The 72,089-nt window shown below is 49.5% G+C and overlaps 1 protein-coding gene across 1 annotated transcript; it reads right to left on the reverse strand.

Moving 5' to 3' along the window:
• Nucleotides 1-15,772: 15,772 nt before the first annotated feature.
• On the reverse strand, nucleotides 15,773-60,014 carry LOC147974571 (uncharacterized). The gene is made up of 6 exons (XM_087520081.1): nucleotides 59,713-60,014; nucleotides 59,562-59,629; nucleotides 16,771-16,796; nucleotides 16,289-16,481; nucleotides 16,032-16,205; nucleotides 15,773-15,949 (listed from the first exon to the last, which is right to left on the reverse strand). Exons 1-6 carry the CDS (start codon nucleotides 59,987-59,989, stop codon nucleotides 15,773-15,775), a joined length of 915 nt encoding a protein of 304 aa, XP_087376207.1. The 5' UTR covers nucleotides 59,990-60,014.
• Nucleotides 60,015-72,089: the final 12,075 nt, after the last annotated feature.

Genomic DNA, 72,089 nt, shown 5'->3' on the forward strand with positions numbered 1-72,089 from the left:
TCATATCACTTATATTGATTGCATGTGATGTTTATCTTTTTATGCATCTTATCTTGCTTTGATTGACGGTAGCATTATAAGATGATCTCTCACTAAATTATCAAGAAGTGTTCTCCCTGAGTATGCACCGTTGCCAAAGTTCGTCGTGCCCAGACACCACGTGATGATCGGGTGTGATAAGCTCTACGTCCATCTACAACGGGTGCAAGCCAGTTTTGCACACGCAGAATACTCAGGTTAAACTTGACGAGCCTAGCATATGCAGATATGGCCTCGGAACACGGAGACCGAAAGGTCGAGCGTGAATCATATAGTAGATATGATAAACATAAACGATGTTCACCATTGAAAGCTACTCCATCTCACGTGATGATCGGTTATGGATTAGTTGATTTGGATCACGTGATCACTTAGAGGATTAGAGGGATGTCTATCTAAGTGGGAGTTCTTAAGTAATATGATTAATTGAACTTTAATTTATCATGAACTTAGTCCTGGTAGTATTAGCATATCTATGTTGTAGATCAATAGCTCGCGTTGTTGCTTTTATATGCTTATTTTGATATGTTCCTAGAGAAAATTGTGTTGAAAGATGTTAGTAGCAAAGATGCGGATTGGATCCGTGATCTGAGGTTTATCCTCATTGCTGCACAGAAGAATTATGTCCTTGATGCACCGCTAGGTGACAGACCTATTGCAGGAGCAGATGCAGACGTTATGAACGTTTAGCTAGCTCAATATGATGACTACTTGATAGTTTAAGTGCACCATGCTTAACGGCTTATAATCGGGACTTCAAAGACGTTTTGAACGTCATGGACCATATGAGATGTTCCAGGAATTGAAGTTAATATTTCAAGCAAATACCCGAGTTGAGAGATATGAAATCTCCAGCAAGTTCTATATCTAAAAGATGGAGGAGAATCGCTCAACTAGTGAGCATGTGCTCAGATTGTCTGGGTACTACAATCGCTTGAATCAAGTGGGAGTTAATCTTCCAGATAAGATAGTGATTGACAGAATTCTCTAGTTACCATCACCAAGTTAGTAGAACTTCGTGATGAACTATAATATGCAAGGGATAACGAAAACAACTCCCAAGCTCTTCGTGATGCTGAAATCAACGAAGGTAGAAATCAAGAAAAACATCAAGTGTTGATGGTTGACAAGATCACTAGTTTCAAGAAAAGGGCAGAGGGAAGAAGGGGAACTTCAAGAAGAACAGCAAGCAAGTTGCTGCTCAAGTGAAGAAGCCCAAGTCTAGTCCTAAGCCTGAGACTAAGTGCTTCTACTGCAAAGGGACTGGTCACTGGAAGCGGATCTACCCCAAGTGATTGGCGGATAAGAAGGATGGCAAAGTGAACATAAGTATATTTGATATACATGTTATTGATGTGTACTTTACTAGTGTTTATAGCAAACCCTCAGTATTTGATACTAGTTCAGTTGCTAAGATTAGTAACTCGAAACGGGAGTTGCAAAATAAACAGAGACTAGTTAAGGGTGAAGTGACGATGTGTGTTGGAAGTGGTTCCAAGATTGATATGATCATCATCGCACACTCCCTATAATTTTGGGATTAGTGTTGAACCTAAATAAGTGTTATTTGGTGTTTGCGTTGAGCATGAATATGATTTGATCATGTTTATTGTAATACGGTTATTCATTTAAGTAAGAGAATAAATTGTTGTTCTGTTTACATGAATAAAACCTTATATGGTTACACACCCAATGAAAATAGTTCGTTGGATCTCGATCGTAGTGATACACATAATCATAATATTGAAACCAAAAGATGCAAAGTTAATAATGATAGTGCAACTTATTTGTAGCACTGCCGTTTAGGTCATATTGGTGTAAAGCGCATGAAGAAACTCCATGCTGATGGGCTTTTGGAATCACTTGATTATGAATCAGTTGATGCTTGCGAACCATGCCTCATGGGCAAGATGACTAAGACTCTGTTCTTCGGAACAATGGAGCGAGCAACAGATTTGTTGGAAATCATACATACCGATGTATGTGGTCCGATGAATATTGAGGCTCGTGGCGGATATCGTTATTTTCTCACCTTCACAGATGATTTAAGCAGATATGGGTATATCTACTTAATGAAACATAAATCTGAAACATTTGAAAAGTTCAAAGAATTTCAGAGTGAAGTTGAAAATCATCGTAACAAGAAAATAAAGTTTGCACGATCTGATCGTGGAGGAGAATATTTGAGTTACGAGTTTGGTGTACATTTGAAAAACTGTGGAATAGTTTCGCAACTCACGCCACCCGGAACACCACAGCGTAATGGTGTGTCCGAACGTCGTAATCGTACTTTACTGGATATGGTGCGATCTATGATGTCTCTTACTGATTTACCGCTATCGTTTTGGGGTTATGCTCTAGAGACGGCCGCATTCATGTTAAATAGGGCACCATCAAAATCCGTTGAGACGACGCCTTATGAACTGTGGTTTGGCAAGAAACCAAAGTTGTCGTTTCTTAAAGTTTGGGGTTGCGATGCTTATATGAAAAGGTTTCATACTGATAAGCTCAAACTCAAATCGGAGAAGTGCATCTTCATAGGATATCCAAAGGAAACTATTGGATACACCTTCTATCACAGATCCGAAGGCAAGACTTTTGTTGCTAAAATTCGGAAACTTTCTGGAGAAGGAGTTTGTATCGAAAGAAGTGAGTGGGAGGAAAGTAGAACTTGACAAGGTAACTGTACCTGCTCCCTTATTGGAAAGTAGTACATCACAGAAAACTGTTTCTGTGACACCTACACCAGTTAGTGAGGAAGCTAATGATAATAATCATGAAACTTCAGAACAAGATACTACTGAACCTCGTAGATCAACCAGAGTAAGATCCGCGCCAGAGTGGTACGGTAATCCTTTTCTGGAAGTCATGCTACTAGATCATGATGAACCTACGAACTATGAGGAAGCGATGGTGAGCCCAGATTCCGCAAAGTGGCTTGAAGCCATGAAATCTGAGATGGGATCCATGTATGAGAACAAAGTATGGACTTTGGTTGACTTGCCCGATGATCGGCAAGCAATTGAGAATAAATGGATCTTCAAGAGGAAGACGGACGCTGATAGTAGTGTTACTATCTACAAAGCTAGAATTGTCGCAAAAGGTTTTCGACAAGTTCAAGGTGTTGACTACGATGAGTTTTTCTCACTCGTATCTATGCTTAAGTCTGTCCGGATCATGTTAGCAATTGCCGCATTTTATGAAATCTGGAAAATGGATAAACAAAACTGCATTCCTTAATGGATTTACTTAAGAAGAGTTGTATACGATGCAACTAGAAGGTTTTGTCGATCCTAAAGGTGTTAACTAAATATGCAAGCTCCAGCGATCCATTTATGGAATGGTGCAAGCCTCTCGGAGTTGGAATAAACGCTTTGATAGTATGATCAAAGCATGTAGTTTTATACAGACTTGCGGTGAAGCCTGTATTTACAAGAAAGTGCGTGGGAGCACTACAACATTTCTGATAAGTATATGTGAATGACATATTGTTGATCGGAAATAATGTAGAATTATTCTGTAAAGCATAAAGGAGTGTTTGAAAGGAGTTTTTCAAAGAAAGACCTCGGTGAAGCTGCTTACATATTGAGTATCAAGATCTATAGAGATAGATCAAGACACTTGATAAGTTTTTTCAATGAGTACATACCTTGACAAGATTTTGAAGTAGTTCAAAATGGAACAGTCAAAGAAAAGGTTTCTTGCCCATGTTACAAGGTGTGAAGTTGAGTAAGACTCAAAGCCCGACCATGGCAGAAGATAGAAAGAGAATGAAATTCATTCCCTATGCCTCAGCCATAGGTTCTATAAAGTATGCCATGCTGTATACCAGATCTATTGTATGCCCTACCACTGAGTTTGGCAAGGGAGTACAATAGTGATCTAGGAGTAGATCACTGGACAGCGGTCAGAATTATCCTTAGTGAAATAAGGATATGTTTCTCGATTATGGACGTGACAAAAAGGTTCGCCGTAAAGGGTTGCGTCGATGCAAGTTTTGACACTGATCTGGATGACTCTAAGTCTCGATCTAGATACATATTGAAAGTGGGAGCAATTAGCTAGAGTAGCTCCGTGCAGAGCATTGTAGACATAGAATTTTGCAAAATACATACGGATCTGAATTTGGCAGGCCCGTTGACTAAGATTCTCTCACAAGCAAAACATGATCACACCTTAGTACTCTTTGGGTGTTAATCACATAGCGATGTGAACTAGATTACTGAATCTAGTAAACCCTTTGGGTGTTGGTCACATGGCGATGTGAACTATGGGTGTTAATCACATGATGATGTGAACTATCGATGTTAATCACATGGTGATGTGATCTAGATTATTGACTCTAGTGCAAGTGGGAGACTGAAGGAAATATGCCCTAGAGGCAATAATAAAGTTATTATTTATTTCCTTATTTCATGATAAATGTTTATTATTCATGCTACAATTGTATTAATCGGTAACATAATACATGTGTGAATACATAGACAAACAGAGTGTCACTAGTATGCCTCTACTTGACTAGCTCGTTAATCAAAGATGGTTATGTTTCCTAACCATGAACAAAGTGTTGTTATTTGATTAACGAGGTCACATCATTAGTTGAATGATCTGATTGACATGACCCATTCCATTAGCTTAGCACCCGATCGTTTAGTATGTTGCTATTGCTTTCTTCATGACTTATACATGTTCCTATGACTATGAGATTATGCAACTCCCGTTTACTGGAGGAACACTTTGGGTGCTACCAAACGTCACAATGTAACTGGGTGATTATAAAGGAGCATTACAGGTGTCTCCAAAGGTAGATGTTGGGTTGGCGTATTTCGAGATTAGGATTTGTCACTCCGATTGTCGGAGAGGTATCTCTGGGCCCTCTCGGTAATACACATCACATAAGCCTTGCAAGCATTACAACTAATATGTTAGTTGTGAGATGATGTATTACGGAACGAGTAAAGAGACTTGCCGGTAACGAGATTGAACTAGGTATTGGATACCGACGATCGAATCTCGGGCAAGTAACATACCGATGACAAAGGGAACAACGTATGTTGTTATGCGGTCTGACCGATAAAGATCTTCGTAGAATATGTAGGAGGCAATATGGGCATCCAGGTCCCACTATTGGTTATTGACCGGAGACGTGTCTCGGTCATGTCTACATTGTTCTCGAACCCGTAGGGTCCGCACGCTTAAGGTTACGATGACAGTTTCATTATGAGTTTATGCATTTTGATGTACCGAAGGTTGTTCGGAGTCCCGGATGTGATCACGGACATGACGAGGAGTCTCGAAATGGTCGAGACGTAAAGATTGATATATTGGAAGCCTATGTTTGGACATCGGAAGTGTTCCGGGTGAAATCGGGATTTTACCGGATTACGGGGAGGTTACCGGAACCCCCCGGAAGCCATATGGGCCTTCATGGGCCTTAGTGGAAAGGAGAAAGGGGCAGCCCAAGGTGGCTGCGCCACTTCCCCCTCCCCTAGTCCTATTAGGACTAGGAGAAGGTGGCCGGCCCCCCTCTCTCTCTTTCCCCCCCTTGGGAATCCTAGTTGGAATAGGATTGGGGGGGGGAGTCCTACTCCCAGAAGGAGTAGGACTCCTCCTGCGCCTCTCTCCCTGGCCGGCGCCCCCCTCCCCTCTTGGCTCCTTTATATACTGAGGTAGAGGCACCCTAGAACACACAAGTTGATCCACGTGATCTATTCCTTAGCCGTGTGCGGTGCCCCCTGCCACCATATACCTCGATAATACTGTAGCGGAGTTTAGGCGAAGCCCTGCTGCTGTAGTTCATCAAGATCGTCACCACGCCGTCGTGCTGACGGAACTCTTCCCCGACACTTTGCTGGATCGGAGTCCGGGGATCGTCATCGAGCTGAACGTGTGCTCGAACTCAGAGGTGCCGTAGTTTCGGTGCTTGATCGGTTGGATCGTGAAGACGTACGACTACTTCCTCTACGTCGTGTCATCGCTTCCGCAGTCGGTCTGCGTTGGGTACGTAGACAACACTCTTCCCCTCGTTGCTATGCATCACATGATCTTGCGTGAGCGTAGGAAATTTTTTGAAATTACTACGAAACCCAACACCACTGCCACGTCTTCCCTGGCTCCGCATCGTCCCCTTCCTAGGCCTCGCCGTCGTCCACTGCCGTGGTGCTCTCCGTGCGGCGTGGTCAATGTGGTCAAGGAACAACTTCCATCGGAAGAGTACTGTACGTGGAGAGGCTGACAGCTGGGTCCACGGCCACAGCCCAGTTTTTTTGTGATTTGCCAAGTAAGTCGCTTTGTCAGGCCTGTTGGGCTGCAAATCTTTCAAGACGAGGAGAGCTTTCATTCAGCCGGCCGAGAAAATGGCCCATCAGTAATGAGAAATGGGATGTACATTTTTAAAACACATCAAACCAGCAATTAGTTTCAACTATCTTTTTTTTCATTTCAAGATTTTAAATTACATTAATTTTTATGCGTGGAGAATTTGTTGGATTTTATATTGATATACATTTATTTTTAAAATCAGTTTGAATGTGAGTCGAAATTTTGGGATTAAAAACAGTTCAGACCGCACCGAAATATGCAAAATTTCATATACTTTTTTAACCATGGCCACAATATGGGCTGTAATGCTAACAAAAAGAATATGGGCTCAAAAAAACCTTAAGAATTAGCAAATGGGTTTTAAATTATTAGAAATAATGGCAGATGGGTTGTATGCTGTTTTCCACAGATTTGAGGCTTTCCTAAAAAAAGGTTAACGCACAAGCACTGACTGTTGGATGTCCATCCAACGGCCGTTGTGCTTCTTCAATCTCTGCTCTTCCTGCTCCAGCCGCTCAAACCAGCGCCGGCGGGACTGCCTGCTCCCTCCGCCCCACGGCCGGCTGTGCTGCCGCACAGGCCTCACCACCCAACCATACCCCCATCGCTGGCCTAGCCATCCCTCTACTCACCCACACCTGCTGTTATTCTCCGGCGACGGCAGACGAACCAGTAAACCCTCGTACAGTCGTACTCCCCTCCGCGTGGGAAACAACTACTGAGTCTTCCCTGCCTCCGTATCGTCCCCTTCCTAGGCCTTGCTGTCGTCCACCGCCGTGGTGCTCTCGGCGCTGCATGGTCAATGTGGTCAACGACCGACTTCCATCGGAAGAGTACTGTGAGTGGAGATGCTGACAGCTGGGTCCACGGCCGCAGCAAGGAAGTGCCTCCTTATTACGCGCAAAATAATTATTTCTCCACCTGACAGCGGGGACCCACCGGACGGGCCACCGTATTTCGCGAAAAAAACGTTTCCCCCCTGACTGCTGGGACCCACCAGCTACACCTTCGCACGCAAGGAAGTGCGTCCTGGCAAAATAAACGATTCACCCCCCTGACTGCTGGGACCCACCAGCTACATCTTCGCACGCAAGGAAGTGCCTGACAGTCGGGACCCACCTGGTCGAAGCGTACGTAGCGTTGTCATTCTAGTCGCGAATGTGTACGTACATATATACTAGTGGATGTAGTGGCGCGCACGTGTCGTAGTAGAGGCGCGCACGTAGCATGTACATGTACGTTCAGCGGCCAGGGTGCAAGAAAGAAAATACGGCCACGTATGTGTACATACGGGCGGGGTCTCGAACGCCTACTCGCGCATACGTACGGCGAGGGCTCGTTGACATGGCTGGGTCTGAATGGAGAAACAGCATCGTCATCGTGTTCATGGGGAGGCAACGGAATGCGTCATGTTCATGGGGAGGCAACGAAATGCGTCGTGTTCATCGGGAGGCAACGGAACGCGTGGGAGCCAACCGGCTGGGTCGGAACGGCATGCGTGGTCGTGTTCATCGGGAGGGCTTGGACGGAACAGGCAATGGAAACGAGGCCTGGCGTACCGCAGAACGGAGGAAACGACCTTGTGTTCGACCGGCCACGTTCGAAACGGGATCCTGTTCATCGGGAGGGGTGTGGCGTACCGCAAAACGGACGAAACGGACCTCCTACGGTCAAAACGGGGGTCCTGTTGATCGGGAGGGGTGTGGCATACCGCAAAACGGACGAAACGGACTTGTGTTGGAGCTCTACGGTCGAAACGGGGGTCCTGTTCATCGGGAGGGGTGTGGCATACCGCAAAACGGGACTCCACGGGATACTGTTCATCTCCACCGTCGACCTCCTCCAGCCTCCACGGCCTAGCGTCGACCTCCTCCAGCCTCCACAGGCCCATGTTCATCCAGCCTCCACCGCGCGCTACTCCACCGGCTACTGTTCAACCACCCCTCCATCGTCTACTGTTCATCTAGCCCTCCACACCACGGGGTCCTGTTCAACCACCCCTCCACGGGCACCCCTCCATCGTCTACTATTCATCCAGCCCTCCACACCACGGGGTCCTGTTCATCCAGAGGCAACGCCACCGCTCACTGTTCATCCACCCCCCCCCCCCCCCCCCGCAACGCTCACTGTTCATCCCAGAGGCAGCATCGATCGGCTTCAGTTAGCAGCAGTAGCGAAGGAATCGCTCGATCGGGTTCAGTTAACAGCCATCGATCGATCACTCGGGTTCAGTAATGCGTAGCCTCCAGTGCAATCGCTCGGGTTCAGTTAGAGCCCAACGCCTCGCTCGGGTTCAGTTAGAGCCAACGCCTCGCACACACGCGCGTACGTGTACGAGAGAAACGCGCATCGCTCGGCCCCCGACCTCCCACCATAACCGGGAACTCACCGAAATTTTCCTCCCCCTCGCTTCTACCACGGTTTTTTCCGTCATGGACGGCCCAAAGAATGTCATGCAACTGCGTCTCCGGCCCGCCCAGGACGAAAAGCCCATTTCTGTCATGATTTTTTGTCATAGAAGTAGGAGCCCACCACATCTATGATGATACCGGGTTTTTTCACAATTATCGTCATAGAAGTGTCATATGTATGACAAAAAAAATCGTTCGGCCCAAAATGTCACAGATGTGTCTTTTTTGTAGTGTTAGTGTTTGCATGTGTGCCCGATTCCAAGCGGTACCAAAGGAATCGCATCACTTAGTTGTGAAGCGAATTATTCAATATTTGGCTTACACCCCAACACTAGGATTATGGTATCCCAAGGGCTCAGAGTTTGATCTAGTTGGATTCTTAGGTGCTGATTATGCTGGTGACAACATTGATCGCAAGTCTACATCAGGCACATGTCACTTTCTTGGACGATCTCTTGTCTGTTGGTCTTCAAAGAAGCAGAACTGTGTATCTCTCTCCACTGCTGAATCTGAATACATTGCCGCTGGATCTTGCTGCGCTCAACTTCTATGGATGAAGCAAACACTCAAGGAGTATGGCATCCATCTGAAGCATGTGCCACTCTACTGCGACAATGAAAGCGCCATCAAGATTGCCAACAACCCAGTTCACAATTCGAAGACAAAGCACATTCAGATCCGTCATCACTTTCTCAGAGATCATGTCATGAAGGAAGATATTGATATCATTCACGTCAACACTGAAGAGCAATTGGCAGATATCTTCACAAAGCCCTTGGATGAGAAAAGGTTTTGCAAGTTGCTGTGTGAGCTAAATATCTTAGAATCCTCGAATGTCCTGTAATTGGACACACATCCTAACGCTAATGCATGTGATGACTAAGATGTGCAACACACGAAGTAACGTATATCTTCAAACAATGAAGACATACACTCTAAGTGTGAATACATTAATGCGGAAATTGACTTCGGAGCGCCACGATAATTGTGCACCGTGTCTGGGTCTAATACTTCCTATACAGTGGGTAACGCCACCACCAAACTCTTGTTAGAAGTTTTTTTTACGTCTCATTTGCATAGTCTTCGCATTTGGTTTGTCTTCAACATTGATTCGTCTTTGTGTTTATCTTCACAATGTTGATTTGGTATCATATTGGTATATATGTATATTAGTGTTCTGTCCTCTACAACATTCACTTATAGCTATGTCTTCATGTTCGAATCTTTTGACCTAAGTGAATGTGATCGGACCCTAACCCCCTCTATGCTCCTATCTCAGATTCTATCTATCCAAATCATATGCATTCTACTGAATCTATCGATTGTCTTCTCTGAGTCCTTGTCAGCAGAAGACACAGAGACAAATTTGAATCTGTTTTAATGCTATATCTCTTTTGCCTGAAAACCGGAGAAGCGGGAAAGACCACCCGACTATCCAGGCGTACGTGGGAACATGGAACAACTTCCAATGTGTTGCATGTTCGCCACGTGTCCCTCAGATGTGAACCGCCAGGAGCACCTGCGTAATATCGTTGTGTCGTCCCTGTCCCTATAAATATACACCACACCGCGGTCATTATCTTTTCTTCCACCACCACAAACCCTAGCGCCACTGCTAGCTCTTGAGGACGCCGGCGACGAAGCGCTTAGCTGTCGCGACCTCACCGACGCCGTCCTCACGCCGACCGCGGACCTCGTCTCCTCCGCCGTCGCCGTAGGTGTCCTCCGTCGCCAAGTTAGGGCACGGAAGATCGAACTGCTCGGCTTCCTCTCAACTCTGTCTAGCAGTTCTTCGTGTGGTAAATAAAACCTCCTTTTACTGCCTTTTTGATCCGATAGATCCATCCTTTTCAACCACAAGTGGTTTCTGTCCCTACAAATTTGGATCTATCCTCTTCTGCATCTCATAACATGCCTAGTATATTCACTTATGCTTCACACACTGTCGGGGATATACCCCGCGGTGTGACCCGGCCGGAGATATGACCCGGCTGGGACTTAATGTTTCATTAGTGACCCGGCAGACTATAAGTCGGCGGGAACAGTTAAGCAGGTTAAGCCGACAGACACAGTCATGTAAGCCGGCCGATTATTTACTGTAAGCCGGCAGAATGTTTAAGCCAGACGGTTAAGCAGACAGTTAAGTCAGACAGTTAAGCAGACAGTTAAGCCAGACAGTTAAGCCAGATTGTAAGTCGGCAGTTAAAGAATCCCAAGACGTTAAGAAGCCCATGGAGGGAAGCCCGTGAAGAGAAGTCAGAATAGTTAAGTCTTAAGTCCAAGTTGGACTCTACATGTAACCCGCCCCTTCACCTTATATAAGGAGGGGCAGGGCACCCTAAGAGGGGGAGATTGAATAATCGTTAAGTCTAGACACAGCTAGGAGAGCCGGAGTTACGATGACTCCCTCATGATGATAATGAGACCTAGCCACAAACAACATGTAGGGTTGTTACTGGATGATGTTTCCTGGGGCCCGAAGCTATCTAAACCCTTGTCTTACATGTTGCGTCTCTCGATCCCGATCAACCCCTCTCAAGCTACCACATAGATGTGTTGGCCTCACGACTAAGTCCTCACACTAGGACATCTGCCATGACAATTCCACGACAGTTGGCGCCCACCATGAGGCCTGCGCACGGTGGTGTTGAGTTCTTGAAGGGTTTTTTCCTAGGGTTTCGAGAAGTTTCTCTAGTGAAGAAAGATTCAGCATGGAAGGATTCACGTCAACTGATATTTCATCAATCAAGATCAAAGAGTTTTTTCAACGGCGGCATATACAAAGTTGAGATCCAGGAAGGTTTAAGGTTGCAGTTTTAGTGAGCCGCCGTTTTGTGGTTAGCTTGATTGCTTTTAAATTGCCAAGACCGACAGCGATTGTTTCTTGAGTCGCCGAGACGGACAGACTTCTAAAGAAGACGTGTCAATTTGAGCCAGCGCTTTGGTTCTTGTCCGGTTTACCGCGACCTGGAGGTGGAAGCAGCATTGACTCGGCCTTGTCGGACTGCTTCTATTGACCGGCAACGCCTCTGAGCTGCTACGGCCAGAATTCGCCCCTGTGGCCCTGCGTTGTCAAGTCTCTATCACCGCCTCTGCCTCGGCGGGTCTCCATCTCGATCCTTGCCTCCAAGTCGCCAGGCCACGCCTGAGAGTTGTTCGGCGGCACGACTGTCTCATGTCCCAAGTACTCCAATTAGTACTATCTCAACTAGTACTCCTCACGTACAAAGACTGAACCAAAACAAGACATATGGGAGGAACACTACGTCTGTATTCATAAACTAGTCAAATCATATCATCATGCTACTTTGGTCGATTCACCTCGCTAAGGGACTGTGAGCGCCTGTCTCTGCAACACTTCGTTGCGCCTGAGCTCCGCCGCTTGCGAGCACGACGTGAGTCGCTGGCCTCTGCAGCGTCGAGCCGCCGCCCCCACGTGTGCCTCGCCACCGCTAACTCACCTCGCCGCTTTTGCCGGCCGCTTCCACGCCTGCTGTCGCTAAGCCGTCGCTGTGGTTTGTCGACTCGGCCACGCGGCCTCGAGCCGCCGTCGTCGGTGTTCCGCTTCCGTGTCCTCGCCAAAGTGGCCCGGGCCTGGCCTTGAACAACCACGTCGACAACCTGGAGAAGACGGCCACGACCCGTAGCTGGTATGCACTCCACCTTCGGTCCGAGTCGCCGTCGCGCCAAACCTCCCCTGAGCCACCGTTCTTGCTGCTCCTGCGTCGCGGTGCCGCCCGAGCGCTTTCGCCCCTGCCGCGAGGTCGACTAGTGAGTCGCCCCGTCGTCGTGGCTGTCCGGCACCGCCTGCCTCCGCCTATGAGCCGCACTGGAGCGTTAAGCCGCCGCTTCGCTCCATCTCTACAGAGCCACCTGCGAGCCCCCCTCGCCGTGAGCCGCCTCCACAGGCCATCTGTGAGCCGCCAGCGTGGTCTCACCGACAGCGAGTCGCCGCAGATTCCACGAGCTATTGCTTCCGCTGCTGCGGCCTTCGGGTCGTTGCCTCCGCCGTTACGGGCTCCTACCACTTCTGCCATGGCCTGACTGAGCCGCTGGGGCCTCACATCGCTCTCGTCGACCCGCCACGGCCTCCCATCACCTATAGGCCGGTCGCCGCCGTCGCGCCCTCATCGTTCGAACCGCCGGTCGCCGAGCCACTGAACTGACCCGGCGCGAGCAGCCCGTCGCCCGCTGAGTCGCTGCGGCATCTGCGCCCTGAGCCGCCCCGTCGAGTCCCCCGCGCCGTGAGTCGCCACGGCCTCACCTGCGCCGCCGCGCCTCAAGCCGGCCTCAAACCGACCCTGCCCCGCGGCTGCGTCAAGCCGCCTTGGAGCGGCTCGTTCTGCCTGAGCCGCCCGTGCTGGAACTGCCGTCACTATGACCAGGGGCTTGCCTCCAAGTCGCCGAGCTGCGTCAAGCCGCCGGTGAGTCGCCTCTTCGAGGAAGGGTCAACACCGAGCCGCGCCTGTGCCTCGGTCGTTTGAACCGCCCCGCGGAAACCTCATAGAGTCGGCCCGTCGAACTGCTTGTGCCAAGCCGCCGCAGCCTCGTGCTTGAGCTGTCGCCGTCTCATGCTGATCCAAAGAGCCGCCCCGGGTCTTGCTCTACATTGCCATCTACCTCTATCACGACTGCACCAGTGCAACAGTTATCCCCTTGAGAGTTGGATTTGCATTCAGTTGTTGAAAATCCTTGGGCAGCGATGGGTTCAGTTTCAGTTCAACACTTAGACATGTACTTTCAGTTGGATCGGCAAGAACAATACAGAAAACGATGGGTGGAACTTGAGCTGTCGTGGCCTGGTCTGTCAACCGCCATCGCTGCGTTTGAGCCGTCCCTTGCTCCATTGTTCCAGCACTCCGCGGCGGACACAATCAAAGGGCCGCCCCTGCCAGCTTCAAAATCACCACCATCTGCTGCTAAGCCGCCCGAGGGGCCTCTCCTCGCATCTGTCGAGCCACTTGCTAAATAGCCCGCAGGGTCGAATCTGTCCGTGCCTGCGCTGTCTCATGACAACCCGGCGACCTCCTCTCACCTCACTGGAGAACCGCCATGAGCCTCCGAGTCCGCGTCTCGCGCTGCCAGAGCCCCTTTTTGCCACCATTGGAGTCAACTGCTTCAGGACGCCGTTTTGAGCCACCGCACCAAGCCGGTCCCGACGGCCTTGTCCTGTCGGCTGTTGAGTTGCCTTCACCATCACCACGCACCGCCGCCGTTTCCGCCGCACCCGGTTTTCGTTGCCTAGCTCTGATTCGCCGGGGGCCTCCGCAGCAGTCGCCGCTCTGGCCGCGCGGCCTCCCTGCGTCTCACCTCTAACCCGCTGGTACTGCCACTACCGGACTCGCGGTCTATGCCTACGGCCAGGGGCCGTCGGCATAGGTCCTTTGCCGTCGGCATAGATCTATGCCTACGGCTGCCGTCGGCATAGACCCGTCGGCGTAGATATCGTCAGCGTAGTCTTGTCAGACCATCGGCGTAGTATAGCCGTCGGCATGGGGCCCTATGCCGACGGCCGGGGTCAGCCGTCGGCAGTGTTTTTCCGTCTGACGGCAACGGACGGCGTCGTCAAAAGCACTGACGAGTCATGGGACGCCACGTGGCAGTGGTATGCCGACGGCTTGGCCGTCGGCATAGGTAGAAATCTATGCCGACGGCCTAGCCGTCGGCGTACCTCCGCCACGTGGTGTCCCGTGGTGCTCCTGGTGGCAGTGCTATGCCTACGGCAAAGCCGTAGGCATAGATGGAATCTATGCCGACGGCTTTGCCGTAGGCATAGCACTGCCACGTGTCTTTCCCTGGTTTCTCCTGGCGGCAGGGCTATGCCGTAGGCATAGATCTGTCACGTGGCAAGCCCTGGTAACTCCTGGGCTTATATATGCCGACGGCTTTGCCGTAGGCATAGTTTTTTTTCCCCTATTTTCTCTTTTCCAATTCATTTGACAACATTTCGAAGCAGAATGATATGGAATTATGCAGAAATATGACAGTTCATCATCTAAACATACTCAAGTTCATCGTCATCATCTAAACATAGTCAAGTTCATTATCATCATCTAAAGATCATCACCGGCGGAAGTTCATGAACATAAAAGTAGTGCAAGACATGGAACATCATAAAAGTAGCAACATGAAAGGCATGGCACGACGGCCACATGCACGGAATCATCATCGACATCAAGCAAGACCACCTCCGCCAAAACCACCACCACCAAGACCACCTCCGCCAAAACCACCACCACCAAGACCACCTCCGCCAAAACCGCCACCGCGACCACCATCACTCTGCCAGATCGGAGTGACTAGGGTCGACGGAGCAGTAGTCGAGCCACCGGTCCCCTACATGTTTCAAAAAAGATTCTAACGGTAAATATGATATGATAGTGTTGAATGAACGAGAACTAGTTTGCCAGTAGTTAGGAAAATGTACTAACTGGACCATCACTGCCTAGTGCCACCCATTCATCGAACGTGGGCACTTGTGGGGGTTCTCCCGCAGGTGGTGGTGGGGGTCCCATTTGTGGTGGATCCGTGCGGTTACTCCAAGACGCCAACATAGCCTGGATGTTAGTTAAACAAGCAAACTAGAAGGTCAGAAGGAATGAAAGTGCAAAAATTTAGCTTGGTTTTAAGAGGGCAAAACTAACCGCCATCATCTGACGGTTGTAATCATCATTTGCCTTCACTCGTTGCAAGTACTCTCGCACCTCTAGATTCCTATGCTCGACAAAGGCCTTATATGCCTACATAATTTAGGTTGTTTCTAAGTGAGCAATGCTGAAAATGAATTGAGAATGCTAGAGAGAAAAATATAGAGGGGAAGTACTTACAGCATGTTGGCGGGCTAAGGGAGTCTGTGAACGCCCCGTACTCTCTAACTGGCTCGGGTTGGTAGACCGAAGCCGTGTGTACGAGATCGAAGGAGTTATCAAGCCATCGAAACACGGATACCGGCCATGTGACTTCCCCTGGATGGCCACCACCACCGTGTCGTCGATCTGAGACTAGGCGACCTCAGGAACAGGAACATCCGGATGCAACTTCTGATAGTGCTGAGTGTAAGACTCCAGGTGCTCCTCGGTCTTGCCGTAGTACTGGCTCTCGCCCTCCTTGGGATGACTCTGCTCGCGGGCCAGCTTCCACGACTCAATGTCTGAGAGCGGCCTCTTCAACTTGTCCTCCTGCAACGTCAAACAGAAGTTAGCCATACATAAGAACATGACGGTAAAGAAGAACAAAAATGCATCATGCATATAGATAGACCTTCATGGCCTTGAAGCCCCAGTGGTTCCTGTTTCCTTGGCCATGTGTCCCGTCTTTTCCACGGTTAGCCCGAGCCTTGATGCTCTTGGCAACAAACTCTGCATCGTCGCCGAGCCACCTATCCACCAAACTCGCCCATCCGTCATGCCTTCCATAGCACCAACGAGGAACAATCTATGAAAATTTTGGAAGCATGACATGTGAGCACGAAACATATAGTTGACTGCTTGAAACAATGATAAGTTAGTAATAGTTACCATCATGAACTTCTCCCTGTTCAAGGTAAGTCGTTGCCTCTGCGCTTGAGTTTGGGTCATCTTTTGTTGCAGGTAGATGTGGTAGTACTGCGAGAAGGCAACCCAACGCACCTCGTACTGCAACTGACGAGCTTTCTTCTTCGCACCCGCAAGCAAGACCACGTCGGCTTTGGCCTTGTGCTCGTCAAGAACTCTATAGAGTTGCCGCAATCATGCATAAACCAGAAGCAAACAAGGCATGAGTTGAGTGATTCAATAATAAACTATGAATGAAACTGAAGACAAGTGATTCAGAAGAGAACTTACCCAAAATTTGGTGATCACGGCCTTAGTGGCCGTCCCGTACTCCGCGTTGCTGCAAGCCTCATAGTGGGCCCAGCTCGTGGCCAAAACCCGCAGCTGCGGGTCCCTGTCTGGCCGCGGGCAGAATAGGCCAGGCCAAAACTCCTTCAACAGGACAGTGATAAGGTCGTTCGGTTTACGGCCCTTTCCGCAAAGGATCCAGTTTCTGCAAAAGAATCAAATGATTGCCATGTGTACAATAAGAAAATGTTGTCATGTGTTGAAAATATGATTGAGAGGCACTTACTCTGTCCCCACAGGTTCAATGAGCCACTTGTGCTCCTCGATAGAAGGTGGTGTAGGTAGTCCGGCATTACCACGCAGCCACCCCTGCGGAGCACCCGGTGGCAAGTCACCCCACAACTTGGGATCAACCTCCCCTCCACCCTCCTCGCCCTCCTCCTCACCCTCCTCCTCGACCTCCTCCTCCTCGCCCTCCTCCTCCTCGCCATCAGGAACATACTCCTCCTCCTCAGACTCAGAAGGTGCCTCTGTATAGGAGGGCATCGAAGAAGACCCTCCTATTTCGAACACGGCCCGGAGTTTTTTGCCCCGGCTGCCTCTCCCCCCACCTCCTCCTCCTCTAGGGGCTCTCCCCCCACCGCCTCCTCCTCTAGGGTCTCCTCCCCCGACCCCTCCACCTCCCTGTGAGGTGTCATCCTCGCGTAGTCGGGAGGGAACCTTGTGGGCTCGTCCACTCCGAGTAAGTCCTTTGAATTTACTGAGGAAACTGGCACCGCTGGACTTGCCCATGATTAGCAAACCTGAATTGAGAAGAGAATAAACAATTAGTAAGGATATCAATTAAACAAGCATACAGGAAAAACATTAATACCAGAAGAGCACATTAAGCATACTATTGTAATGATCATCAAAAGAACTTACATTTTCTAGAACCCATATGAATCATCACTATTGTAATCTATTTGTGGACCGGTCTCATCATCACTATCACGCATATCTTCTTCGTTGTCTGACGGAGGTGGAGGCTCTTCCTCATCGTCAGCGTCTTCATTTAACTTTTCAAGCATAATTATGTCTCTTTGATTCACAACTGCCTCACCATCAATCCGTGCGTCGTCGTCATTTGGGTCCAGGTCAACATTACCCAAGTCATCATCCTCGTTATTTCGGACCACGTCATCATGTTCCTCTTGATAGAACACTTCCTCATATGTCATGGGGTTTATGTTGTAGTAATCATCATCGTTCGGGTCCGGTAGCTTACCATGCGGCGACACCTTGAACACAACTTCCCAACCCTTTAGGTACTCTTTCTGGCATGGGTAAGGCAGATAATATACTTGTGTGGCCTGGGTAGCGGCGATAAAGAGATCAGCTCCGGCATAGACGGTTGATGGTTTAACTTCAACTAAAGCAATAGAAGGCGTATGTCTCAGACCCTTTTTGGGGTCGAACCATCGGCATTTGAACACAGTGAGACTTAGGTGTTCGCGGCCACGTTTGAATGTAAGCTCGTCTATTTTTCCTACCCTTCCGTAGTAATCTACTTTATTATCTCCTTCAGTGAAGACTCCGGTATTTATGGTTTTGGGATCAGGCCGACTGTTCTGGTGCTCCTCTGTATGGAAGCGATACCCATTCACATCATACTTTTGGCATGTCATGACGACAGGGTCAAAACCCATGGAAACCCATCTCAATTCTTCATCCATTGATGTGTTCGGATCATTTCCCTACAAGTTTAATTGAAATTATAGGGTGCATGAGTTTAATTGAAATTATAGGGTGCATGAGTTTAATTGAAATAGGTAATAGGGAAGTGTGCAAAAATACTTTCTCCATGAACCACACAACGAAATTTTTCCTTCCATCAGCACCCTTTCGGAGAAGAGCAAGTGCCTCCGCTTCATTAGGAGGCAGCATTCCCGTCCATTCTTCTTCAACGAATCGACTACAATAAGAAAAGCGGTATAAGAACTAGGTAAAGTGAACATAACGAATTGACTAAAAGAATGGTGCAAAGGTATTACCTCATCCACTCATCCTCAACTTCCTTGATGTTGTGCAAGATATAGAACATGACATCCTCCCACTCATCTCGTGGCATGAGATAAGGTTTCGAGCATCCAGCCCTACCACCTTGCCCGATGAATAGAGGCAACTTGGGTTTATACTTGGGTTCTTCTGTATTGTATCGAGACACCTTATTGTGCAACGTGGGAACATGGTCCGGATAGTAGGCTGTCCTGAGGTCTGCCACCTCCTCTAGGATAACTGCCTCAGCTATGGAAGCTTCAATCTTAGCTTTGTTTCCACATTTCTGTCTCAGATGCTTGTTCAGTCTATCAGGGCCGTACTGCCAACGATTCTGCACAGGGCCCCCCAACAATACCTCGTTCGGGAGGTGCAAAATGAGATGTGTCATCACAGTAAAGAAGCCTGGCGGGAAGATCTTCTCTAGCTTGCATATCAACTCTGGCGCCTTCTTATGCATTTCTTTTATCTTCTCAGGGCATACTTCTTTAGCACAAAGCGTGCGGAAGAAATGGCTTAACTCCGCAAGCACACGCCATACACGCTCGGGAACATAGCCCCGAACCATCACCGGCATAATCCGCTCAATCCATACATGATAGTCATGACTCTTGAGCCCGGTCACTCTGCCCGTTGAAAGATTGACCCCCTTACTTATATTCGACACATAACCATCAATGAACTTCACGACGTGTTTCAGCCACTTGAATGCCTCCATCGTTCCTATAGCACATGTGCCCACGTCGTGCAAAAAAACTCATGATTTTATCACGCTCCGAGTATTTAATAATATTCATGCTGCATCGTTACCGCAGAACGTCTACTACCGTGTAATCGCCGTCCATGAGGGGGGGCATGCCCCGGAGACGCGTGCCGCCTCTTCGGACATGCCATCACACCACCCCGCATGTATGAGGGCCCGGTGCGATGCTCCGGTGGCATTGCTACCCCCAGGGCCCCCGTCCCGCCTAACCCTGTAGCGTTTGACCACAGGATCTAGCCCTTTGACTTTGCACGGACGGACTTTGACCAGTGGACCTCTCCACCCGGTTATGTTAGGTCAGCCCATGGGAACATTTTGGAGCAACATCCGGGCCAGACCCACAGCAAGATCCCCTCCGTGTAGACCCGACGCGTCCGTTTCCCCACTCCAGGTGCCGGCGGTGGCGCCGTCCGTGAGGGGGGCCAAACCCCGGAGACGCGTGCCGCCTCTTCGGACATGCCACCACACCACCCCGCATGTATGAGGGGCCAGTGCAATGCTCCGGTGGCATTGCTACCCCCTCAGGACCCCCGTCCCGCCTAACCCTGGAGCGGTTGACCACGAGATCTAGCCCTTTGACTTTTCACGGGCGGGCTTTGAACAGTGGACCTCTCCACCCGGTTGTCAGGTCAGCTCAGAGGGACACCTGGGAGCAACATCCAGGCCAAACCGACAGCTACACCCCCTCCGTGTAGACCCGATGCGTCCGTTTTCCCCCTCCAAGTGCCGGCGGCGGCGCCGTCCGTTAGGGGGGCCACGCCCCGGAGATGCATGCCGCCTCTTCGAACATGCCACAACACCACCCGGTTGTGGTAGGTCATCCCATAGAAACACTTGAGAGCAACGTCCCCTCCGTATAGACCCGATGCAGCTGTTTCCGCCCTCCAGATGCTGGCGGCGGCGCCGTCCGTGAGGGGGGCACACCGCGGACATGAGGGGGTCACACTCCAGAGACGGGTGCCGGGCGTTTGCAACCGCCACTCAACTTCTGTCGCATAGCTGTTTTTGATTTTAATAAAATTTAAGGACCTATATTCAAAAGAACATGACAGCATATTATTAATGTGCTCGAAAAAAATACAAACTATATATATATTCATAATCTATGGAAAAAATTACAAACTACATATATATTCATATAATACATAAAAAAGCATGAAAACATATTTTTTAAAAGCATAAAAACATATGCAAAAAAATGTATGTAAAAAAAGCATTAAAACATATGCAAAAAAGTATGTAAAAATAGCTATGCCGACGGCAAAGCCGTCGGCATAGATATGGCAGGGTTCTGGTGGGCGTCGTGCCGCGGATCGGTGACGTGGCAACTATGCCGACGGCTGCCGTCGGCATACCTACGCCGCGGATTGGTGACGTGGCATGCGGAGATATGCCGACGGCCGCCCATCCCGACCATCGGCATAGGTTTGATGGCGTTAGCCGCTCGTCACGGGCGGGGTCGCCGGGCCCGCCGTTATACCGACGGCTGATTTATGCCGACGGCTGCTGTCGGCATGTCTGCGCCTAGGTCGATGGCCGTTCTGTGCCGACTGCAGCCGTCGGTATAGATCCATGTAACCCGACGGCCAGTGTAAGCCGACGGCCAAGACTAGGCTGTCGGCATATCTCAAACTAGGCCGACGGCAGCCGTAGGCATAGGTTTGGCCGTCGGCGTATGCCCGTTTTCCGGTAGTGTGCTAAGCCACACTCACGCCCAATGACCCGCTTGACGTACACGCGCGCTATGTACTGTTTCTCTGACGCACTGGATTTGTTTTATCAATATTGAGCTGAGCATGTGGGTACGAGACAGACCAAGGGATATGGGGTATTCTCGTTTAAAGTACTCCCTCCAGATCACTCATTATACCATACATGTCAAGGCATCCCGTAATGAAGCAGACACTGGATATATTTTAATTGCGCTGGTAGCAATACTGTCTACATGCACTAAGTAGTAATGAACACTTGATGTGCATTCAGTGCATCATCATGGATTTCAAAGCATTCAAAGACAATCATTACTTAGAAAAGGGGCTATGGTGCAAGGGCCACATTGTACGTTTTTGGTCCAGTATCCACGTTCATCCGACAAAAAATACCAGGTGCTATCCGCCCTATTTGGTTCATTATTATACTTTAATTCCTCCGAGAATAGTTATCTGCCTTTAACGTTTTATACACAGGACAAATTGTTCCATATTCATGGCAGATATGATGAGATCTTCTGTCGTCTGAGTACATAAGGACAATTATTTACTCCAAGATGGTGTTATGCCGTGGATATGGAGCTCACGACAGCATTATTCTGCACGGACGCTTATCCGTGTTGTGTCGTTCAATGGACAAGCTTAAGTTGCTACCCTTGGACCAATCTACATCAGCATATCAGGGCCACACTCGCCCAGGCAAGCTGCCCAATGGATATGTACAAGCCGCTGCACTGCGGTCCAGTCTATTCCAACAACTCTGAAGCAAACCATAATATGTTATCAGCCACCACATGCACCGGATGGCTCAATGGGCAGGCGCACAAGCCGCCGCCACTCATTTTGGTTAAATTCAACAACCAGCTGGGATGAACCGCTGGCCAGATTACATACGCAAATCATACAGGGTCAATTATAACCCACCGAGATTTAACATATTCCAGCAATCCACTGGTTATATCATGGTCAACCATGGAGAGTCTCAAGCCAACTCCTCGAGTAGTCTTAAGACTCGGGGGCTACGATGACATGACTGTTGGGGAACGTAGTAATTTCAAAAAAATTCCTACGCACACGCAAGATCATGATGATGCATAGCAATGAGAAGGGAGAGTGTGATCTACGTACCCTTGTAGACCGACAGCGGAAGCGTTAGCACAACGCGGTTGATGTAGTCGTACGTCTTCACGGCCCGAGCGATCAAGCACCGAAACTATGGCACCTCCGAGTTCTAGCACACGTTCAGCTCGATGACGATCCCCGGACTCCGATCCAGCAAAGTGTCGGGGAAGAGTTCCGTCAGCACGACGACGTGGTGATGATCTTGATGTACTACCGTCGCAGGGCTTCGCCTAAGCACCGCTACAATATTATCGAGGATTATGGTGGAAGGGGGCACCGCACACGGCTAAGAATATGATCACGTGGATCAACTTGTGTGTCTAGGGGTGCCCCCTGCCCCCGTATATAAAGGAGCAGGGGAAGGTGCGGCCGGCCAGGAGGAGGGTGCGCCAGGAGGAGTCCTACTCCCAGCGGGAGTAGGATTCCCCCCTTTCCTAGTTGGAATAGGATTCAGGAGGGGGAAAGAGGAGAGAGAGAAGGAAGGGGGGCGCCGCCCCCCTCTCCTTGTCCTATTCGGATTAGGGGGGAGGGGCGCGCGGCCCAGCCCTGGCCACCTCTCGTCTCTTCCACTAAAGCCCACTAAGGCCCATATACCTCCCGAGGGGTTCCGGTAACCTCCCGGTACTCCGGTAAAGTCTCGATTTCACCCGGAACACTTTCGATATCCAAATATAGGCTTCCAATATATCAATATTTACATCTCGACCATTTCGAGACTCCTCGTCATGTCTGTGATCACATCCGGGACTCCGAACAAACTTCGGTACATCAAAATGCATAAACTCATAATATAACTGTCATCAAAACCTTAAGCGTGCGGACCCTACGGGTTCGAGAACAATGTAGACATGACCGAGACACGTCTCCGGTCAATAACCAATAGCGGAACCTGGATGCTCATATTGGCTCCCACATATTCTATGAAGATCTTTATCGGTCAGACCGCATAACAACATACGTTGTTCCCTTTATCATCGGTATGTTACTTGCCCGAGATTCGATCGTCGGTATCTCAATACCTAGTTCAATCTCGTTACCGGCAAGTCTCTTTACTCGTTTCGTAATACATCATCTTGCAACTAACTCATTAGTTGTAATGCTTGCAAGGCTTATGTGATGTGCATTACCGAGAGGGCCCAGAGATACCTCTCCGACAATCGGAGTGACAAATCCTAATCTCGAAATACGCCAACCCAACATGTACCTTTGGAGACACCTGTAGAGCTCCTTTATAATCACCCAGTTACGTTGTGACGTTTGGTAGCACACAAAGTGTTCCACCGGCAAACGGGAGTTGCATAATCTCATAGTCATAGGAACATGTATAAGTCATGAAGAAAGCAATAGCAACATATTAAACGATTGGGTGCTAAGCTAATGGAATGGGTCATGTCAATCACATCATTCTCCTAATGATGTGATCCCATTAATCAAATGACAACACATGTCTATGGTTAGGAAACATAACCATGTTCGATTAACGAGCTAGTCAAGTAGAGGCATACTAGTGACGTTTGGTTTGTCTATGTATTCACACAAGTATTATGTTTCCGGATAATACAATTCTAGCATGAATAATAAACATTTATCATGATATGAGGAAATAAAATAATAACATTATTATTGCCTCTAGGGCATATTTCCTTCAATGACTCGGTCCCGGAGGCTACTGCTATATTGATGAAAATTTAAAAGGCCGTCAGAAATATTCCAGCTCACAATGATGCTTCCGGTTTACAATCTGGTTCAAGGTAAATTTATCTACCACAAAGCTTTGAAGCTCTCAAATCCGGTTCAAAATCCGGCTCAAGGTAAATTTGTCTCTCGCAAAGCTTGAAGCTCTCAATATCCGGTTTAAGAATTTCTGGTTCAAGAAGAATTTATCTCTCGCAAAGCTCGAGTTCTCAGGAAAAAATAAAGGTACCAAAGAGAGTCTTTTGCAAGGCACAACTCAAACATAGGCACCCGGCGATCACAGCTCAGAAATATATCACTTGGGGGCTTCCGGCTTATTGAGCTAAGCTATGATTACCCTTTGATACGGCTCATAGCCATAGTTACAGGTCATTTGGGGGCTTCCTGTTCAAACATAGGTCGTATTCGAACCAAAGAGAACATAGCTGTTTGTACCCTCTTGAATGGCACAATGCTAAACCCACTAGGGGGCTTCTTGATTGTATTCGAATCATAGCTTAACCCCTTTTGGGTCCGACTTGGATCATATTCGAATCAGGGTCGTTAAAAACCTCTCAAGGTCATTTGGGGGCTTCCTGTTCAAACATAGGTCGTATTCGAACCAAAGAGAACATAGCTGTCGGTACCCTCTTGATCGGCGCAACGCCAAAGCCACTGGGGGCTACATGATCATATTCGAATCCTAGCTTAACCCCTTTGGTCCGGTTTACTGATCGTATTCGAATCAGAAGCCTCAAATTCTTCTTTCTATTTTTGCTAAAGTTTTTTGAAAGCAGTCTTTTGGGTTTGTCTTGAGACTTTTTGTTCATATCTGAAGCATATATGTGGTTTCGATTAACCCGGCTTGACTTTGGATGATAAGTCGCCATATATGACAATCATAAACATTTGGAAGTTTTTTGGCTTCTAAGGATTGGGTTATCACCCTTACTGCACAAGTATCCTAAACCGGCAGTATGATTCAATATCACAGGAACCGGTTTTTCAAACCGGGTTATATTATTCAAATCTTTAATAGCCAACATGGCTGGGTTTTTATGGTTATCAATAACCAATATTACGATTGATGTTTTCAAAGTCGCTTCAGCGCAATGGATATTATTTTATCAATGGATATAATTTATTCTACAATGGAAAGAATAGTCCTGAGTCGCTGCAGGCTTACAACCCGGCACTCGGGGGCTATATTATTCAAGTTGAGATTACATCAAATATGCAAGTCCCATGTCACTGCCAGCATGCACCATGGCACTTGGGGGCTAATGCAAAGTCATTTTAACTGGCCTTATTGAAGACCAGACTCATCACATCATAATGAGCCGGCCCTTGGGGGCTACCAATTGCTCCTGTCAAACAATTCAAGGTACACAAGTTTTATTCCATTATATTGAAGGGTCCACTGCTCAGTTGGTAAAGCACAAAGCTCTTAACCTTGTGGACGTGGGTTCAAGCCTCATGATGGGGGTTACATCATATGATGTTCTTTTCAAAGAAGTATATATAAAGACCCGGCTCAATATTATCTTACTGAGCCGGCCCTTAGGGGATACACATTGTTGTTCAAGTCTATATGATCATATTTATAAAGTCCTTGCTCATTATTGCATAATGACCCGTCCCTTGGGGGCAACACTAGTTGAAGTTTTTATGAGTATAAGGAAATTACAAGTCCCAGGTTGTTGCAAGCATGACAACCCGACACTTGGGGGCTACATATATGGAGCATTCAGTCTTTACTGGTGACTGAGATGAACAACATGGATTTCTTCAAAGTGGCAATATTTATGTTGAAGCAAGTCTTAAGTCACCACTTTGTTTCTTCTCAAGACTTGGGGGCTACATGTAATATGGATATAAGGGAGAAAAATCTTCAAATTCTCAGTTTTGAGTAAACCAGATTGACCGGGTGTCTGCAACAATTATAACTCGGAATTATCTATTTATAACCCGACAAGTTTTTCATCTTTAAGCCGGTTGAAGGTCACATGAGTATTTCGAAGACCAATATTTTTAAGCATTGGGAGCTGAGTCAAATGAATTATTCTTCATAGTCTTTCTCTGTGAGAAACCAATGTCAGAAAATTGATTATGAAGTTGGCTTATTGACCCGGATTCTCTGGAAGAAGGAAATGACAAGGACTTAAGGATGTTCATGTGTCGGCTTAAAAGAATATTTAACCCGGAGCATAACCTATTAAAATTGTTATTGTGTTTTGTTTACAGGATCAGTTTAACATGGATAAATCCAAATTAAACTAGGGGATAATGTCGGGGATATACCCCGCGGTGTGACCCGGTCGGAGATATGACCCGGCTGGGACTTAATGTTTCATTGGTGACCCGGCAGACTATAAGTCGGCGGGAACATTTAAGTAGGTTAAGCCGGCAGACACAGTCATGTAAGCCGGCAGACACAATCATGTAAGCCGGCCGATTATTTACTGTAAGCCGGCAGAATGTTTAAGCCAGACAGTTAAGCAGACAGTTAAGCCAGATTGTAAGTCAGCAGTTAAAGAAACCCATGGTAAGAAGCCCATGGAGGGAAGCCCGTGAAGAGAAGTCAGAATAGTTAAGTCTTAAGTTTGAGTTGGATTCTACATGTTACCCGCCCCTTCAACTTATATAAGGAGGGGCAGGGCACCCTAAGAGGGGGAGATTGAATAATCGTTAAGTCTAGACACAACTAGGAGAGCCGGAGTTACGATGACTCCCTCATGATGATAATGAGACCTAGCCACAAACAGCATGTAGGGTTGTTACCGGATGATGCTTCTCGGGGCCCGAAGCTTTCTAAACCCTTGTCTTGCGTGTTGCGTCTCTCGATCCTGATCAACTCCTCTCAAGCTACAACATAGATGTGTTGGCCTAACGACTAAGTCCTCACACTAGGACATCTTCCGTGACAATTCCACGACACACATAGTTAGATTCCTCACTTGTACTTATTCTTGGATTCGTACAAATCTGGAACCAACTCTCATCATATAAGTGAATGTCTTCGCACTATGAGGTCAATGTCTTCAAACTGATTTACCTTCAAAATCTTCTGAGAATGCATATGACCTCTTCCCCTTCCCTCGCATCTCTAATGCTGTCACAGGTACATGTACGTGGGAGAATCCCTTGGTTCTCATAGTCTGCATTCATTTGCAGAGTTCTTACAGCGTCACATCAATTCTCCCGAAGCCAGTTCATGTCTGACCAGCAGACGGAAGCCTTTGCAAGTTCTGAAGCCATTTAGTCTGAACTTCATGGCGACAGAGAAATCAGTCAGAAAGGGCGGCAGACAGCGCCATGGGAATACATCCAAAGATCTGCCACCTAATCTGTATGAAATGTACAAGACTGACCCAAAAGAAACCTATGGTGAACGCAAGACTCGAATCCAGTGGATTCGAAGATATTGGGCAGAGGAATGGTACAGATACAGATTCGTCACTGCTGAGTATGCTGAGAAGAATGCCATCAAACGACCTTGGGGAGATATCTTATACAAAAATCTTCAACCCAAGTCCAAATCCGAAGCCATTGCTCAAGGCTTCTATCCTTGCATGGTTCGTGGACCTCAGCCTGCTAATGCCGACCCATCCTCTCTGTTATGGTGTCGTGAAGACAATCTATTCAAGCACAACTTTCAGTTTGCAAAGGAGTCTACCAAGAAAAACAAGAAGGACCTTGGACTCAACTTCAACCCTGGTCCATCTGCTCCTCAGGCTGATGGCACTCGTGATGCTGAATCCAATATCATCGGGCCTTTCTACAACCTCGATGGTCTCCTCACTCACATTGCTGTTCAGGGGGCCGCCGTGGAGCACTCTGAGAATGACGCTGACACTGATGAAGCGCCAGCTCCACCAAGGCCACAGAAGCATATGAAGTCGAAGGCTTCAAAGCCCTCCACTGCACCAAAATCTTCACGTGTGAAGCCTCTGGCCACTGCACCTCCTGAAGCCAGTGTGCAGTCTGAAGATCTCTCTCGCATCTCCAAGACTGAGAAGAAGAAGAAGCCCATCCAGATTTCTGGTCAAGCACTGACCCCAGCTGTCGTTCTGAGGAATGAAGATGAAGCCATTGATCTGTCAAGTGATGACGATCTTGGCGATGATGCTCTTGAGCTGTTGATAATTGCTAGGAAGAGGCGGAGATCTTCAATGATCTACCCCTTTTTGACGTGGACATCCTGAACAATTTCATTGATGAATGGTTTGAGGACCCCAGCATCAACCTCAATGATCTTGAGCTTCCAATTGGCATCGGTGTCTCCTTCCACAGTGCCATTACTACTGAGCTAGCTCTGGCTTAGAAGATTGTTGAACTAAAGAACAAGATTGATTATGAGAAAGCTCAGTTCAAGAAGAACATGGCAAACCTCTGTGTGGCTGATGTTCAAAGCTTCAAGAAGACGCTGCATGAGCTCAAGGAGCAGTTCCGCCAGAAACACCAGGAAGCAAAAGGTTCAAGAGAGAGAATGAAGTATTTTGCTGAGAAAAGTGTTCAAGCTCACAATGAAGCGGAAAAGCGCAAGGCTCCGGGGCGCCCTGGCATCGACCACAGAATGGCCGCCAAGAAGAAGAAGAAGCCTGTTATGGCCCAAGCTGAAGCATCAAGGCAGGAAGAACCTCACATTGTCTTCTCTGCCAGTATGACAGGCTCGAAGCCTAAGGTCCCCACAGCTGCTTCAGAACTCAAGAAAACAAGGAAAGCTGAAGCCGAAGCCTGAAAGCGCAAGACCAAGCACACCACTGACGATACTCCACCGACCAAGAAGAGAAAGATAAAGAAAAAGGATCGGGCTGCTCCCACAGAGCCCCTTGTCGTCGAGCCAATCTCAGTTGCTCGTCCTGCATCCGAACATCGAGAGCGTCAGTTAATAGTTCATGAGCCTGCGTCCACAGAGGCTCCTGAAGCTGAAGACATTGGTCATCATGACAATGTAGAAGATGATGAAGTCCTTCCTCAGATTGAGCACCACACAGTATCATCGCTTGTTCTGACGAACAGTGAGCTCATTAGCATTGGCCGTCCTCTGACGCCAATTGCTCAGGATGATTCATGGGCCGATCGCCCTCAAGACTCTCCAAGTACTCCCCCACCTCAAGCCACCACTCTGGTGCTTGAAGATGATGACTTTGTGGTCCAGCCGACTCCCTCTCCAAAGGCGTCACCCGCACTCTGCAGGCTTCGCAAAGGACCAAGGCCACAAGTCACTCTGTCGAGCGTTCCAGAAGGAGAAGAGCAACATCACTCAGTGGCACGACAAGTGTTCCCTAACGCCACTCCAACTGTGAATGTCTCCGAGTCCGAAGCAAAAGCTACTGAAGACATTTCGGCTGCATCAGCCGATGATCAACAAGAACCATCAGAACCCCGTCAAGCAGAAGAGCGAGTTGCCACACCCCCTACCAACCAAGAAACTGTTCTCGAGGAGAACGAGTCTGTGCCAGACCCTCCAGCTACTCAAGTGGAGGTTGAAAATAATGAAGTGGACACAAACATCAACTATGAAGCCAATGACGTGGTCATCACTGAAGCAAATGTGGCGCCTGAAGTCAATGTGGCGCCTGAAGTGAATGTGACTCCTGAAGCCAATATTGCACCTAAAGCCATTATGCAGCTTGGAGCCCATGACAATGCCTCTGCTCCTGTACCACCTCCAAGGCCTCACACCACTGAGAAAGCATTCTATCAAGGTCAACTTACCACCATCCGTTGGCCCATTCTGGTTCCTCCGCCTGCTCCCGGACCATAGTTTGACTATCATGTGGAGCGATGGCCTCAGGTCCAGAAGCCAAAGCCACGGCTGCCAAGGTTTCCAGGTACTGCAACTTCACCAGGATCGTTTAATGTGAATGGCTTCATATCACACAACACCTTCTTTGATAGCGCCAAGAACCCATATTCCAAGCCAAGAATATCATCTGATAGGTTCTGGAGTTATCAGCAGCGCAGTTACTATTCCTGCATACTATACAATCGGGGGCGCATTTTTCCTCATATGAGTCTAGACTACAAAGCCATGGCTGGCCTGCCTTGCCTAGAAGAAGCCCTTGACTGCTTCAGAGATGTTGTCCTTCTACAGTTTGTGACCGATAAAGAGCATTGGAATGAAGAGCTTCTGCTGCAATTCTATGCAACTCTCCACATTCGCGGCTACTACAGGGATCCGAAGACTTGGGTCCTTGCGTGGATGACAGGCGATGTACACCATGAAGCCAAAGGCCAAGATATCATTGAGCTTACTGCCCTGCCCACTCCTGGTGAACACTATGAACCAGGTTGTCAGCTGCACCAAAATGCTTTGGAGAGCATCTTCCAGAAGCCAGAGCCAAACATGAGCCAAATGCTGAGCATGATGAAGCCACGGCCCCAAGACGCTGAATATCCAAAGGAGTTCTTTGTTGAAGACCTAGAGTATCTGTCCCGCATTATTTATCATATTATCAGGCAAACTCTCTGGCCTGTCAAAGGACATTCTCCTGTGGCGAAGCTTGAAGGAGCAATGAAGACATTAGTTTTCTATATCTTCAATGGCATCAGCTTCAATGCTCAAGACTTCTTCATCAGGCAATTGGCTGCATATGGCTCTGACATATTTGGTCTAAAGTTTTATGCTCCATGGGTAATGCGCCTCATCAAGCTTCACTCCTCGGTCAACTATCAGCCCTCTGCGCGCAATCATCTCGTCTTCATGCCAGAGTTTGATCTGTCTGTCGAAGCCATATACCCAGAGCCTGCCAAGGAGCCAATTTATCTTCACAACATCGATCGTCAAAGTTTCACTCAACCCATTGAAGGAGTTTGTGCTGCAACTCGTGTTTATCCTTTGGCTGGAAATACACATGCCTGAAAGTGCTAGTGATCGACTAGAGGGGGGTGAATAGGCGATTTTTATGAAAGTCTTCAAAACATGGAAGTTTCAAAGACAAATGATAGAAATAAACCTATTACCATGCAGCGGAAGGTAGACTACACTAAGCAAGCCATACTCAAGTATTCAATGAAATGAAAGCACAAAGACTAATAGCAGCTAGGCAGTATAGATCAGGATGGAAGATAGTATGAAGCCAATCAGAACAAGCAATAACACAGTGAAGACAAATGGATAATGCAAACAGGCAATGACTTCACAAGGACCAATCTACAAATAAAGAGATGGGAAGGATAGAACCAGTGGCTCGTTGAAGACAATGATTTCTTGGACTAGTTCCAGTTGCTGTGACAACTGTACATCTGGTTAGGGAGGCTGAGATTCAACTCAGAAGACCGCGTCTTCACCTTATTCCCCTTGAGCTAAGGACACCCAGTCCTCGCCCAATTACTCTGGTAAGTCTTCAAGGTAGACTTCCAAACCTTCACAGACTTCGTTCACCGGCGATCCACAATGACTCTTGGATGCTCAGAACGCGACGCCTAACCGGCTGGAGGATTCATAGTCCTCAAGTGTAATAAGTCTTCAGATCACACAGACAAGAAGACTTAAGTGATGCCTAACACTCTTTGGCTCTGAGTGTTTAGGGCTTTGTCCTTGCAAGGATTTCTCTCTCAAAGGCTTCGAGGTGGGTTGCTCTCAAACGACAAAAGCCGTGCACTAACTCTGAGCAGCCAACCAATTTATGGTGTAGGGGTGGGCTATTTATAGCCACTAGGCAACCCGACCTGATTTGTCCGAAATGACCCTGGATCACTAAGGAACTGACACGTGTTCCAATGGTCAGATTTCAAACACACACGACAACTTTACTTGAGCTAAAAGCAAAGCTAACTTATCCAGCTCTGGATAAGATTTGCTCTCATTGTCTTCGCTCGAAGACATAGGATTTTGGTTAAGCATCACTTCAGTCATTCTGACTGGTTTACTTGGACCCCTCTTAATAGTACAGTGGTTCCTATGACTCAACAAAGAAGAAAAAGAACGACGAAACAACTAACTCTTCGCGCTCCATAGTCTTCATGCGATGTCCTCTCTTGTCATAGTCTTTAATGTGAATGTCTTCACATACCACCTTTGACTTCAATGTCTTCATACATTTTTAGGGGTCATCTCTGGTAGGAAAACCGAATCAATGAGGGACTTCTACCTATGTTATCATGCAATTCTCACAAACACATTAGTCCCTCAACCAGGTTTGTCGTCAATACTCCAAAACGAACTAGGGGTGGCACTAGATGCACTTACAATCTCCCCCTTTTTGGTGATTGATGACAAACTGGTTGAAGTTTTCAACGGGGATATAAATATGTGAAATTGTAAAGGATTTAAGTATTGTCTTCGTAAGTAGCAGAAAGGCTCCCCCTGAAGATGTGCATATAAGTATTTTGCTTTTGAATGCAAATGCACATGGCAGGTTGTACTTTCGGAGCTCCTCTTTTACTTATGAAGACAATTCATCATGCATGAAAGGATATATCGAAGATAATGACATGCATAATGAAAAATGGACGTCTGCAAAATGACTTCGTGCGGAATTTATCGTCGCACATGCGGAATTTATCATCGCATCACATAGTGTCGAAAAAGGTAGCAGACGACCATCAAGTTTAAGTGTTACAACTCAAAACGAACCAAATGTTTCAAAAGCGAGAGTTGTAAGCACTTGGCAAAAGTAGCAAAAAGTAAAGCAACCACCCATATGGACCCGCTTGAAGACTATCAACTCATATGCTTCTCCCCCTTTTGTTAGTAAGGACCAAAAAGGTTTGAAGACATAGAGCTTCTACTCGTTCCCATGAGGTGCAGGCGAAGTAGCAGGGTCGTCGTTGAGGTCCGGTGGTGCAAAAGAACTTGGTGCAGTGTCGAGACACGCTGAAGGTGGGGGTGGTGAAGTGGCATCATCTTGATCATCGATAACTCTGGCATTCACCATGACAGCTGAGGAAGAATATTCAAAGTCTTCAAGGGAGGGAGTCTGACGCAAGTGAGCATTCCTTGGAGGAGTGGAGTCAAACTTGAATCTTTCTGTGAAGCCATCGTCTTGAAGATCTTCTTCAGCAGTGAGCAAAGTCAAACTCTTCCAAGACCTTCGACAGGTTTCATGTGTAACAAAGGCATTCTTGGTGGCAAGATTGCGAATGCGATTGACGTCCACCAAGAGGCTTTGCATCGGACGCTTAAGCCAGTCATGATGTATCCTATTTCTGATGTAGCGCGACGAGAAGCTCTCGGTCATTGAGATCACGAGATCGCTTCCGAGGCCTTTGGGCAATGGTGCTTCCAGTGGCGTCAATTTGGGCGCGAGGGGCACGTGTGTTACCAGCCAAGGGATAAACACGAGAGACTGCCTGAACTCCTTCAATGGGCTAGGTGAAGCTTTGATGATCAACATTGTGAAGATAAATCGGATCCTTAGCAGGCTCTGGGTAAATAGCTTCAACGGACAGATCAACCTCTAGCAAGAATACAAGATGATTACGCGTAGACGGCTGATAGTTGAAGGCAGAGTGAAGCTTGATAAGACGCATTACCCATGGAGCATAGAACTTCAGACAAAAAATGTCGGAGCCAGATGCAGCCAACTGCCTGATGAAGAAGTCTTGAGCATTGAAGCTGATGCCATTGAAGATATAGAAAACCAAAGTCTTCATTGCTCCTTCAAGCTTCGCTGCAGATGAATGTCCTTTGACAGGCCATAGAGTTTTCTTGATGATATTGTAAATGGTACGGGGAAGATACTCTAGGTCTTCAAACAAAAATTCCGTTGGGTATTCAGCGTCGCGTGGCAGAGGTTTCATCATGCTTACCATTTGGATCATGTTGGGTTCTGGCTTCTGAAAAATGCTCTCCAAAGCATTCTGGTGTTGTTGACAACCTGGTTCATAGTATTCACCAGGAGTGGGCAGGGTTGTGAGCTCAATGATATCAAGATATTTGGCTTCATGATGGACATTGCCTGTCATCCACTCAAGGACCCAAGTCTTTGGATCCCTGTTGTAGCCGCGAATGTGAAGAGTTGCATAAAATTGTAATAGAAGCTCTTCATTCTAGTGTTCCTTGTCCGTGACAAATTCCAGGAGTCCAGCGTCTCTGAAGCAATCCAACGCTTCTTCTAGACAGGGTAGGCCAGCTATAGCTTCAGTGTCGAGACGCATATGTGGAAATATGCGCCCTTGATTGTATAAGACGCATGAATAGTAGTTGCGCTGCTGATAGCTCCAGAACCGATCCGATGAAATGCGAGGTTTGGAGTATGGGTTCTTGGCGCTGTTGAAGAAGGTGTTATGTGCCACGAAGCCATTCACATTGAAGACCCCAGGTGAGGTTGCAGTGCCTGGGAATCTTGGAAGTCTTGGCTTGGGCTTCTGGACTTGAGGCCTATGCTCGACATGATAGTCAAATTGTGGACCCACAGCAGGTGGAGGAACCAGAATGGGCCATCAGACCATAACAGGCTGACCATGATCAAATGCCAGCTCAACAGTATGAGGTCTTGGAGGGGGTACAGGAGCATTGGCATTTTCGTTGACATGGGCTGCAAGTGGCACAATAGCTTCAGGAGGAATGATTATGTCTGGTGCAGCATTGGCTTCAGGGGCCACATTTGCTTCAGGGGCCACATTGGCTTCAGGTGCTTCATTATTGTCTTCGGGCATGACGACATCAGTGTCGTCAGCAGTGTTGTTGGTGGTGGTGACGTTAGCTTCAACCTCCACTTATGTGGCTGAAGGGTTGGACACATTTTCCTCGGGAGCAGCATCTTGGTGGACTGGGGAAGTTGCAACTCGTTCTTCTTCGACTCTTGGTTCTTCTTTATCATCGGCTGATGCAGCCGGAATATCTTCAGCCGTCTTGGCTTCAGACTCAGAGACGTTCACAGTTGGAGTGGCTTCTGGGAACACTTGACGTGCAACAGATCAGTGGTGCACTTCTCCTTCCGGAACGCTCGGAAGAGTGACTTGGGGCCTTGGTCCTTTGCGAAGCCTGCGTAACGCTGGCGATGCCTGTGGAGATGGAGTTGGCTGGCCTCAAAGTCATCGTCATCTTGCACTGGTGAGGTGACTTGTGGTTGGGGAGTACTTGGGGTGTCTTGTTGTTGTGGGTGATCAGCCCACGATGCTGTTGATGCCCTAGAGGCAATAATAAAAGCATTATTATTATATTTCCTTATTCATGATAATTGTCTTTATTCATGCTATAATTGTGTTATCCGGAAATCGTAATACATGTGTGAATAATAGACACCAACATGTCCCTAGTAAGCCTCTAGTTGACTAGCTCGTTGATCAACAGATAGTCATGGTTTCCTGACTATGGACATTGGATGTCATTGATAACATTAGGAGAATGATGTGATGGACAAGACCCAATCCTAAACATAGCACAAGATCGTATAGTTCGTTTGCTAGAGTTTTCCAATGTCAAGTATCTTTTCCTTAGACCATGAGATCGTGTAACTCCCGGATACCGTAGGAGTGCTTTGGGTGTACCAAACGTCACAACGTAACTGGGTGACTATAAAGGTATACTACGGGTATCTCCGAAAGTGTCTGTTGGGTTGACACGGATCAAGACTGGGATTTGTCACTCCGTATGACGGAGAGGTATCACTGGGCCCACTCGGTAATGCATCATCATTATGAGCTCAAAGTGACCAAGTGTCTGGTCACGGGATCATGCATTACGGTACGAGTAAAGTGACTTGCCGGTAACGAGATTGAACGAGGTATTGGGATACCGACGATCGAATCTCGGGCAAGTAACATACCGATTGACGAAGGGAATTGTATACGGGGTTGCTTGAATCCTCGACATCGTGGTTCATCCAATGAGATCATCGAGGAGCATGTGGGAGCCAACATGGGTATCTAGATCCCGCTGTTGGTTATTGACCGGAGAGCGATCTCGATCATGTCTACATGTCTCCCGAACCCGTAGGGTCTGCACACTTAAGGTTCGGTGATGCTAGGGTTGTAGGGATATGTATATGCAGTAACCCGAATGTTGTTCGGAGTCCCGGATGAGATCCCGTACATCACAAGGAGTTCCGGAATGGTCCGGAGGTAAAGAATTATATATAGGAAGTGCTATTTCGGCCGTCGGGACAAGTTTCGGGGTCACCGGTATTGTACCGGGACCACCGGAAGGGTCCCGGGGGTCCACCGGGTGGGGCCACCTATCTCGGAGGGCCCCATGGGCTGAAGTGGGAAGGGATCCAGCCCAAAGTGGGCTGGGGCACCACTTCCCCTAGGGCCCATGCGCCTAGGGTGGGGGAAACCCTAAAGGGGGGCGCCCCCTTGCTTGGGGGGCAAGCCCCCCATCCCTTGGCCGCCGCCCATCCTAGGAGATTGCATCTCCTAGGGCCGGCGCCCCCCCAGGCCCCCCTATATATAGTGGGGGGATGGAGGACCTCTTACCTTTGCCTTTGGTGCCTCCCTCTCCCTCTCCAACACATCCTCCTCCTCCATAGAGCTTGGCGAAGCCCTGCCGGAGTACTGCAGCTCCACCACCACCACACCGTCGTGCTGCTGCTGGAGCCATCTTCCTCAACCTCTCCTTCCCCTTGCTGGATCAAGAAGGAGGAGACGTTACGCTGACCGTACGTGTGTTGAACGCGGAGGTGCCGTCCGTTCGGCGCTAGGATCTCCGGTGATTTGGATCACGTCGAGTATGACTTCCTCATCCCCGTTCTTTGAACGCTTCCGCGCGTGATCTACAAAGGTATGTAGATGCAATCCGATCACTCGTTGCTAGATGAACTCCTAGATGGATCTTGGTGAAACCGTAGGAAAAATTTTATTTTCTGCAACGTTCACCAACAGTGGCATCATGAGCTAGGTCTATGCGTAGTTCTCTTGCATGAGTAGAACACAATTTGTTGTGGGCGTTGATGTTGTCAACTTTCTTGCCGCTACTAGTCTTATCTTGCTTCGACGGTATTGTGGGATGAAGCGGCCCGGACCAACCTTACACGTACGCTTACGTGAGACCGGTTCCACCGACTAACATGCACAAGTTGCATAAGGTGGCTGGCAGGTGTCTGTCTCTCCCACTTTAGTTGGAGCGGATTCGATGAAAAGGGTCCTTATGAAGGGTAAATAGAAGTTGACAAATCACGTTGTGGCTTTCACGTAGGTAAGAAAACGTTCTTGCTAGAACCCTTTTGCAGCCACGTAAAACTTGCAACAACAATTAGAGGACGTCTAACTTGTTTTTGCAGCAAGTGTTTTGTGATGTGATATGGCCAAAGTTGTGATGAATGATGAATGATATATATGTGATGTATGAGATGTTCATGCTATTGTAATAAGAATCACGACTTGCATGTCGATGAGTATGACAACCGGCAGGAGCCATAGGAGTTGTCTTTATTTTTTGTATGACCTGCGTGTCATTGAGAAACGCCATGTAAATTACTTTACTTTATTGCTAAACGCGTTAGCCGTAATAGTAGAAGTAATAGTTGGCGAGCAACTTCATGGAGACACGATGATGGAGATCATGATGATGGAGATCATGGTGTCATGCCGGTGACAAGATGATCATGGAGCCCCAAGATGGAGATCAAAGGAGCTATGTGATATTGGCCATATCATGTCACTATTATTGTTTGATTGCATGTGATGTTTATCATGTTTCTGCATCTTGTTTACTTAGAACGACGGTAGTAAATAAGATGATCCATCATAATAATTTCAAGAAAGTGTTCCCCCTAACTGTGCACCGTTGCGACAGTTCGTTGTTTCGAAGCACCACGTGATGATCGGGTGTTAGATTCTAACGTTCACATACAACGGGTGTAAGACAGATTTACACATGCAAACACTTAGGTTGACTTGACAAGCCTACCATGTACAGACATGGCCTCGGAACACAGAAGACCAAAAGGTCGAGCATGAGTCGTATAGAAGATACGATCAACATGAAGATGTTCACCGATGTTGACTAGTCCGTCTCACGTGATGATCGGACACGGCCTAGTTAACTCAGATCATGTTATACTTAGATTACTGGAGGGATGTCTATCTAAGTGGGAGTTCATTGAATAATTTGATTAGATGAACTTAATTATCATGAACTTAGTCTAAAAATTTTACAATATGTCTTGTAGATCAAATGGCCAACGTAGTCCTCAACTTCAATGCGTTCCTAGAGAAAACCAAGCTGAAAGACGATGGCAGCAACTACACGGACTGGGTCCGGAACCTGAGGATCATCCTCATAGCTGCCAAGAAAGATTATGTCCTACAAGCACCGCTAGGTGACGCACCTGTTCTCCCTGCAGAACAAGACGTTATGAATGCTTGGCAGGCACGTACCGATGACTACTCCCTCGTTCAGTGCGGCATGCTTTACAGCTTAGAGTCGGGGCTCCAAAAGCGTTTTGAGAGACACGGAGCATATGAGATGTTCGAAGAGCTGAAAATGGTTTTCCAAGCTCATGCCCGGGTCGAGAGATATCAAGTCTCCGACAAGTTCTTCAGCTGTAAGATGGAGGAAAACAGTTCTGTCAGTGAGCACATACTCACTATGTCTGGGTTGCATAACCGCTTGACTCAACTGGGAGTTAATCTCCCGGATGACGCGGTCATTGACAGAATCCTTCAGTCGCTTCCACCGAGCTACAAGAGCTTTAAACTTCAATATGCAGGGGATGGAAAAGACCATTCCTGAAGTATTTGCAATGCTGAAATCAGCAGAGGTAGAAGTCAAAAAAAGGAACATCAAGTGTTGATGGTGAATAAAACCACTAAGTTCAAGAAGGGCAAGGGAAAGAAAGCTTTCAAGAAGGACGGCAAGGGAGTTGCCGCGCCCGGCAAGCAAGCTGCCGGGAAGAAGCCAAAGAATGGACCCAAGCCCGAGACTGAGTGCTTTTATTTCAAGGAAAGTGGTCACTGGAAGCGGAACTGCCCCAAATACTTAGCGGACAAGAAGGCTGGCAAAACAAAAGGTATATGTGATATACGTGTAATTGATGTGTACCTTACCAGTACTCGTAGTAGCTCCTGGGTATTTGATACCGGTGCGGTTGCTCACATTTGTAACTCAAAACAGGAGCTGCGGAATAAGCGGAGACTGGCGAAGGACGAGGTGACGATGCGCGTCGGGAATGGTTCCAAGGTCAATGTGATTGCCGTCGGCACGCTACCTCTACATTTACCTTCGGGATTAGTTTTAAACATTAATAATTGTTATTTAGTGCCAGCTTTGAGCATGAACATTGTATCAGGATCTCGTTTAATTCGAGATGGCTACTCATTTAAATCCGAGAATAATGGTTGTTCTATTTATATGAGAGATATGTTTTATGGTCATGCTCCAATGGTGAATGGTTTATTCTTAATAAATCTCGAGCGTAATGCTACACATGTTCGTAGTGTGAGTACCAAAAGATGTAAGATTGATAATGATAGTCCCACATACTTGTGGCACTGCCGCCTTGGTCACATAGGTGTCAAACGCATGAAGAAGCTCCATGCTGATGGACTTTTAGAGTCTCTTGATTACGAATCATTTGACACGTGCGAACCATGCCTCATGGGTAAAATGACCAAGACTCCGTTCTCAGGAACAATGGAGCGAGCAACCAACTTATTGGAAATCATACATACTGATGTGTGCGGTCCAATGAGTGTTGAGGCTCGCGGTGGCTATCGTTATGTTCTCACCCTCACTGATGACTTGAGTAGATATGGGTATGTCTACTTAATGAAACACAAGTCTGAGACCTTTGAAAAGTTCAAGGAATTTCAGAGTGAGGTTGAGAATCAACATGACAGGAAAATCAAGTTCCTGCGATCAGATCATGGAGGAGAATACTTGAGTCACGAGTTTGGCACACACTTAAGAAAATGTGGAATAGTTTCACAACTCACGCCGCCTGGAACACCTCAGCGTAATGGTGTGTCCGAACGTCGTAATCGCACTCTATTAGATATGGTGCGATCTATGATGTCTCTTACCGATTTACTGCTATCTTTTTGGGGCTATGCTTTAGAGACTGCCGCATTCACTTTAAATAGGGCTCCATCGAAATCCGTTGAGACGACACCGTATGAATTATGGTTTGGGAAGAAACCTAAGCTGTCATTTCTAAAAGTTTGGGGATGCGATGCTTATGTCAAGAAACTTCAACCTGAAAAGCTCGAACCCAAGTCGAAAAAATGCGTCTTCATAGGATACCCTAAAGAAACTATTGGGTATACCTTCTACCTCAGATCCGAAGGCAAGATCTTTGTTGCCAAGAATGGATCCTTTCTAGAGAAGGAGTTTCTCTCGAAAGAAGTAAGTGGGAGAAAAGTAGAACTTGATGAAGTATTACCTCTTGAACCGGAAAATGGCGCAACTCAAGAAAATGTTCCTGAGGTGCCTGCTCCGACTAGAGAGGAAGTTAATGATGATGATCATGAAACTTCAGATCAAGTTGCTACTGAACTTCGTAGGTCCACAAGGACACGTTCCGCACCAGAGTGGTACGGCAACCCTGTCTTGGAAATCATGTTGTTAGACAACGGTGAACCTTCGAACTATGAAGAAGCGATGGCGGGTCCGGATTCCGACAAATGGCTGGAAGCCATGAAATCCTAGATAGGATCCATGTATGAAAACGAAGTATGGACTTTGACTGACTTGCCCGTTGAGCGGCGAGCCATAGAAAATAAATGGATCTTTAAGAAGAAGACAGACGTGGATGGTAATGTGACCATCTATAAAGCTCGGCTTGTCGCTAAGGGTTATCGACAAGTTCAAGGGGTTGACTACGATGAGACTTTCTCACCGGTAGCGAAGCTAAAGTCCGTCCGAATCATGTTAGCAATTGCCGCATTCTACGATTATGAGATATGGCAAATGGACGTCAAAACGGCATTCCTTAATGGTTTCCTTAAGGAAGAATTGTATATGATGCAGCCGGAAGGTTTTGTCGATCCTATATATGCTGACAAGGTGTGCAAGCTCCAACGCTCGATTTATGGGCTGGTGCAAGCATCTCGGAGTTGGAACATTCGCTTTGATGAGATGATCAAAGCGTTTGGGTTTATGCAGACTTATGGAGAAGCCTGCGTTTACAAGAAAGTGAGTGGGAGCTCTGTAGCATTTCTCATATTATATGTAGATGACATACTTTTGATGGGAAATGATATAGAGCTTTTGGACAGCATTAAGGCCTACTTGAATAAGAGTTTTTCAATGAAGGACCTTGGAGAAGCTGCTTATATATTAGGCATCAAGATCTACAGAGATAGATCAAGACGCCTCATAGGTCTTTCACAAAGCACATACCTTGACAAGATATTGAAGAAGTTCAATATGGATCAGTCTAAGACGGGGTTCTTGCCTGTATTGCAAGGTGTGAAATTGAGCTCAGCTCAATGTCCGACCACGGCAGAAGATATAGAAGAGATGAGTGTCATCCCCTATGCCTCAGCCATAGGGTCTATTATGTATGCCATGCTGTGTACCAGACCTGATGTAAACCTTGCCGTAAGTTTGGTAGGTAGGTACCAAAGTAATCCCGGCAAGGAACACTGGACAGCGGTCAAGAATATCCTGAAGTACCTGAAAAGGACTAAGGAAATGTTTCTCGTTTATGGAGGTGACGAAGAGCTCGTCGTAAAAGGTTACGTCGACGCTAGCTTCGACACAGATCTGGATGACTCTAAGTCACAAACCGGATACGTGTATATTTTGAATGGTGGGGCAGTAAGCTGGTGCAGTTGCAAGCAGAGCGTTGTGGCGGGGTCTACATGTGAAGCGGAGTACATGGCAGCCTCGGAGGCAGCGCATGAAGCAATTTGGGTGAAGGAGTTCATCACCGACCTAGGAGTCATACCCAATGCGCCGGGGCCGATCAAGCTCTTCTGTGACAACACTGGAGCTATTGCACTTGCCAAGGAGCCCAGGTTTCACAAGAAGACAAGGCACATCAAGCGTCGCTTCAACTCCATTCGTGAAAATGTTCAAGATGGAGACATAGATATTTGTAAAGTACATACGGACCTGAATGTAGCAGATCCGTTGACTAAACCTCTCCCTACAGCAAAACATGATCAACACCAGAATTCCATGGGTGTTCGATTCATCACAATGTAACTAGATTATTGACTCTAGTGTAAGTGGGAGACTGTTGGAAATATGCCCTAGAGGCAATAATAAAAGCATTATTATTATATTTCCTTGTTCATGGTAATTGTCTTTATTCATGCTATAATTGTGTTATCCGGAAATCGTAATAAATGTGTGAATAATAGACACCAACATGTCCCTAGTAAGCCTCTAGTTGACTAGCTCGTTGATCAACAGATAGTCATGGTTTCCTGACTATGGACATTGGATGTCATTGATAACGAGATCACATCATTAGGAGAATGATGTGATGGACAAGACCCAATCCTAAACATAGCACAAGATCGTATAGTTCGTTTGCTAGAGTTTTCCAATGTCAAGTATCTTTTCCTTAGACCATGAGATCGTGTAACTCCCGGATACCGTAGGAGTGCTTTGGGTGTACCAAACATCACAACGTAACTGGGTGACTATAAAGGTATACTACGGGTATCTCCGAAAGTGTCTGTTGGGTTGACACGGATCAAGAATGGGATTTGTCACTCCGTATGACGGAGAGGTATCACTGGGCCCACTCGGTAATGCATCATCATTATGAGCTCAAAGTGACCAAGTGTCTGGTCACGGGATCATGCATTATGGTACGAGTAAAGTGACTTGCCGGTAACGAGATTGAACGAGGTATTGGGATACCGACGATCGAATCTCGGGCAAGTAACATACCGGTTGACGAAGGGAATTGTATACGGGGTTGCTTGAATCCTTGACATCGTGGTTCATCCGATGAGATCATCGAGGAGCATGTGGGAGCCAACATGGGTATCCAGATCCCGCTGTTGGTTATTGACCGGAGAGCGGTCTCGGTCATGTCTACATGTCTCCTGAACCCGTAGGGTCTGCACACTTAAGGTTCGGTGACGCTAGGGTTGTAGGGATATGTATATGCAGTAACCCGAATGTTGTTCGGAGTCCCGGATGAGATCCCGGACGTCACGAGGAGTTCCGGAATGGTCCGGAGGTAAAGAATTATATATAGGAAGTGCTATTTCGGCCGTCGGGACAAGTTTCGGGGTCACCGGTATTGTACCGGGACCACCGGAAGGGTCCCGGGGGTCCACCGGGTGGGGCCACCTATCCCGGAGGGCCCCATGGGCTGAAGTGGGAAGGGATCCAGCCCAAAGTGGGCTGGGGGGCCACTTCCCCTAGGGCCCATGCGCCTAGGGTGGGGGAAACCCTAAAGGGGGGCGCCCCCTTGCTTGGGGGGCAAGCCCCCCACCCCTTGGCCGCCGCCCCCCCTAGGAGATTGCATCTCCTAGGGCCGGCACCCCCCCAGGCCCCCCTATATATAGTGGGGGGATGGAGGACCTCTTACCTTTGCCTTTGGTGCCTCCCTCTCCCTCTCCAACACATCCTCCTCCTCCATAGAGCTTGGCGAAGCCCTGCCGGAGTACTGCAGCTCCACCACCACCACACCGTCGTGCTGCTACTGGAGCCATCTTCCTCAACCTCTCCTTCCCCTTGCTGGATCAAGAAGGAGGATACGTTACGCTGACCGTACGTGTGTTGAACGCGGAGGTGCCGTCCATTCGGCGCTAGGATCTCCGGTGATTTGGATCACGTCGAGTATGACTTCCTCATCCCCGTTCTTTGAACGCTTCCGCGCGTGATCTACAAAGGTATGTAGATGCAGTCCGATCACTCGTTGCTAGATGAACTCCTAGATGGATCTTGGTGAAACCGTAGGAAAATTTTTGTTTTCTGCAACGTTCCCCAACAGATGCATCCTGAGCAATTGGCGTCAGAGGATGACCAATGCTGATGAGCTTGCTATGCATGAGCACAAGCGATGATACTACATTTTGTTCAATCTGAGGAAGGACTTCATCATCTGCTACATTGTCGTGGTGACCAATGTCTTCAGCTGTGGTGGGGTCAACAGCTGGATTCTCTTCATATTCAGGAGCCTCTGTGGAAGCAGGCTCATGAACTACCAGACGACGTTCAGATGTTCAGACGCAGGACGAGCAACAGAAATTGGCTCGACATGAAGGGGCTCTGTGGAAGCAGCCCGGTCTCTCTTCTCTGTTTTCCTTTTCTTGGTTGGGGGAGCATCATCAGTGGTGGCTTTGGTCTTGCGCTTTCTGGCTTCGGCTTTAGCTGCTCTAGTTTTCTTGAATTCTGAAGCCACTGTGGAGACCTTAGGCTTCGAGCCTGTCATACTGGCTGGGAAGAAAATGCGAGGTTCTTCCTACCTTGATGCTTCTGGTTCTGCCACAGCTGGCTTCTTCTTCTTGGCAGCCATTCTGGGGTCGATGCCTGGTCACCCCAAGGCCTTGCGCTTTTCAGCTTCATTATAGCCTTGAACACATTTGGTAGCAAGATTCTTCATGCGCTCACGAGAACCTTTTGCTTCTTCTCATTTCTTGTGGAATGCCTCCTTGAGCTCATGCATCATGACCTTGAAGTTTTGAATGTCTTCAACATTGAGCTTGGCCATGTGCTTCTTGAACTGAGCCTTTTCATAATCGATCTTATGCTTCAGCTCAACAATTTTCTGAGCTAGAGCCAGCTCAGGAGCAATGGCTCCGTGGAAGGAGACGCTGAGGCCAATTGGAAGCTGAAGATCATCAGAACTGACATCTGGGCTGTCAAACCACTCATCAATAAACTTGTATAAGATTTCCACATCAAAGAGGGGAAGATCATTGAAGATTTCCGCCTCTTGCTTGCTCTTTATCAACTGCTCAAGAGCGTCATTGCCAAGATCGTCATCACTGGACAGATCAATGGCGTCATTCTCGTTTCTCAAAACAGCAGCAGGGGTCAGTGCTTGACCAGTGGGTTGCATGGGCTTTTTCAACTTGGCAGACTTGGAGATGCGTGAGAGATCTTCAGACTGCACACTGGCTTCAGGAGGTGCAGTGGCCAGAGGCTTCGCCCATGAGACCTTTTGTGCAGAGGGGGGCTTTGAAGCTTTTGGTTTCTTCTGCTTTTTCGGCTTCGAAGGTGCAGGCGCTTCATCAGAGTCAGCGTCATCTGCAGGTCGATCCACATCTGCCCCTTGAACCCTGATATGAGTGATGAGACCTTCTAAGTCATAGAAGGGCCCAACCAGATTTGGTTCAGCTTCACGTGTGTCATCGGCACGAGGCGCAGAGGGGCCAGGATTGGATTCTAATCCCCAAGATTTCTTGTTCTCCTTGGCCGAGTTCTTGGCAAACTGAAAGTTGCGCTTGAACAGATTGTCATCCTGACACCATAGCAGAGATGTGGGATGAGCATCAGTAGGGTGAGGTCCACGGACCATGCAAGGGAAGAAACCCTGAGAAATGGCTTCAGTTCTGGTCTTGGGTTGAAGATTTTTATAGAGAATATCTCCCCAGGGACGCTTGATAGCATTCTTCTTAGCATACTCCTTGGTGACGAATCTGTACTTGAACCATTGCTTGGCCCAATATCTTCGAATCCATTGGATTCGAGTTTTGCATTCATTATAGGTTTCTTCAGGATCAGTTTTGTACAGTTCATGCAGATCAGCTGGCAAATCCTTTGATGTTTCCTCGTGGCGCTGTCTGCCGCCCTTCCTCACTGACTTTTGTGAAGCCATGAAGTTCAAACTGTATGGCTTCAACACTGACAAAGGCTTCTTGGTCAGACAAGAACTGGCTTCGGGAGAGTTGATATGATGCTGTAAGAATTCTGCAAATGAATGCAGATTATGAGAACCAAGGGATTCTCCCACGGACATGTACCTGTGACAGCATTAAAGATGCGAGGGAAGGGGAAGAGGTCATATGCATTCTCAGAAGATTTTGAAGATAAATCAGTTTGAAGACATTGACCTCATAACGCGAAGACATTCACTTATGTGTTTGAAGTTGGTTCCAGATTTGAACGAATCCAAGAATAGGTACAAGTGAGGAATCTAACTAGTTTAGATGCATAAGTGAAGATGCTAGGCATAGTATGAGATGCAGAACTAGATAGATCCAAGTTTGTAGCCATAGAAACCACTTTTGGTGAAGAAGGATGAATCGATTAGATCAAAAGACGGTAAAAAGTGAGATTTTAATTACCACACTATGAACTGCTAGATGGGAAGAGTAGGAGACCGAGAAGTTCGATCCATCGTGCCCTAACTTGGCGACGGAGGACACCTACAGCGGCGGCGGAGAAGATGATGTCCGCGGCCGACATGAGGACGGCGTCGGTGAAGTCGCGGCAGCTAAGCGCTTCGTCGCCGGTGTCGTCGAGAGCTAGCGGAGGCGCTAGGGTTTTGACGAGGTGGAGAGGTGGAAGAAGGATTTTTGACCGTGAGGGGACATGTATTTATAAGGAAAAGAACGGCACAACGCAATTACGCAGGTGCCCCTGGCGGTTCACATCTGAGGGACACGTGGCGAACATGCAACACATTGAAAGCAGTTCCATGTTCCCATGCCCGTCTGGATTGTCGGGCGGTCGTTCCGGCCTCTACGGGTTTCAGGCAATAAGGATTAAGCATTTAAAACAGATTAAATGTTTGTCTCTGTGTCTTCTGCTGACAAGGACGCGGAGAAGACATTCGACAGTTTCAATAGAATGCATATGATTTGGATAGATAGATTTGAGGGAGAAGCATAGAGAGGTTAGGGTCCGATCACATTCACTTAGATCAAAAGATTCAAATGAAAAGACATAGCTATAAGTGAATGCTGTAGAGGACAGAACACTTAATATATGCATATACCAAGTCAACATTGTGAAAATAATCAAGAAAGCAAATCAATGTTGAAGACAAATCAAGTGTGAAGATTTTGTTAAAGTAACGCCATGAGAAAAACACTTCTAAAGGAAGAATTTAGTGGTGGCGTTACCCACCATATAGGAAGTATTAGACCCAGACACGGCGCACAATTATCGTGGCGCTCCGAAGTCAAATTCCATGTTAATGTATTCACACTCAGAATGTAAGTCTTCATTGATTGAAGATATACTTTACTTCGTGTGTTGCACATCTAAGTCATCAACATGCATAAGTGTTAGGATGTGTGCCTGATCATAGGACATTTGAGGATTCCAAGATATTTAGCTCACACCATAACTTGCAAAACCTTTTCTCATCCAAGGGCTTTGTGAAGATATCTGCCAGTTGCTCTTCAGTGTTGACGTGTATGATATCAATATCTTCCTTCATGACATGATCTCTGAGAAAGTGATGACGAATTTCAATGTGCTTTGTCTTCGAGTGCTGAACTGGGTTGTTGGCAATCTTGATGGCGCTTTCGTTGTCGCGATAGAGTGGCACTTGCTTCAGATGAATGCCATAGTCTTTGAGTGTTTTCTTCATCCATAGAAGCTGAGCGCAGCAAGACCCAGCAACAATGTATTCAGATTCAGCAGTGGAGAGAGATACACAGTTCTGCTTCTTTGAAGACCAACATACAAGTGATCGTCCCAGAAAGTGACATGTGCCTGATGTAGACTTGCGATCCACCTTGTCACCAGCATAATCAGCATCCGAGAATCCAACTAGATCAAACTCTGAGCCCTTTGGATACCATAATCCTAGTGTTGGGATGTGAGCCAAATATCGAAGAATTCGCTTCACAGCTAAGTGATGCGATTCCTTCGGTGCCGCTTGGAATCGGGCACACATGCAAATACTAAGCATGATATCTGGCCTAGATGCACATAAATAAAGCAAAGAACCAATCATGGAGCGGTATACCTTTTGATCGAACTCTTTACCACTATCGTCGGGACCCAGATGGTGTTTAGCTGGCATTGGCGTCGTGTAACCTTTGCAATCTTGCATTCCAAACTTCTTCAGGCAATCTTTGAGGTATTTCTCTTGAGATATGAAGATGTCGTTGTGTTGCTGTCGTATTTGAAGACCAAGGAAGAACTTCAACTCACCCATCATGGACATCTGATATTGCTCTTGCATCATGTATCCAAACTCATCACTGTATTTCTGATTAGTGCAGCCGAAGATAATGTCATCCACATTATTTGGCACACAAACAGTTCACCATCATATGTCTTCGTGAAGAGCGTGGGATCCAGGGAACCAGGTTTGAAGCCTTTGCTCTTCAGGAAGTCCTTGAGTGTGTCATACCAAGCACGAGGGGCTTGTTTGAGGCCATAGAGTGCCTTGTTGAGCTTATAAACCATGTCGGGATGTTTTGGATCTTCAAAGCCAGGCGGTTGTGCAACATACACTTCTTCTTCAATCTTGCCATTGAGAAAGGCACTCTTCACATCCATTTGATACAGAAGAATGTTATGATGATTTGCATAGGCCAGCAGTATGCGTATAGCTTCAAGCCTAGCCACATGAGTAAGTCATAAGTTGCTCCATCCCAACTTAAAACTTATAAGACACCCCCTTTTGCGTGGGTCCCATCATCTTTACATAAAAAACAAGGTGAGAAGATGTGGTCAGGTGACTTATAAGTCAGGCGATAACCAAACAGACGTGACTTATAAGTCATTGATTTTAAGTCACCTGACTTATAAGTCGGGTGTTTCATCGAAGTCAATTCCTTCAACTTGAGTGTATCCTTGAGCAATGAGACGAGCCTTGTTTCTGACAACTTGACCATGCTCATCTTGCTTGTTGCGATATATCCATTTAGTGCCTATGATATTGTGCTTACGAGGATCAGGACGCTTGACCAGTTCCCATACATTATTCAGCTCAAATTGTTGAAGCTCTTCTTGCATAGATTGAATCCATTCAGGTTCCATGAAGGCTTAATCAACTTTCTTGGGTTTAGATATTGAGACAAATGCGAAGTGCCCACAGAAATTTGCTAGTTGTGTTGCCCTTGAACGATTGAGTGGACCAGGTGCATTGATGCTATCAATTATTTTCTCAATCTGTACTTCATTTGCAACATGAGGATGAACAGGACGAAGATTTTGCTCTTGCTGATCATTGTCACCGTTAGAAGGATTGTCTTCAGGCTGAGCATTGTCTTCAGGTTGATCAGGTGCAGAGATGATGAGTTCCTCTTCGGGCTGTGCTTCAGACGGTATGATTTCTCCAGTTCCCATACGCTTGATGGATTCACTGGATGGAACTTCATCTAGCACATTTGGCAGGTGCTCTCTTTGCGAGCCGTTAGTCTCATCGAACCGCACATCCACAGTTTCAACCACTTTATAGTGAAAGAGGTTGAAGACTCTATAGGAGTGCGAATCCTTTCCGTATCCAAGCATAAAACCTTCATGTGCTTTCGGTGCAAAAATTTTGAAGTGTGATGTGGATCCTTGATCCAGCACCTGACACCAAATACTCTGAAGTAACTGACATTTGGCTTCTTACCAGTGAGGAGCTCATAGGATGTTTTGTTCAGAAGCTTGTGAAGATAAACAAGGTTGATGATATGGCATGCAGTATCAATGGCTTCAGGCCAGAACTTTCTGGGAGTCTTGTATTCATCGAGCATTGTCCGGGCCATCTCAATGAGTGTTATGTTCTTGCGTTCCACGATGCCATCTGCTGCAGCGTGTACGGAGCTGAGAACTCATGAGTGATGCCCAAAGTATCAAGATAAGTGTCGAGGCCGGTGTTCTTGAATTTAGTGCCATTGTCACTTCTGATGTGCTTGATCTTGACGCCCTCGATGCCTATGATATGCTTCTTCTTTGCAAGAGTGTGCAAATTCCTCATGCCAGCATGCCCTAGCCTCTAATGCCAGAGCCAGCATTCTGAAGCTTTTGCAAGAAGACATACGGAAAGTTGTGGTCCTGTTGAGAAATCTACCATGTACAAATCATCTTTCTGATACCCTTCAAAGACTAGAGACTTGTCAGATTCCATTAGAACAAGGCAACAATATTTTCCAAACATCACAATCATGTTTAAATCGCAAAGCATTGAGATAGACATTTGAAACCAAGGGATTAAAGAAGCATCACTTTATCCATGTGTTGATCCCTTGAGTTGCAACTCTACCTAGACCCAATACCTTGCTTTTACCAGTATCAGCAAATGTGATGTGACTCTTGTCAGATGGATGTAAGGTTGAGTCCATGAGAAGACTTCGCTTGCCAGCCATGTGATTAGTACATCCACTATCAATAATCCATTCTGAAGCAGCTGGTGTCATACCCTACAATGCAGTTAGGGGGATAGGCTTCACGAAGAGAATTGTGAAGCATAAACATTTGACGTGCAAGTGGATTATGAAAGCTTAGATCGAGGTTAGGACTGATAGGGCAAGTAGCAAGCGACTCAGGAACAAAATACATAATAAGACCATTTGGGCATTTGATCTTGCGCCCTACAAGATGTTTAAGGTCCCCAGCAATAGCTTCAGACGCATTTGATTTCCGGCTGGAGACCCTTCCCTACAAAAGAGTTAAGCTTTCTTAGCCACCCACATCTTCAAGGGTGGCTTCGAAGCAATGAGTCTAAGTGCAGCATCTGAGAACTTTGGCTTTGGAGCCCTAGCAAATAGTCTTGCACGTGGACAATAGTACTCATAAGAATAAGCAGAGTAGTTCTTGGTCTTATGAACATGGCGATTTGATGAAACGCGCTCATATTCATAGGCATGAGTATGGTTTCCCTGCAAAACATTTGCGTTAGTGCGACTCGGGTGAGTCCTCTGTCTATATGAACCCTTTGGACCATATGAAGCCCATGGTCTGGGGTTTGTCTTCTTCACTTGTGGTGTCATGATGACATATAGGAAGATTTTCCAGACACTTTTTCGGCACCCAGACTTTCTTCATAGGTGGCCCATTCCTTCTGTCAGAGTAAACGACCACGGGTAGCCTAGCCGGCTCCCCCTGGCCCTTTTGAAAAAATTACGAGCCGATCCGGCCCTCAAGAATCCAAGACGTGGGGCCGCCTTCCCCTTGCCGGCTGTCTCCCAGGCCGACTATCGGAAGGCGGCCCGGCTTTAGCCCTCATGAAGAAAGCCGCGGGAGGGCCGGCTCCAAGAAGCCGGCCGCGAGAAGCCGACTCCCACAAAGCGGTCAAGATCGTACCCTCGAAGTCTGCATCCACATAACGGCGATGTGGCGGGGCGTGGCTACAGTAAAGCCTGCCACCCCCGAATCTTGGAGCATGCCTGGCACAGTGCGCCGTACGGGGTGGCCATGACCCGTCCGGCGCGACACTGTTGCCATGTTGACCCTGATGCCACCCACGACGGACTGTCAGCGCGACCCACGGGCGGTGGGCCCCTTCAGGCAGAGAGACACCCGAAGGCGGCCAGGCCTCCCCCAGTCGGCCCAAGACAGGGCCGGCTCCCCACAGCCGGCTTGCTTCCTCCCTCGAAGGAGACGCCCCGTTAAGGAGACAAGACGAGGTGAGGCTACAGCGATCGCCCGCCGGACGGCGGCACTGTAGCCACGCTTACCTCGGCGAAGCCTCGTCACAGGTTTGAGGCAACAGTAACCAGCCACCGACAAGGCCTCTGATAGTGGGGCCTGCCTATCGACCTAGGAGCCGGCAGCCGGCGGGACCCACCAGCCGGCGCAGAAGCCGGCGAGCGTAGACACAGACGGCTGGGGCCCACGCCCAGCCGGATTACCATTGTACCCCCGGGGGGTGGGCCTATATAAACCCCCCGGGTCACCCATGCAAAGGGTTGATCTGAGCTAGTTTTAGACACCACATAGAGAGGAGAGGAGAGCTAGTCGTGCCCTTCTTCTTCCTCTCGCCAAACAGCTCAAGGAGCATCTTGTAGCCACTCGTTAATCTAGTGATCATGCGGAGACCCCGCAGAGCAGCAGTAGGGGTGTTATCTCTACGGAGAGCCCTAAAGCTGGGTAAGATTCGCCGGCATGCATGTCTTCGCCTCATCCCGCTTCCAGGCACCGGCGACGTCTTACTGGCTCCCACAATGATAAGCCACCCGTTGGCATATGTCGCACCTACCACCCGATATTTGGCGCCCACCGTGGGGCCAGGTGCACCGTCGTCCGGAGACCTGTTCTAGACGGGAACCCTCTTCCTCCCTAGCGAGCATAGCCAGCCCGGCACGCCCGATGGCGCTTGCCACGACGCGCTGCAAGGCGTCACCAACGTCTGCGCAGCGAGCGGCCTCGCCGATCTCCTTGACGAGACCCTCATCTCCGATGAGCCCGCCTCTGACGCGGGCATCGACCACCTCATCAACCTCCTCGGCCAGCTCCACGTCTCCGGCGAGCCTGCTGTGGACTTGGAGTCTGTTGGCTCCACCGATCCGATGCCTGTCGACTCCGACACGGCCTCGCTTGATGCTTTCCCCACCGACATCGCGATCTACAACGACCCGCTTCCCCGGGCCGATGGTTGCGACGGTGCCACCACCGAGGTGATGGTCATTGGCCACGGCGGCGCTTCTGGCAAGAACGCCCTCGACGCCCTGCATGCGGCGGTCCACGACTTGTCCATCCCCCTCCCGGCCGATGCCGATGCCGAAGCACTATAGGCTCGCCGCCTCGCCCTCCTCGCGGAGGGCCGGAAGTTGGTTTCCATGAGACGCCTCACTGAGGCCCACCAGCACGAAGTTGATCGCGCCGCCTTTGGCACGCCGCCCCCAGGCGGGCCAAGCCGAGCCGGCGTTGTCAGACAGCACGGCGCTGCCCTCGCCGACATGCTAGGACTCGACCGCCCAGTCTCCGCCACCCCACTCGAGAACCTGCGCGCCGCCCAGGCGGCCGTAGACGAGCTAGATGGACTGGGGGCCGAAGAATTCCCCCACATGACCAGACACATCCAGCAACTAATCGATGCAGCCGCACAGCGGCACGAAGCTGACGCCCGCGCGGAAAGCCCTCCCCCACGCCGAGAGCATGGCGCGACGTCCCGGACGCCGGCTGCGGGTAAAACCCGCGTGCGACGCGAGAAAGAGCAAGCTGCCAGCCGAAGCCAAACCCGGATCTCCATCGAGTGAGACGCAGAAGGCCGTCCCCGGGCCATGGAGCGGCGGGGCAACCCGCCTCCGCCTCCGCCTCCGCCTCGTGGGGAGAGATATCCCACCCCACCTCCTGTCACGCATCCGACTCTCAGCGGCCGACTAGGTCACCGCGAAGGAGTCGGCGAGAACGACGCCCGCCATCGGATCGACCGCCTAGCGCGATCCCTGGCGCTAGAAGAAGAAGATGATGTTGGCCCGCCTTGCTTCGGCCCCCGCATCCGCGACGAGCCTTTCCCCAAAGGGTTCTCGCTCCCAAGAGACACGCCCAAGTACAACGGCTCCGTGAAGCCGGAAGATTGGTTGATCGACTACTCCACAGCGGTTCGCATAGCAAACGGCAACAGGCGCGTTGCCGTGAAGTACGTGCCCCTCATGCTGCAAGGCACGGCGCGGACCTGGCTCAACAGCCTCAGGCCATACAGCATCAACAGCTGGCTAGACTTCACAGAAGCCTTCGTCCACAACTTCACCAGCACCTACAAGCGGGCTCCCAAGCCCAGACAGCTCTCCTTGTGCGTATAAGGCCCCGCCGAATCCACTCGCGACTACCTCACGCGTTGGGCCGAGCTCCGCAACTCTTGCGAAGGGGTGCACGAGGTGCAAGCCATAGAATACTTCACTGCCGGGTGCCGAGAAGGCACCCTCCTCAAGCACATGCTCCTCTGCGACGAGCTGACTACCCTCGACGAGCTTCTGGTCATAGCGGACAAGTACGCCACCGCCGACTCCTCAATGAAGACTGAACTCCGGGTACACGCGTCCGGGAAGGTACTCAACCCGGCGCCCAAGACGCCGGCTGGGGACTCTGGCCGACGCCCGTACCAGAACGACCACAAGCGCAAGGGCCCCGTGCCGCTCTCCACCAGTCGGCAGGTGGCCATAGTTGAAGACGAGCAGCCCGAAGGGCGGCCTGCACCCAAGAAGCAGAGGGGCAGTAGGCCGGCTTGGCAGCCGGCCTTCTCCTACGAGCAAACTCTCGGCGCCCCATGCAAGTTCCACAGCGGCGCGAAGCCGTCCAACCACACAACCTGGAAGTGCCACTGGCTCACCCGAATCTCCAAAGGCGAAGGGCTCGCGCCGCCTCCGCCTGCTGGTCCGCCGCCTCCGGCTCCGCAGCTGCCGACCGCTCGGCCAGCAGTCGGAGCTGTGCACGATGAGTTCCCCGACGAGCATGCCGCCTATGTCGTCTTTACAAGCCAGCCCAAAGGCCGGCACAGCAGACGCCGAGAGCACCAGGAAGTCAACGTGGTCGCTACCAGCCCCGCCGAGCACATGCACTGGTCAGAAAAGCCTATCAGTTGGAGCCGGGCCGACCACCCAGAGGTGATGCCATCTCCCGGCTCTTATGCGTTGGTTTTGTATGCCACCCTTGCAACGGACAGACGCGCCGCCCGTTTCTCCCGCGTGCTGATAGACGGCGGGAGCAGCATCAACATCCTGTACCGTGACACCCTGGAGAAGCTGAACGTCAAGACGAAGCAACTCATGCCTACTCGGACTGTGTTCCATGGCATTGTACCTGGCCTGTCCTGCGCCCCCATTGGCAAGATCAAGATTGATGTTCTCTTTGGGGACAAGGATCATTTCCGCCGGGAAGCGATCTGGTTTGAAGTGGTGGACCTGGAGAGCCCCTACCATGCATTGCTTGGTCGTCCTGCCTTGGCCAGGTTCATGGCTGTTCCCCACTATGCTTACCTCAAGATGAAGATGCCGAGCGCCAAGGGCATCATCACCATAGCCGGCGGTTACAAGAAATCTTCCGAGTGCGCAGCAGCCAGCCGTCGGCTGGCCGAGTCCCTTGTGATTGCCAAAGAAAAGAAGATGTTGGACCGAGTCGTGGCCATGGCCGGCAAACAGCCGGCCCTGTCCCCCGATCCCAAGGAGTGTGATGCCCAAGGATCTTTCCAGCCAGCCAAGGAGACGAAGAAGATACCTCTTGACCCCGAGCACCCAGAAAGGTTTGCCGTCATCGGGGCAAACCTAAACAGCAAATAGGAAGGCGAGCTCGCCAATTTCCTCTGTGAGAATCGGGACATCTTTGCATGGTCCCCTAAGGACATGCCGGGTGTTCCAAAGGAATTCGCCAAGCACAAGCTACACGTCCGAGAAGGCGCAAAACCAGTCAAACAACCCCTCCGCCGACTGTCGGAGGAGAAAAGAAGGATTGTAGGAGAAGAGATAGCCCGACTTCTGGCAGGCGGCTTCATTATGGAGGTTTTCTTTCCAGAGTGGCTCGCCAACCCGGTCCTCGTGCTAAAGAAGAACAACAAGTGGCGCATGTGCATAGACTACACGAGCCTCAACAAGGCCTGCCCCAAAGATCCCTTTGCCCTGCCAAGGATTGATCAAGTGATAGACTCCACGGCCGGATGCGAGCTATTGAGTTTCCTGGATGCTTACTCAGGATACCACCAGATAAAGCTAGATCCGGCCGACCGCCTGAAGACCGCCTTCATCACACCATTCGAAGCTTTCTGCTACCTGACTATGACATTTGGCTTAAGAAATGCGGTGCCACATTTCAGCGTTGCATGCAGAAGTGCCTCCTCAAGCAGCTCGGCAGAAATGCCCATGTCTACGTAGACGACATTGTGGTGAAGACGGAGAAGCGCGACACCTTGCTGGAATACCTCAAGGAAACATTTGAGAACCTGCGCCGGTTCCAGATCAAGCTCAACCCCGAGAAATGCGTGTTCGGAGTGCCAGCCGGCCAGCTCCTAGGCTTCCTGGTCTCCGAACGCGGCATCGAATGCAACCCAGTAAAGATCAAGGCCATTGAGAGAATGGCGATTCCCACCAAACTTCGAGACGTCCAGAAGTTCACCGGGTGCTTGGCCTCCCTGAACCGCTTCATCAGCCGGCTCAGAGAGAAAGCTCTCCCCCTCTACCGCCTCATGAAGAAGATCACTCACTTCGAGTGGAACGACCAAGCCGACCAAGCTTTTCACGAGCTGAAGAAGATGCTAGCCGCGCCGCCTGTCCTGGCGGCGCCAACTGAGAAAGAGCCCATGCTCCTCTACATTGCTGCTACCAGCCGGGTGGTCAGCACCGTCATCGTAGTCCAGCGGCCAGAAGAGGGCCGAGCCCAGCCAGTCCAGAGGCCGGTGTACTATTTGAGCGAGGTGTTGTCTACCTCAAAGCAGAACTACCCGCACTACCAGAAGATGTGCTATGGCGTGTACTTCGCCGCCAAGAAGCTGAAGCCCTACTTCCAAGAACACCCCATCACGGTCGTATGCACTGCCCCGCTTGCCGAGATCATAGGCAGCCGGGATGCATCCGGCCGGGTGGCGAAATGGGCCATCGAGCTGGCCCCCTACACGATCTTCTACCAGCCTCGCACCGCCATCAAGTCCCAAGCATTGGCTGACTTCCTCGTCGACTGGGCCGAGACCCAGTACCTGCCGCCAGCTCCTGACTCCACTCATTGGCGCATGCACTTCGACGGGTCCAAGATGCGCACCGGCTTGGGAGCTGGCGTCATCCTCACCTCTCCCAAAGGCGACAAGCTCAGATACGCGCTGCAAATTCACTTTGCCGCCTCCAACAACGTGGACGAGTACGAGGCGCTCATACACGGGCTCCGGCTTGCCAAAGAGCTCGGCATACGCCGGATCCTATGTTACGGAGACTCGGACTTGGTAGTCCAGCAATCATCCGGCGACTGGGACACCAAGGACGCAAATATGGCAAGCTACCGCTTCCTCGTTCAGCAGATCAGCGGGTACTTTGAAGGATGTGAGTTCCTCCATGTACCGCGAGCCGACAAAGAGCCAGCTGATACCCTGGCTCGAATAGGCTCCACTCGGCAGGCAATACCAACCGGTGTCTCTCTGCAACACCTCCTCAAGCCGTCTATCAAGACGTCTCCAGAGTCCGATTCCATCTTCGTGCCGCCTGACCCCGACGCAGTCGGGTCCGGCTCAAAGAACCAAGCAGGTGACCCGGGGACTTCGATAGTCGGCCCGGGGACGTCAGCAGGCGGCTCGGGGACTTCCATAGTTACGCCCGACCCATGGACTGCCACACCCGGCTCGGGGACTGCGGTAGTCGGCCCGGGGACTGCACCAACACAACAGGCGGCGGCCGACTCCAGCATTTCACCACCCAGCCCGACCGCCCTGGTCGCAGTAGTCGTGTTGGCAATAGAAGAAGTCGCGGCTCCATCATGGGCCCAGTCCATCCTCAACTTCCTAATAAACCAAGATCTGCCGGCTGACGAAACAGAGGCAAGACAAGTCCAACGCTGAGCCAGAGCATACACAATCGTCAACAGAGAGCTCGTCAGGCGCAGTGTCACTGGAGTCTTCCAGCGATGCGTCGAGCAAGAGAAGGGCATTGCAATCCTCAGAGACATCCACCATGGAGAATGTGGCCACCATGCGGCCTCAAGATCACTCGTCGCCAAAGCTTTCCGCCATGGGTTCTTTTGGCCGACTGCTTTGGATGACGCCAAGGAGTTAGTTAAACATTGCAAAGGGTGCCAAGTCTTCAGCTCCAAGCAGCACATGCCGGCTTCGGCACTCAAGACCATTCCCCTCACTTGGCCCTTCACCGTTTGGGGACTGGACATGGTGGGCCCATTCAAGACGGCGCGCGGCGGCATGACACATCTGCTTGTCGCCGTGGAAAAATTCACCAAATGGATTGAGGCAAAGCTGATCAAGAAGCTGAATGGGCCGACTGCCGTGACATTCATCGCAGATATAACAACTCGGTACGGCATGCCACACAGCGTCATCACCGACAACGGCACGAATTTCGCCAAGGGAGCATTGGCACGTTTCTGCGCGACGCAGGGCATCCGGTTGGACTTAGTGTCCGTTGCCCACCCGCAGTCAAACGGCCAAGTCGAGCGAGCCAACGGCCTCATCCTTTCCGGCATCAAGCCCCGACTGGTCATACCACTAGAACGTTCGGCCGGCTGTTGGCTCGATGAACTGCCGGCCGTCCTCTGGAGTCTGCGCACTACCCGAAACAAGTCAACCGGCTTCACTCCTTTCTTCCTCGTGTATGGTGCCGAGGCGGTCATCCCAACTGACATCAAGTTCGACTCGCCTCGGGTAACCATGTACACGGAGGCGGAGGCCAAGGAAGCACGAGAAGACGGCGTCGACCTGCTGGAAGAAGGCAGGCTGTTAGCCCTCAGCCGGTCCGCCATCTACCAGCAGGGCTTGCGCCGCTACCACAGCCGGAAGAAGCCGAAGGTACGAAAGAGAGACGACTCCGGCAAGGAGTCGGAACGACCATGGAACGCCAACCTCCTCCGAAGATTTTACAGTTGAAATGTAGTATGTATCACGCTAACTTTTATACTAAGTACGAGACAATAGGCCCCCCGAGGAGAGCTCGAGGACTGCCATCTTTTATCTATGAATGAAGAGTATCATGCTTATGATCATGTCATTACATTCACTTTTTTCGTCCGGCACTGGGTTCGACTAGTCGGCCCGGGGACTGGCCGCCTTGAGTTATATTAGAAGTCCTACCCACGGTCAGACAAGTAGTGTGCCGGCACCCAAGCCTTCTCTTACCAAAAGTCGCAGTTCGAAGAACCGGCTGTCCGGCTGGCAAGAGTTAAAGGCAGGAAAGGACGCCCACATGAAAAACGGCTAGGGACTAACGGACTAATATAACAAAAGCCGGTTTTTCTCCCACCACCGACCGACTACCAGAGTAGCCGGCCGGCCGGCTTCCATTCACCTCGCTTCAATCTAAGAAAGCTCGAGTACTTGCCTTCCCCAAAAAATAAATAAACCCAAGTTCTTCCCTAGCCACAGGCTGCAGAGCAGCTGCCGGTTGGGAAGGCAGCAGCCAGGGGAAGGCGGCAAAGGAAACAGCCTAAGGATAAAAAGCATACGCGAATGGAAGCCAAACACACACACGATCATATTTACACAAAAGACCTTCGAAAGGCCAGCATTCAACATAGTCTGAATACACCCCCAGTGGGTGGAACTGCGCAAGTTTAATAAAAATTGTTCAAAGAGTAACAAGCAGGAAAAGCAAGGAGGGCAGATTAAGCCAAGGGAACGACTGGCGAGTCGGGCAGGTTGGTAGAGACGGCAGTGCTGGCTGGAGGAGTGGCCGGCTGGCGAACCTCGGCATGATCACCACCTCCCGCAGAGGGCGCGCTAGCACGCGCCTCGTTGCTGGAGGCACGGTCAAGCTGAGGCTGGCTGGCCGCTTCACCGGCCGGCTCGACGTCTTCGCCTTCCTCTCCTTCGTTGTCTTCACCTTCATCGCTGGAAGCGATCTCCTCCGCCGAGTCCTCACCCTCTGCCAGGTTCAGCCCGAACCATACCTCCGGCTGGGCAACACCGTCGTCATTTATCTCAGGAGCAAAGGCGCTGATGTCAGTGCACTCGGCGATCGTCGAGGCATGCTGAGTGATAGCCGGCCGCACCTCCTCCATCTCCTCGTCGGCTTCCAGCCGCCAGGTGCGCAGCTAGTCCAGGTTCAGCCCGGGATACCAGGCTTGGACGAACTCCAGCGCCCGCCCAGCTCCAAGCCAGGCTGCCGATGCTTTCCAGGCCTCGAAGCGGCCAACCGCAACCTCCAGCCAGTCGGCAGTCCGACTCGGGGTGCGGGGAATCGCTTTGCCTGGCCAGAGGGCGGCCAACACCTGCGCCCCGGCGCGCTGGAGGCGGCGGAGCATGCGGTGAGCCGGCTGCAGCCGGGTTTGGACCGCCAAGAGTTGCTCCTCAAGCGTCCGGCTCGCGTCCGGCGCGATTTCAACCCCCACCTGTCGGCGCGCCTCGCGGTGGGCCTCGATGGTCTGGGTGGCAACGACGGAGTAGCCGGGGAAGTAGTCTGCACAAAGAACAAAAAGCAGCACAAGTCAGAACACAAATCAGGGGGCAAGGGGCAAGCAAGGAGTGAGGAAGGCGGCTTACCATCGATCAGATCCTCAACCCGGCCGTAGCCCTCGCTCAGCGCTTGTTTTGCCTCAGCCCAGCCCGCCGCTTCGGTCTCGAACTCAGCTTTGAGGGCATCCTCGCTGTCCTGCGCCTTCTTCAGGGCCGCCTTGTGGCTCTCCTCCTGGTCGGCCAACTTCTTGGCCAGGCGGTCACGCTCCAGGACTAAGGCGTTGCACTCGGCTTCCTTGGCGCGAAGGGCGGTCTGGGCCCCGCTGAGCTGCTCCCTCAAGTCGGCATTGGCTCCTGCAAGCATGAAGACAAAGGAAAAATCAATAAGGAAGAAGTCGTCAGAGAAGATCCGACCCGACTGCTCAGCAGCCGGCCCGAATCTCGGGGACTACACCCGGTGGGTGCGCTGACGCGCCCCCACAGGAGATGAACGAGACAAAGCACGCACTTCGGATGTTGGTCAGGTCCTCGGTTTTCTGGCCCAGCTCCTGAGCCTAGGAGTTGAAGGTAGCAGCGCGGAGGTTATGGTATTCCTGGAAGATCAGACATGATGCAAGAATAAGATAGCTATCAGGACCTAGTAAGTTCCAAGCCGCCTGCTCAGCAGCCGACTCGGAACTCGGGGACTACACCCAGTGGGTGCGCTGACGCGCCCCCACGGAAGAAATCAAAAAAGCAAAACAACCAAGGCCAGAAGGCTCACCCGGATGACGGCCCGCGTCGTGAGGAACTCTTGGGTATATCGCTGCAGCGAAGCGGCCTGGGCTTGAAGCCGGTTCTGGACCTCCTGGGACGCCGTGTTCAGCTCGGCCGTCCCCCCACTGGGCGTCCACTCAGACGTGCTGGCACTGGCCACCTCCAGGGCCTCCGTCGTCCGGCTGGCGCCCGCAGCTCTGCGCGGCTCCGGCGCGGAGGTAGCTCCCCCTGCGCGCCAGCGAAATGTCGGCTGCACCTCGAGGCCGGCCCCTGCCTTCGGCTCGCCCCCGGCCGGCTGCTCTGACGCCACGGCTGCTCTGGCGCCACAGCTGGTTGGCCTCTTTGGCCCGCTCCAGTCGGCGCCATCTGCGGCGCCTCCTCCACGAAGACCACGTGGTCCTCCCTCCTCTCCATCACTGGTGGGTCTCGGTCGACCTCCTCTGACGGGGGCACGGGGATGTCAGGGGCCACGACGCGGAGGGGAACGACGAGCTGCGGAGGCTGGTTGCGCGAGGCCTCCGCCTCCTTCTCCGCGGCCCCCGCCTCCGCCCGGGCCTTAGCCGCCGCGTCGGCCTGCTCCTTCGCCGCCTGGGCGGTCCTTCTCTCTGCCGCCTCCCGCTCCTCCCGCGCCTCCCGTGCGTTCCGCTCCGTGGCCTCCATGAGGTCGGCGCGGGGATCCACGCGGCGGGAGCCTGAGGACCCTCCAGTCGGCCCGACTACGGAGCCGCCAGGACCTCTCTCGAGGGAAAGCGGTGCCCTGCCCGGCGAGCAAAGAAAAGTTTAGAAGAGCCTCAATCGAAGAGGACAACAAAAAATACAAGACGTTTGACACTTACGCCGAGATCGCCTGCGGCTGTTTCACTGCCTTGTGGAAGCGGGTTGCCTTCATGGCCGCCTCATCCCGCTTGGTCGCCGCCGTGGAACCCTTGGATTTCTTCGGCCGGCTGCCGAAGTAGGTCGACGCGGCCCGGTGTTTCTGCGCGCCGCCACGGGCAGCCGGCGCGGCAGACGGGCCTGCGCCTTGATGATCAAGCGCCGGCTGGCGGTGTGGAACGGCTTCGACCTCGTCATCGTCCGCCCAGTCCTCGAGGCCGACCTCGAGCCCCGCGCCGCCTGCCTTGTCGCCTTCCCCCATGACGGCATCTTCCATGGCGGCCGCTCCCAGGTCCGAATCATCGACGTCGTCCACCGTGCGGTCGGGGAGGAGCTGGCGCTCTACCCCTGCGTCCCCGGCCGTCGGCGGAAGAAGAGGGTTCTGCTGAGGGCAAACCAATTGATCAGAAGTCGGCCATCATGAGGCCGGCTACAAAAAGGAAGAAAAGAAGAAAAACTTACAGCAGGCGGAGGGTTGGCGCGAGAATACGGCCCCTTGCCGTATCACCAATCCTCGGCGAGCTTGCAGTTGGAGATGTAGTTCACCATGTAAGACACCTCGACATGAGGCATCTCCCTGGTGCTCAGCCGGCACGGGTCGAAGCGGCCGCTCATCTAACAAATCATGTGAGGCCGGCCTTGGAGTGGAAGTACTCGGCGCTCCACGAAGGTGGCCACCAGGTCGGCTCCGGTCAGGCCCTCCGACTGGATCATCACCCGGAGCTGGGCGATGGCTGCGTTCCCGGCCTGAGACAACGACCTGGCTCGGTAGCTCCACGAGGGTTGCCTCCCAGCCGGCGGGCCGGCTACGTAAGCCGGCAGGTTGACGAAGTCGCCTTGCTGGGCGACGTTCTTCACGTAAAAATAGGACTTCTGCCAGAGCTTCACCGACTGGATCAGTGGGATGGGCGGGAACGGATTGTTCTCGCCCGTCTGCCTCACGGCAATGAAGGCTCCGTAGGGGGCGGGCACGCCCGCGACAACGGTGCCGAGCTTGCACTGGAAGAATTCTCCCCAGAGCTCGAGAGTGGGGAGAACCCCAAGAAAGCCCTCGCACAGGGTGACGAAAGCCGACAGCAGCATCACCGCGTTGGGTGTGATGCGGCTGGAGGTGGTAAAACTCAATAAAAGCGCGAAGGAATCCGCTCGCCGGGAGGCCGAAGCCGCGCAGGCAGTGCGAGCAGAAGATACCCGCTCGCCCTCCTCCGGTGCCGGCGAAATCTCCCTCGCCGACGCACGACGAACCCACACGTAGTTCTCGCCTGGCAGACGCCGCGTCCGGCGGAGGAACTCAACGTGGTCCTCTTGGACGTTGGAGCCGTCCCACGAGCTCGACAACGCCATGGGAGCGATGCGGCGAGGAACAAGGCGATGCGACGGCGGAGACGCGCACGACCCCGCTACGGCGGGACCGAAGGAACCGAGAGGTCCGATGGCGGGGCGGCGTGGCAATGGGTCGCTGCGGCGGTGGAAGGAAGGAGAAGGAAGGTGAGAAAGGGTGGAGCGAGGGAGAGCGTGCGAGCCTCTGCCGCTCCCTCTCCTCCCCCTACTTATAGACCCGCGCGGCGGGGCCGAGGAGGCATGGTGTGGGGGAACGTGGGATCAACTGCGCCCACTCCCCCACGTCCCGCGATTATTGCGCCCTGATGACGAAATGAAACCGCCGCGGGAAGGCGAGCGGTCCGTTGTGGGCCGCAGAAGATCCGTGCTTGGGCCGAGGCCTAGAAGTGGTGGGCCCGGGCCTGCGGCGGCGTCCCATCGCGCGCGTGCGTTGGCAGGTTTTCCTTGCCACGTGGCCCGTGGGGTGGCGCACGGTCAGCTCGCAGGCCGACCCATGTTCCCGCCTACAAGATACGGAGCTTTCCGAAGACGGCGCGCATAAGCAAAGCCGGCTCCTCAGGATAGGAAGCTAACCAAGCTTCTCGTCCCTTTGTCAGCCTCGAAGCTCGATCAGCTTCGGGGACTACTGTCGGAGTAAACGACCACGGGTAGCCTAGCCGGCTCCCCCTGGCCCTTCTAAAAAAATTATGAGCCGATCCGGCCCTCAAGAATCCGAGACATGGGGCCGCCTTCCCCTTGCCGGCTGTCTCCCAGGCCGACTATCGGAAGGCGGCCCGGCTTTAGCCCTCATGAAGAAAGCCGCGGGAGGGCCGGCTCCAAGAAGCCGGCCGCGAGAAGCCGACTCCCACAAAGCGGTCAAGATCGTACCCTCGAAGTCTGCATCCACATAACGGCGATGTGGCGGGGCGTGGCTACAGTAAAGCCTGCCACCCCCGAATCTTGGAGCATGCCTGGCACAGTGCGCCGTACGGGGTGGCCATGACCCGTCCGGCGCGACACTGTTGCCATGTTGACCCTGATGCCACCCACGACGGACTGTCAGCGCGACCCACGGGCGGTGGGCCCCTTCAGGCAGAGAGACACCCGAAGGTGGCCAGGCCTCCCCCAGTCGGCCCAAGACAGGGCCGGCTCCCCACAGCCGGCTTGCTTCCTCCCTCGAAGGAGACGCCCCGTTAAGGAGACAAGACGAGGTGAGGCTACAGCGATCGCCCGCCGGACGGCGGCACTGTAGCCACGCTTACCTCGGCGAAGCCTCGTCACAGATTTGAGGCAACAGTAACCAGCCACCGACAAGGCCTCTGACAGTGGGGCCTGCCTGTCGACCAAGGAGCCGGCAGCCGGCGCAGAAGCCGGCGAGCATAGACACAGACGGCCGGGGCCCATGCCCAGCCGGATTACCATTGTAACCCCGGGGGGTGGGCCTATATAAACCCCCCGGGGCACCCATGCAAAGGGTTGATCTGAGCTAGTTTTAGACACCACATAGAGAGGAGAGGAGAGCTAGCCGTGCCCTTCTTCTTCCTCTCGCCAAACAGCTCAAGGAGCATCTTGTAGCCACTCGTTCATCTAGTGATCATGCGGAGACCCCGTAGAGCAGCAGTAGGGGTGTTATCTCTACGGAGAGCCCTGAAGCTGGGTAAGATTCGCCGGCGTGCATGTCTTCGCCTCATCCCGCTTCCAGGCACCGGCGACGTCTTACTGGCTCCCACAATGATAAGCCACCCGTTGGCATATGTCGCACCTACCACCCGACACCTACAGTTAGTACCAATATACCTGGCAAACACTTCACCATTCTGATTCTTAAACAGTTTATAGTTTGCATCAAAGGATTCATCAATAACAATGGGATTAGCACAAGTGAAGCCAGATAGGGTGGATGGATTCACTGAAGGTTCCTTTGCAGCAACCCATGTGGTTTTGGGGTACTGCTCAGGTTTCTAGTAAGAGCCATCAGCATTCATTTTCCTTTCGAACCCAACACCCTCTTTCCTAGGGTTTCGGTTCAGGATCTACCTTTTGAGGACATCACATAGTGTATGATGCCCTTTGATACTTTTGTACATCCCTGTTTCAAGCAATGTCTTCAACCTAGCATTTTCATCAGCAATAGCAGTGGCATCCTCAGCAGAGGGGTTAGTTACCACATTAACAGTTGAAGATATTGCAACAGTAGCAGCAGTAGAACATCCAGCAACAGAAGTAGCATTGTCACGCTCAATGCATTTAAGAAATGGTGGTTCAAATCCTTCCTGAGCGGAACTGATCTGTTTGGCGTGAAGTGACTCGTTTTCCTTTTGAAGATCTTCATGAGCCGCTCTCAATTTCTCAAGATCTTGCTTCCTTTGAAGATAATCATAGGAAAGCTTTTCATGAGTTGTTGAGAGCGTTTCATGATGACTTTCAAGTTCCTCATACTTAACATGAAGATTTTTTATGTATTCAATTAAGGACTGAGATCGAGTCATTTCAGCGTCTAACAGGTCATCGCTTTTGTCTAACAGTTTTTGAATATGTTCCATAGCTTTCTGTTGCTCAGTTGCAATTTTAGCAAGTGTTTTGTAGCTGGGTTTGGAATCACAATCAGAGTCATCTTCACTGGATGTTTGATAGTGAGTAGTGCGTGAGTTTACTTTGGCACTGCGTGCCATGAAGCAGTAGGTGGGAGCGGAGTTGTCCTTGTCATTAGCATCGGCGTCGGTGATGAAGTCATTGTCTTCAATGTTGAAGATGGACTTGGCAACGTAGGTTGTAGCCAGACTTGCAACGCTAGAATCGGACTCCTCCTCAGACTCCACCTCCACCTCCTCAGAAGCAGACTCCTCCTCTGAATCCATTTCCTTGCCAACAAATGCACGAGCCTTGCCAGATGAGTTGTTCTTGTGTGATGAAGACTTTGATGAAGACTTGGAAGAAGACTTTGAGTATTTCTTCTTCTTCTTGTCGTCAGAATCATATTCCTTGCTCTTCTTCTTATTCTTGTTCTCATTGTCCCACTGCGGACACTCAGAGATGTAGTGACCAGGTTTCTTGTACTTGTGGCATGTTCTCTTCTTGTAGTCATGAGCAGAAGCTTCATCATTCCTTGAGCTGGATCGTGAGGACTTTCTGAAGCCTTTCTTCTTGGTGAATTTCTGGAACTTCTTCACAAGCATAGCAAGCTCCTTTCCAATGTCTTCAGGATCATCAGAACTGCAATTAGATTCTTCTTCAGATGAGGAAACAACTTTTGTCTTCAAAGCACGAGTTCGCCCATAGTTGGGACCATAGATGTCTCTTTTCTCAAAAAGTTGAAACTCATGTGTGTTGAGCCTTTCAAGTATGTCAGACGGATCGAGTGTCTTGAAGTCAGGGCATTCTTGAATCATCAGGGCTAGGGTGTCAAACGAGCTGTCAAGTGATCTCAGGAGTGTCTCGACGACTTCATGCTTGGTGATCTCAGTAGCGCCGAGGGCTTGAAGCTCATTTGTGATGTCAGCAAGTCGATCAAACGTGAGATGAACATTCTCATTGTCGTTTCTCTCGAAGCGGTTGAAGAGGTTGCGAAGGACACTGATTCTTTGATCTCTCTGGGTTGAGACGCCTCCGTTGACCTTGGAGAGCCAGTCCCAGACTAGCTTGGATGTTTCCAGAGCACTCACACGGCCATACTGTCCTTTGGTCAAATGACCACAGATGATGTTCTTGGCAGTGGAATCCAGTTGAATGAACTTCTTAACATCAGCAGCGGTGACACCTTCACCAGCCTTGGGGACGCCATTCTTGACGACATACCAGAGGTCGACATCAATGGCTTCCAGATGCATGCGCATCTTATTCTTCCAGTCGGGATATTCAGTTCCATCGAAGACTGGGCACGCAGCGGAGACCTTGATTATCCCTGCAGTCGACATAGCTAAAACTCCAGGTGGTTAAACCGAATCACATAAAACAAGGGAGTATCTTGCTCTAATACCAATTGAAAGTGCTAGTGATCGACTAAAGGGGGGGTGAATAGGCAATTTTTATGAAAGTCTTCAAAACATGGAAGTTTCGAAGACAAACGATAGAAATAAACCTATTACCATGCAGCGGAAGGTAGACTACACTAAGCAAGCCATAGTCAAGTATTCACTGCAATGAAAGCACAAAGACTAATAGCAGCTAGGCATTATAGATCAGGATGGAAGATAGTATGAAGCCAATCAGAACAAGCAGTTTGTAGCGACCAGACCTCAAACAGTCTGATCTTTGTGCTCCGGTGTCATCCCTGGATCAGTAATGCTGACACCACACAGTACTCGGAGGATTTATAACAGAGTAGCAATCACACACTTATTACATCGAGTGTCTCCATAGAGAACTTATTACAATAAATATGGCTTAAGGCCATCTAATAACGATAACAGCGGAAGGCTTGGAAGATAAGTGAGTCCATCAACTCCAACGGCATCACTGAGTATAGAACCACGACCTAAAAAATCCTTAATCGTCGTCGGAAAAGTCTACAACATTAACATTGCAGCCCGAAACGGGTCAGCACATGGAATATGCTGGCAAGGTAACACATAGAGAATAATGGAATGAAACAGCTATACTATATGCATATTTGGCTGGTGGAAAGCTCTATGGTTACTGTTTTGCGAAAAGCCAATTTTTCCCTACTACAAAGGAATAAATTTAATTACTATCATGGTGGTTGTTAAACATTGAGAATGGTTGACAGCATTCTCAATCCCAATTAAGCATCATCATTAAACAAAGCCCAACAAAATTAATTTAGGGTAACATGTTGAGATTCACATGATAATCCAGGTACTAGATACTCAAGATGTCCATAACCGGGGACACGGCTAACCATGATTAGTTTATTACACTCTGCAGAGATTTGCGCACTTTTCCCCACAAGACTCGATCGCCTCCGTTTGGTTTCTCGCACTACATGGTGTTTGAGAAGACGGATGACCGAGACATAGTCTTTCAGAAGCGCTAGCACCTTACGATCGGGTAGACCGTACCACCTACATCCCCTACATCTGCTAGTCTACCACTGTAAGAGTTCGCACGACTTAGTCAACTATGCTAGAGCCCATAATAGCTTGTGGCTGCACACGGAAGTTTCTAGTATGAATAGTCTCATGATCCCTTTGAGCCTGGGTGGCGGTCCAAAAGAAAACAGGCAAGTCCTGGAATACCCAGGTGCCTCAATCCACCCAGATGTGTGTTTGAGTTGCCACCTTAGATAAACCATTAATTAACAAACTCACATCTGTCATGGATATCACTCACCCAATCCACGTCTACTAGCATAGCTTGGCATAATAAGCAAACGTAGAAGTAACTCCCAAAGGTTTGATAATAAACAGGTAATAGGTACTACCTCAACTACTTCCCATCCCACAATTTAATTAGATCCTAATCATGCAATGTGTGAGGATGGATCTAAGGCAATAAAACTGGGTAGTAGGAAAGGTATGATCAAAGTGTTACTTGCCTTGCTGATGATCCGGGAAACCTAGCGATTCGAAGTAACAAGCGGCGCACTCCGGGTATTCTATCGCAGACAAACAAACAAGCATACAATAAGTACTCATCTAATGCACAAGTAAAAGTCAAATAAAAGATCTAGCCAGAAGGTTCAACTTAAGAACTCCGGTTTGCAAAAAGAGTCAATTCGAACGACGCAACGAAAGTCAAATGGCGGAAGAAAACAACTTCGTTCTACTAATCTGGATCTAGGGAAAATTTTACAGTAGCAAAAACTTGTTTAAGGTGATTAAACGGATAGAGGGTTTCGAGACGAAACTCCAGGCGCTTGAATCACCTGATTCCGATAAACGAGCGAAAAGTTATACTAAAAAGAAAATCGGATCAGAAATCGCGATCAGAAAAATCGTGGATTAAATCCGAGAAAAAGAAAAACGACGAACGTTCGCTAGAACGAACGAACGGACGAACGCTCGCTATTTAAATAAACCGGGAAAAAACCGATCTATTTAAAAAACCGAAACTAAAAAACCGACGGAAAAACCGAACGGTTTTTTTGGAAAAAAATAAAAAAAATGGTGCGGAAAACGAGGCAGCGGAGGACCTCGGGCGGCGGCGGCAGCGGGCGCTGGGGGCGCTGGGCGGCTCGGCTAGGGTTTGGCTGGGGCTGGGCCTCCCCCCCCCCCCCGGCTTATATATCCTAACGGGCCGGGAGTCCGAGTCGGACACGGCCCTAGGTCGGTTCGCTGTTTTTTTTAAATATTACGCGCAGAAAAAAAATAAAAAAAATACTAAACAGGCTCCAAAAATTCCGAAATAAATTTTCCCGGGCTTCTAAAATCAAGCCGCACAAGGTGAACATTTATTTGGGGCCTAAATGTAATTTTGAAAAACACACATTTTTCCTAAATTCAAATAAAATAACGAAAAACTCCGAAATAAAATCTTATTTGATTTTATTATTAAATCCTCAATATTTCTTTATTTTGGGGAAGTCATTTTATTCCCTCTCTCATATTTTTGTAATAGAAATAATTGATGATAAAATAAATAAAATCAAATGATCCTATTCTCAAAATTTGAGAAAAGTCAAATATGAAAATAATGAATTCCCCAACTCTCTCCGTGGGTCCTTGAGTTGTGTAGAAATTCTAGGATCAAAACCAAACACAAATAAAATATGATATGCAATGATGATCTAATGTATAACATTCCAAATTGAAAATTTGGGATGTTACAAACCTACCCTCCTTAAGGTGAATCTCGCCCTCGAGATTCGGGTTGGCTAGAAAATAGGTGAGGGTGGTCCTTGAGCAAATCTTCCTCTCGCTCCCAGGTGGCTTCATCCTCCGTGTGGTTGCTCCACTGAACTTTGCAAAACTTGATAACCTTGCTGCGAATGACTCGGCTGGCAAACTCGAGGATCTTAATTGGTTTCTCCTCGTAGGTCAAATCGTTATCCAACTGAATTGTTTCCAATAGCAATGTGTCTCTCAAGGGTATGTCAGCCATCTCAGCGTGACACTTCTTCAACTGGGAAACGTGGAACACATCATGAACTCCTGACAATCCTTCAGGCAATTCCAACCTGTAGGCCACTTCTCCCATACGCTCCAAAACTCGGTATGGTCCTACAAATCATGGCGCTAACTTTCCCTTAACTCCAAAACGCTTTGTTCCCCAAAGTGGAGATACTCGAAGATAAGCTCTATCTCCAACTTCGTAAACTGTCTCCTTTCGTTTAGAATTTGCATAACTCTTCTGTTTGGACTGGGCTATCTTGAGCCTATCGCGAATCAACTTCACCTTCTGTTCAGACTCCTTAATCAAGTCAGGTCCAAACAACTGGCGGTCTCCAACTTCGTCCCACGACAACGGTGTCCTGCATCTCCTTCCGTACAAAGCTTCGAAAGGGGCCATCTTTAAACTGGTTTGGTAACTGTTGTTGTAAGAGAACTCTGCATATGGCAAATTGTCGTCCCAACTAGATCCATAATCTAGCGCACAAGCTCTCAGCATATCTTCCAGAATCTGATTGACTCTCTCGGTCTGTCCATCTGTGTGTGGATGAAAAGCTGTACTGAATTCGAGCCTAGTACCCAAAGTTTCAGGCAACTGCTTCCAAAACTTTGAGGTAAATTGGGTTCCTCTATCTGATACGATACTCCTTGGAACTCCATGCAAACATACGATCCTGGTCATGTATATCTTTGCCAACTTAGTACTGGTGTAAGTGGTCTTTACCGGGATGAAATGAGCTACCTTCGTCAACCGATCGACTATAACCCAAATCGAGTCATAGCCTGAACGAGTCCTGGGTAATCCCGTGATAAAATCCATGCCTAACTTATCCCACTTCCATTCGGGTATCGGCAATGGTTGTAACAATCCTGCTGGCTTCTGATGCTCTGCCTTTACTCTCTGACATACATCACAGACTGCTACATACTCCGCAATATCCTTCTTCATTCCGGTCCACCAGAAAATATCTTTCAAATCCAAATACATCTTGGTATTTCCTGGGTGAATCGAATATGGTGAATTGTGTGCCTCTTGCAGAATCAACTTCCTAATCTCCGGGTCATTGGGCACATAAACACGGTCTTCAAACCATAGGGTGTCGTGCTCATCCTCATGAAATCCTTTAGCCTTTCCTTTGCTCAGTTTCTCCTTAATAGAGGCAATCTCCTTGTCAGTCTTCTGAGCTTCTCTAATTCTATCCATCAAGGTTGACTGAATCTCCAATGCTGCTACATAGCCTCTAGGAACTATTTCCACACATAGTTCACGAAGATTTTCTGCTAACTCCCTTGGTATTTCTCCCGTCATTATTGTATTGACATGGCTCTTACGGCTTAATGCATCAGCTACTACATTAGCCTTTCCGGGATGATAATGCAATCTCATATCATAATCCTTGATGAGCTCCAACCATCTCCTCTGTCTGAGGTTTAACTCCTTCTGCGTGAAAATGGATTTCAAACTCTTATGATCCGTGTACACCTCACAATGATTTCCAATGAGGAAATGTCTCCATGTTTTCAATGCATGCACTACGGCTGCTAACTCTAAATCATGCGTAGCATAATTCAACTCATGAGGTTTCAGTTGTCTTGAGGCATATGAAACAACTCTCCCTTCCTGCATAAGCACTGCTCCAAGTCCTCGACGTGAAGCGTCGCAGTACACCTCATAGTCCTTGGTTTGATCTGGCAAAATCAACACTGGTAAGGTAACTAAACGTTTCTTCAACTCCTGGAAACTAGCCTCACATTCCTCAGTCCATTTGAACTTGGTATCCTTCTTCAACAACTCAGTCATAGGCTTCGCAATCTTTGAGAAATTCTCAATAAATCTCCGGTAGTATCCTGCGAGTCCCAGAAAACTCCGTATCTCTCCAACCGTGGTCGGTGCTTCCCATTTGGTCACGGTATCAACTTTAGCGGGATCTATTGCTATTCCTTCTCCGGATATAACGTGTCCGAGAAATCCTACTTCCTTCAACCAAAACTCACATTTGCTGAACTTGGCATACAACTGATGTTCTCTGAGCTTCTCAAGTACCAATCGCAAATGTTCCTTATGCTCTTCTTCATTCTTCGAGTAAACCAGGATATCATCAATGAACACTACGACGAACTTATCCAAGAACTCCATAAACACTTTGTTCATCATGTTCATAAAATAGGCAGGTGCGTTAGTCAGACCAAATGACATAACGGTATACTCATACAGCCCATACCTGGTGGTAAAAGCTGTCTTAGGTATATCCTATTCTCGAATCTTCAACTGGTGGTATCCTGATCGCAGATCGATCTTGGAAAATACCTTAGCTCCTTGCAATCGATCAAACAGATCATTGATCATTGGTAGTGGGTACTTGTTCTTGATCGTAACTTCATTCAATCCTCGATAATCAACAACCATCCTTAATGATCCATCCTTCTTCTCCACTAGAAGTACTGGCGATCCCCAAGGCGAAGAACTTGGGTGAATATATCCCTTATCCAGTAACTCCTTAATCTGCT

The sequence above is a fragment of the Triticum urartu genome, chromosome 4A, assembly GCF_056163025.1.
Source record: "Triticum urartu cultivar PI428250 chromosome 4A, HENAU_Tu73, whole genome shotgun sequence".
In the NCBI taxonomy this organism is placed as follows: domain Eukaryota; kingdom Viridiplantae; phylum Streptophyta; class Magnoliopsida; order Poales; family Poaceae; genus Triticum; species Triticum urartu.

What these genes read in the sequence shown, in the direction of transcription:
- LOC147974571 (XM_087520081.1), bottom strand. Translation starts at nt 59,989, where the DNA reads ATGCTTGCAGGAGCCAATGCCGACTTGAGGGAGCAGCTCAGCGGGGCC. An exon ending in GATCCTTTGCGGAAAGGGCC is followed by an intron (nt 16,482 to 16,770) that starts GTAAACCGAACG and finishes GCAACTCTATAG; the next exon opens with AGTTCTTGACGAGCACAAGG. An exon ending in GGGGCTTCAAGGCCATGAAG is followed by an intron (nt 15,950 to 16,031) that starts GTCTATCTATAT and finishes TTGACGTTGCAG; the next exon opens with GAGGACAAGTTGAAGAGGCC.